Source organism: Lactuca sativa, chromosome 2 (assembly GCF_002870075.4).
Source record: "Lactuca sativa cultivar Salinas chromosome 2, Lsat_Salinas_v11, whole genome shotgun sequence".
NCBI classification, from domain to species: domain Eukaryota; kingdom Viridiplantae; phylum Streptophyta; class Magnoliopsida; order Asterales; family Asteraceae; genus Lactuca; species Lactuca sativa.
The window spans coordinates 142,016,206-142,088,294 of NC_056624.2; positions in this window are offsets into that span (position 1 = coordinate 142,016,206).

The window sequence follows — 72,089 nt, forward strand, 5'->3', positions numbered from 1 at the left end:
AATGGATTTTGCTTAACATCACTGAATGAAATCTCGAAACTAAAAGTCTACGTTTGGATTTCGAAACCCACTAAGATTTGGAGCATCACCGAATTAAATCTAGAAGCCCAAACATAAACATATAATGTTCATTGATCTTCAAAAGAAGACAAGCTCAACATCAAGGTTTGATTTCAAGAATCCAAAAACAAAATGTAGATTTTTGTCATCATCGTTGTAGGTTTTTCGATTTAGAAAAATTGATTTGTAGGTTTATTTTGATCCATGGCACAACCATTTTTTTAAAGGTTTGTCTAATCCATGAAAAATAATTTTATATGTTTATTTGATCCAGGGAAAAATCAATTTGCAAAGGTGTATTAATCGTGTTTTTTATTGGGCTTGTTCATTCCAAAAAACTTTAATACGTGATATTTCTTGGTCCGTCAAAGGTCAATTGACATTAGGGCTTTATGCGAACTCAATGAACACAAATGAGGTTTGTTTATGTTCGTTCGTTTAAATTAGCCGAACAAATAAACAAACACGAACGGATGAACGAACGGGTTTTCTTATTCATGTTTGTTGGTTTAACTAATTACATTGTCCATGTTCGTTCGTTTATGTTCGTGAACATGCTAAACGAACATAAACAAACAAACATAAATGAATAAAGATAAAAAAAAACATAATTGAAGATATATGAACATAAATGAATATATAATACACTAATGTAATCAAACACAATTAAACATATGTAAACATAAAATGAACTTATATGAACGAACATAAACAAACGTAAATGAACATTCATGAACATTATTGAACGAACGAGATCATTGTTCATGTTCGTCCATTTAACTAAACGAACAATAATTTGTGTTCATGTTTGTTCGTTTATTAAATAAACGAACATAAATGAATTCCCGCCAAACGGTTCACGAACGTTCAGTTTGTTTACGGCCCTAATTGACATACTCAAAGTCTCAAATATTGGAGGGGTGTGCAAGAGTGAGTACTGAGTAGGGTGGAAGCGGACGCGGGTGATGTGTGATGAAGATTGTAGACAATAAGAGGAGATGTGAGTGGATAATGGAAAAGGAGGGGTGTTTTAATAAATAAATAATCTTAAATACTAAAAATAACAAAAGACAAATAAAAATTAAATATCCTTCTATTTTTAACTTCAATCTATTTTTTATCATGTTTAAAATCGATGACATTGTAATAAAAAAAATATTAATTTTATTAAATATGATAAGTGTAGGAAGATGATAATAAGAAAAAGTAGAAAGTGTGACAAATTATGGGGATAGTTATCTTCTTACAAACACTCAACGGAAAATTTTTAACGATGTAACCAGAGATACCGAACAATAATTTGTGTTCATGTTTGTTTGTTTATTAAATAAACGAACATAAATGAATTCCCGCCGAACAGTTCACGAACGTTCAGTTTGTTTACGGCCCTAATTGACATACTCAAAGTATCAAATATTGGAGGGGTGTGCAAGAGTGAGTACTGAGTAGGGTGGAAGCGGACGCGGGTGATGTGTGATGAAGATTGTAGACAATAAGAGGAGATGTGAGTGGAGAATGGAAAAGGAGGGGTGTTTTAATAAATAAATAATCTTAAATACTAAAAATAACAAAAGACAAATAAAAATTAAATATCCTTCTATTTTTAACTTCAATCTATTTTTTATCATGTTAAAAATTGATGACATTGTAATAAAAAAATATTAATTTTATTAAATATGATAAGTGTAGGAAGATGATAATAAGAAAAAGTAGAAAGTGTGACAAATTATGGGGATAATTATCTTCTTACAAACACTCAACGGAAAATTTTTAACAATGTAACCAGAGATACCAAACGTTTAAAAAAATGAAACCACTGTACAACCGGTGTAATGGAAAAAAAGTTGTTATTTTCCCTATATCGTAATTTACACATTACTCGTTATGTAATAAATAAATATTGATATATTATAAATAAATTGGAAAATTTTGATGTAATGTTTATAAATGAAAAAATAATTAAAAATCTACCATCGCGATACATATATTAATAACAAAGTTTTCATTAGAACAAAATAACCTAATATAATATTTCATGATCGAAAGTTTTTATTATGTTATGATCACTGTCACCAACATCAACTACACATCTAATACTATCAATAAGTTATATATAGTCGGTCTAAAATCCAATGTTAAAATGTAAGGAAACATATTTACACATATTATCATAAAGTATAAAATAAAAATGAAAAAGAACATATTAATAATAATACAAAGAATATGTATCTTGAACTCTTATTTTACAGCACGCCGCCCTAAAGTTGAAGGTTCGGTATTCGAATGGGTCAACTCTATTTTGGAGCGTTCCACCCGACAACTCTGTTAACGGTATCCATGATTGCTTCTTCTGATGGAGTAATGTCGTCAGGACTTTGATCAACTGTTGTGTTAATGTCAGGTGCGGTTAATGGTGAGGATGTTTCTAGAGTGGTTGGTTGTGGGTGCTGTTTCTTGCTTTGAGAAGTTGGGTAACAAATATGTTATGAATGTTAATCCTAGAAGGTTGGTTATCGTAGGTGCCTCAAAGGTTCCAATTAAGTGTATAGTGCATGGGTTAGCATCACCCTTCTATCCGACACCTATTTTTTGTGATTACATTGGTTATCATAATAGATGGCGCCAATAATGCAACCATGTACTAGATATGTTGACACAAATTGTATTTAGCGTTGGGGATTCTCTCGTAAAATAGATGCTCCAAGACATCTTGATCACAAGAGAAACACTAACTTATGTGTAATCCACAAGGTTGTCTAGGGATTACACCTGGAGCTCAAGTTAGACGTGTATGAGAAAGAGAGAGAGAAAGGAGAGAGAGAGAGAGAGAGAGAGAGAGAGAGAGAAAGAGTGTGTGTATGTGTGTGTCTATGTGTATAAGAGTTTTAAAACAAAGTAACATAATAAACAACTACTTGTTAATACTTCATATGGAGGCGGTATTTTTAAAGTTGATGGAAGGGACAACGTTTGTCGCCTTGTAGAAGTTATGTGTCTCTATCGTGTGTGTTTTTTGTAGGTGGTACTAGATGATGTACAATCCATGTTGGAATTATGCAAACTTCTTTTGTCACCTTGAAATTACTTTGGGCTCATGTATGTATTGACTCGATCATGCCCTCGTTAGACCATTTGTAACATCCCAAAAATTACAAAGATATTTTTTTTATCTCAAAAACCTTTGAGTGGCATTTTGTTTGATTGAAACCATACATTATTAGAGTTGGATTACAAAACCGTGGAAACAGATATCTTCGATGTGTGTGTACAGTCCTGCCGATCTCTTCTCACGAGTTATGTCGAAGATATCTTGATAAGAGCTCGGTAGGACTGTCGAGCTCCTTTGTTGGTCAATCATACACACTCCTAATAATTGGCCTTCCTAAGTACCCCAACCAAACATAACTCTTAACAGTATCATACGATCAACATGCAAGCCCCTACCAATCTATCATACCAAGACACCAAGTGTTCTAAAGTGCACATGCATAACAAGGTGTTATCGTAGTCGACTAGCATACTTGTACATGATGGGTTTTGGCCATATGAACATTCCTATGTGCACATACAAACCCTAATGCTTGGATCTAGGTTTCTCTAATTAAACATGCATTGGATCCAAGACTTCTAATAACTAATAGAGTATAAGAACAATACAAAATCAGAATTAGAAGCATACCTTGAAACACTTGTTTGATCTTCTAGTTCTTGGAGCTTTAGAGTCACAAATGTCACTCCTCTAATGGCTTACAAACACCAACTAGAAAGAGGATGATTTGAGAGAGGAGAAGGAATAGAAATCGGCCAGGGTTTCTTTGCTTTAGCAGAGGTGCCGATTTCCCTTGCCCCAAGGGTCTATTTATACTTGTAAGGCTCCTGGTGTTTCACCCTTAATCCCTAGTTGGATAATCTTTTACTCAAAGCAATCCAAATCCTTTCCAAGATAAGCCCTTGGACGATTTGTGGCTTATCCCAAGCCCTAGAAATTGTCCAACCCTATCCATAAAGGATTTACAGCCCAAAGTGTAACTATCAAACAATTGACAGTTTATACCCTCTTATTTAATTAATCTCTTTAAGTCACCAAATTAATTCTAATTAATTTATGACTTATATTAATCAAATAACAATATTATTATTCATTATATTATTCTCATAATATATTAATAATATTTATTCTCTCATAATAAATCATCCTGTCAAGTCGCTATGGTGAAGGCAACCCAAAAGGACCATGCACAATCGGGTCAAATACTTGTCTAATATAGTTGCAACCTTAGACACTATTCCAACAGTCTCCCACTTGGATAAGTCTAGTAACTATATGCACAAGTACAATTCGATTTGCAATCGTAGCTCTCAAAGACGCTGTCAAACTGTGATCTAATCAATCTTTTCCTTTAGATAAGGGATCGTACAGTCCTCTGTTAGATATCATGCTGACAATTCTATGGAATAATTAGTCTAGCATTTTGGTTTCTCGATCTCCGATTCATTTGACATAGAAATTAATCGAACACATCAATTTAGTTCTGACCGGGCCAGGCACATAAGTCAAATCAAATCATCGAGCGGCCGAGATATCGCTTTTACCCTCTTGGGATAAAACTTACAGATAAACTTTGACTTATATGCATTTACTTATTCATTAATCAACTATACACAACAATGCGTTTTATAACACCGAGTTACTGATTCGTTTTTGCATTATCAATGTACAACCAATTAACAAATAACAAATCATATATCTAGGTTTTAAGACTATATGATATTATCGTCTTGCGATCACCCTTTTATATCATATTCCATAAGGTGATTCCAGCAAGCGCGGGTTTGTTCCAATGCTCAAAACCAGTTCATAAGTACTCATGAACGTTGTAGCAACCCTTCGCTATGTCTAATACCATTTAGACAATCTACACACCAACTCATGACAATCTTCATTCATATCTACTTCCAACATATGAACGATTGTGGACAATTTGAATAATTCGATTATTCTTAATAAACTCAATTATTCTGGAAGTCAAAACATGCAAAATGAAACAATAGTCAAACAACTAACACAAGACAGTAACATTACTCATAAATAATACTCCTTTATTTAATCATCAAATGTTAATTACATTTATCTATTACATGTTTCTACTACTATCTAATCTATGCTAATATCATCCTTCAACCCAATACTCCTAGCATGCTGCAAGTGCTTAACCCTACTCAGTCCCTTCGTAAGCGGATCTGCTGGGTTATCTTCTGATGATATCCTCTTCACTACGAGTTGTCCTTCTTCTACACGATGTCTAATAAAGTGATATTTTCTGTCGATATGTCGAGATCTACCATGATCCCTCGGTTCCTTGGTCAAGGCAACCGCTCCTTCATTATCACAGAAAATTTCCATGGGCTCCTTTATGGCAGGTACAACTCCAAGATCACCGATGAAGTTCTTCAACCATATCGCCTCCTTCGACGCTTCGCTCGCTGCAATGTACTCTGATTCGCACGTTGAATCAGCTACAGTTTCCTGCTTGGAACTTTTCCAAGTCACTGCTCCTCCATTTAGGGTAAAGACCCAGCCCGACTGCGAACGGTAGTTGTCCCTGTCAGTCTGAAAGCTGGCGTCACTATACCCTCGCACCTTCAAGTCATAACTCCCTCCAAGGACTAAGAACCATTCCTTCGTCCTCCGAAGGTACTTAAGGATATTCTTAACCGCAATCCAATGGGCTCTGCCAGGGTTCCCTTGATATCTGCTAACCATGCTCAAAGCAAAGGCTACATCAGGGTGAGTACAAGTCATAGCATACATGATTGAGTCAACTGCGGAAGCGTATGGTACTCGGCTTATTTCTGCTATTTCAGCTTCGGTACTCGGACTTTGAGTGTTACTCAACTTGGCATTACTTTGTATCGGTAATTCTCCCTTCTTCGAGTTTTCCATACTAAAATGTTTTAGTACCTTCTCTAAGTAAGTGTTCTGACTAAGTCCTATTAGTCTCTTACTTCTTTCTCTCACTATCCTTATTCCCAAAATATAAGAAGCCTCTCCGAGGTCCTTCATAGCGAAGCACTTCCCGAGCCAGGACTTAACCTCCTGCAGATTCGGGACATCATTTCCTATGAGTAATATGTCATCGACATATAGAACGAGGAAGCTTACTATACTCCCACTAGCTTTGACATATACACACGATTCATCTTCACTTCGTACAAATCCAAACTCTTTGACTTTCTCATCGAAGCAAAGATTCCATCTGTGAGATGCTTGCTTAAGTCCATAAATGGACTTCTCAAGCTTACACACTCTATTTGGATGCTTCGGATTGATAAAACCCTCTGGCTAAGCCATGTAAACATCCTCGGCCAACTTCCCATTAAGGAAAGCAGTTTTGACATCCATTTGCCAAATCTCATAATCATGAAATGCGGCAATTGCTAGCATCACTCAAATAGATTTTATCTTCGCAACTGGTGAGAAGGTCTCATCATATTCAACTCCGGGAGTTTGATTAAAGCCCTTCGCAACCAATCGCGCCTTATACATGTGTACATTTCCATCCACGTCGGTCTTCTTCTTGAACATCCATTTGCACTCAACGGTCATACGTCCGGGCACGTTATCACCCGAATTCCAAACTTGGTTGTCATACATGAACTGGATCTCACTGTCCATTGCCTCTTTCCATTTTGCAGACTCCGGGCCTGCCATGGCTTCCTTATAGCTATTAGGTTCATCAAGGTTTATTAGTGTACCGTCACTAATATACGTGTCCCCTTCGGTAGTAATATGAAAACCATAAAACTGGGGTTGAACTCTAACTCTTTCGGAATGTCTAAGAGGTAAGGATTCGTCAATTGGTTCAATCGGAGTTTCCTCCTCGGGTTGAGTGCCAGCGGTAGAGGTTCCTTCATCTATCGATTCTTGAATCTCTTCAAGCTCGATTTGCCTCCCACTGTCTCCTTGGCTTATGAGTTCTCGCTCTCGGAAAACTCCTCTCCTCGCAACAAAGACAACATTATCCTTCGGTCTATAGAAGAGATATCCAAAGGATTTCTGCGGGTAGCCGATGAAAATACATCGCTCACTACGAGGTTCGAGCTTGTCGTGAGTATCTCGTCTTATGAAAGCCTCGCAACCCCAAACCTTGATATGTGCCAACGAGGGAGCTTTCCCTGTCCACATCTCGTGAGGTGTTTTGGCAACCTTTTTAGTAGGGACTCGGTTAAGGATATGGGCGGCAGTCTCTAAGGCATACCCCCAAATAGAGATTGATAGTGAAGCACGACTCATCATAGAGCGAACCATGTCCAACAAGATTTGATTACGCCTTTCTGCCACACCATTCAATTATGGTGTCCTAAGTGGCGTCAATTGTGAAACTATTCCACACTCCTTGAGATAATCGTGGAACTCAAGACATAGGTACTCTCCTCCTCGATCGGATCGAAGCATCTTGATTTTCCTGCCCAATTGATTCTCCACTTCATTCTTGAACTCTTTGAACTTTTCAAAAGTTTCTGACTTTTGCTTGATTAAATAGATATACCCATATCTACTATAGTCATCGGTAAAAGTCACATAGAAGCGGTTCCCATCCTTCATGGTTGATCTAAACGGTCCACATACATCGGTATGTATTAGGTCCAATAGACCCTCACCCCTCTCACACGTACTTGTGAAGGGTGTCTTAGTCATCTTTCCAAGTAAACAAGACTCGCATGTGTCATCTTCCCTAAGGTCGAATGACTCCAACACTCCATCCTTTTGGAGTTGGGCTATGCGCTTCTTGTTGACATGTCCAAGACGACAATGCCACAAGGATGCTCTATCCATACTATTGGAAGAATCCATGCACAAAACATCATTTCCTAAGTTATCTACAATCATAACGGTTTCATAAATTCCATTACATGTTATAGCTTCAAAATAAAAGACACCATTTAGATAAGCCAAAATAGAACCATTCTCATTATTAAAAGAAAATCTAAAACCTTGTCTAAACAAACCATGAAATGAAATGATGTTTCTAGCCATTTCTGGTGAATAGCAACAATTGTTCAAATCTAAAGATAAACCATTCCTAAGCACTAAAGAATATACTCCAATCTTGGTCACAGGCGACGATCTTCTGTTCCCCATGATTAGATTTATCCTTCCAGGCTTCACATTCCTATTTCTTCTTAGTCCCTGCACATTAGAACAAATGTGGTAACCACAACCGGTATCAAGAACCCAAGAAATAGCATGAGATGAATCGTTAGATTTAATTGTGTATATACCTGCAAAATACGGCTTGATCTTTCCTTCCTTGATGGCTTGCAGGTACTCTGGGCAGCTTCTCTTCCAATGTCCTATCTTGTGGCAGTGGTGGCACTTTGCCTCCTTTGGGTTAGGGCAGGGTTTAGCAGGATCAACTTTGGTCCCACTAGAAGAGGCACCATCTCGGGGCTTAACCTTGCGATGGTTCTTAGACGAAGCCTTCCTCTTCTTTCCCTTTCCTTGTCCAATAGCCAAAACAGGAGCAGCGGGTGGATTGGGAGTTGGTGCAACAGACTTGTCCTTGAAGTTGCTCTCAGTGACCCTCAAGAGACCTTGGAGCTTGCTTAGGTTGACATCTTCTTTGTTCATGTGGTAGGTCATCCTAAATTGATTGTAACTTGGAGGCAAAGAGTGAAGCACCATGTCGATCGCCAAGTCTTCCCCAAAGTCAACATTCAACTTGCGAAGACGGTCGACATACCTTTGCATCTTTTGCAGGTGCAGGTGCACGGTAAGAGACTCTCCATGACCCATTTTAGCGGAAATCATGTTAGTGAAAATCTCATAATGCTCTTGTCTCGTGTTTTGGTGGTATCTCTCCAACAAGTCTTGGTGCATCTCGTACGGGTACATGTCCTCATAGGACTTTTGGAATTCGGAGTTCATAGTGGCTATCATGATGCAATGTACCTTCGTTGCATCACGCTCGTGAGTTTCAAAAGCGGTCATTTCAGCCGGAGTAGCAATTTCTGGGTTGATTTTCTTGAGCTTCTCATCAAGGACATACTCCTTGTCCTCATAGCGAGCAATAGTGCGAATGTATCTTATCCATTCGCTAAAGTTCGTCTCGTCGAAAGTGACATTTTGACAAAGGCTCATCAATGTGAATGAACTAGTAGCAGCGTTGTTTGCGTTCGACATCTTCAAATAGAAAGGACAAAGATAGATTAGAATATGAATACCTAATTATCACCCAATAATTAAATTAGGGCTAGGATCCAACAACAATATTTACATATTAGAAAAGGGATGCCGTAATCTAACATGCAAACAATTTGAACGTAAGTGAATGACGATTCACTAATTCTCCACCACAAAACATAACTTTAAGTTCTAAATGTATTGAGAATTCCTAGGTTTAGATGAGATTCATTGAAACTTTTCAATGGCATGTTTAAATCTCGATATGCCCCTCTTGTTTGTGACTGGGATACCGAGGATCACGAAGCGGGTGTGAATTACCATGCAAATTTACATGGTGCCTTCATTGTAACGATCACCGATTCGATGTGCCGGTAAACCACACACGCTCCATTGAACTATGATAAACAATGAATCACCCTTTGCCACCTTTGCTTAGAACCAATTAGTGTGCCGGTAAACCACATGCGCTCCACTAACTTCTTATCAAGGGTGCAAAGTGTAATTTCATGGGATTGCATCAATTCACTTTTCCTAAAGTAACTAGGATTGGGAAATTTTTGAAAAACATGTAGTTACTTTGTATTTCATATTATACTTTTAATGAGAGATGAGGTTGCCCTATCCTACCCGTTCGGCTAACGACCCTCCACCGATCAAGCAAGCGGTGGGTGTGAGTGTACACCCATTAAGCGCCATTTTATAGGCCGCAACCTTATACCCACCTTATAGATCGGCTTCGTGAATGAGGCCTACTAACGGTAAGACTAGCATTTTAGTTATATATATATATATATATATATATATATATATATATATACATATTAATCTTGTAATATTATATTAGTATAGGGTTGGATTTTAAACTTGTAAAATTCTAGGGTTTGAAATTTAAATTGTCTAAATTAAACTTTTAATCACAAAACATAAATTTCAAAACTTGAGGGAAAGTTTTAAACATTTAAAACATGGAGGATCAAATAACAAATAATCTTAATTAACAATTAATTCCATAATTATCCATATTTGATTTATTTAATGATTTCTTGCAAAATAATTTACCAATTTAATCAAAATAATTAATTAGTTATCACATAAGGAAATTAAATATTTTATTAATTGATAGATATCTTCAATTAGATCAAGATTATAGTCATATATATCAAAAAATCGGATTAGGGTTGATCTAATATGATAAAGGCAAGTTTCCATAAGATAAATATCAAAAAATCCCGATTTTGGCCCTTCCTGACGCTCGGACTTGCCGAGTGCCCAACTAGACTCGCCGAGTCAGGCCAACTCGCCGAGTCCACCATGGGACTCGCCGAGTTCATGACTCAGAACCACAAAATTTGAATTTTGCAAGCAAGAAACAAACAATCATGCATCAAATTAATAGAAACCAATCTAGGCTCTGATACCACTGATGGGTTTTGGCCATATGAACATTCCTATGTGCACATACAAACCCTAATGCTTGGATCTAGGTTTCTCTAATTAAACATGCATTGGATCCAAGACTTCTAATAACTAATAGAGTATAAGAACAATACAAAATCAGAATTAGAAGCATACCTTGAAGCACTTGTTTGATCTTCTAGTTCTTGGAGCTTTAGAGTCACAAATGTCACTCCTCTAATGGCTTAGAAACACCAACTAGCAAGAGGATGATTTGAGAGAGGAAAGGGAATAGAAATCGGCTAGGGTTTCTTTGCTTTAGCAGAGGTGCCGATTTCCCTTGCCCCAAGGGTCTATTTATACTTGTAAGGCTCCTAGGGTTTCACCCTTAAACCCTAGTTGGATAATCTTTTACTCAAAGCAATCGAAATCCTTTCCAAGATAAGCCCTTGGATGATTTGTGGCTTATCCCAATCCCTAGAAATCGTCCAACCCTATCCATAAAGGATTTACAGTCCAAAGTGTAACTATCAAACAATTGACAGTTTATACCCTCTTATTTAATTAATCTCTTTAAGTCACCAAACTAATTCTAATTAATTTATGACTTATAGTAATCAAATAACAATATTATTATTCCTTATATTATTCTCATAATATATTAATAATATTTATTCTCTCATAATAAATCATCTTGTCAAGTCGTTATGGTGAAGGCAACCCAAAAGGACCATGCACAATCGGGTCAAATACTTGTCTAATATAGTTGCAGCCTTAGACACTATTCCAATAGTACACTTACAGTATTTGTATCCTACCATGCAGAGGATACACAATGGAATACATGGCATAGTGAGAAACTGACCTGAACTGAAGAAACACTCTCACCCCTTGCACTGATTGGACCCGTAAATTGTCTAACACCAAGAAAAGGTCAAACCTCAGCCAAAGACCCAACCCTAAAGTTTAACCTAAAGTCAAACCTAGTCAAAAGTCAACAATTAGTCAAAAGCGTGTCGTTCACTTCAAGAAGCGCCCAATGATTTGCTAGAAGGTAGAATAGTCAGGCTTTTATGCTCAAACAGACGCATCCGAGAAGATTCAGAAAGCGTCCGGTGCTCAAAGAAAAGCGTTCCACGCTTTGGCTTAATTCTAAGGGTAAATTGACTTAAATCATTTAAGTCGATTTTCCATCTTCTAGATCCAGGTTCTGATGAGGTCCAAATGAGATGTAAAGTCCCAAGCCAATGATCCAAACCAGTGATCAAAACAGTAAGTAATCAATAAGAACAAGGATGAAGTAGAAGAAGAAGATTACCAAGCAATGCACACGTCTATTAGAAGAAACGTCTAGTATACCTTGAGTAACACACACTATGACCGTAAAAACTTCTGATACGTCACTGTACTCTGATAGACTTTGACACATTATATACGTACATACTGGCCGTGAACGGGGTTTACAGTCGTAAACACGTTTGCGGCCATAAACCCATTCACGGCCGTGAATGCCAACAAAGCTACAAACTACACCACAATACCCCAAAATGTACACAGAAAGACCAATACCCTATAAAGACCTATACAAGTGATTGCCTAGCCCAAACCACAAAAAAGTACGTCCCAACAATCTCCCCCTTGGTTTCGGTCTAGCATGAGCTTAGGTATGCTTAAACACCACATCATATTTTCCCATGGCTCCCATCCAAAGCCTTTTCTCAAAAATCTTAGCCACCATGCATGTGAACTCTTTAGCCATTGATTCCATGAGCTTTGTTTTGCAGATGATTTGATGTTGAGCCAAGGTGTGAATATCCCACTCCTTGAACCATAGTAGATCTTTAGCATTAACTAGTCGAAGAACAGTATCACAATCAGAGAACTTGATTGCTGTTGTGGCTGTGACATCATCATAAGCCCAAAATTCCATACGATCCAAAAATCCATCATCGAAGTGTTGAGGAATGGGAATTTCTTTCAACTATTTAGTTGCAGGCCACAACACTATCTTCATTGGTTCATTTGTTCTAAGATCAATCACCTCCTTGTCTCTTATAATGAGCGAGTTTGCAGTCTTCATCCCAGAGAATTTTTCTTTGACCTGCCTTTCCAAAAAGAGCTTGAAGTTAGAGGCCATTTGGTTCTTTGAAGGATTGTGGAATGGAGCTTTAGAAAGCTCAGATAGATCAACTTTTGTCCAGGAGCTAAAGTCATGAGCATCATTTTAGTACTTCGTTTTCCCATGATTTCTCTTCACCACCCATAGATTTGAATCACCATGATATCCCTACACCCTAATTCCCGACCTGTTTCTGAATTTGTCTCCGAACTTTCATTTTTCAAGATCAGTTATTGTAATTTGAGGCTGATCTGCATGATGGTTCTCATCAGAGTTCCGCATGAAAAGCAACCCTTCTTTCCTTTCAGCAGTAACCTTTCGCTTAGGTTGCCTGATAGTTATACGAGGATTGGCTTGAGCAGGTTCTTTTTCGAATCGGTCGACAATTCTTGTGGTTCTTGGAGGTGGGAGATCCTTAGGGTTGATACTTTGAGAAGGCTGGACAGGGACACCGGAAAATCCTTCAGTGACAAAAGGTTGTTCGACTGATGACTTGAACTTGTCGCCAAGTTCTTCAACGAGTTTGTTCTTCAGATCATAGTAGCATGCAGTCAAGGCTCCAAGGTGAGACTGGAGATTAGTTATCTGTTTTAACTTGAGTTGGTTGTCTGCTTCAAGATCTGAAACTCGAATATCAAGTTTTCCAATCAAAACATCCTTTGCGATGATTGTCTGCTTTAACACTCCAATCTCAACCTTGAGCTCAGAGTTGGATGGTTCTATTCCCCCTGAGTTGTCTTCCTCAATAGATAATCCTTTACCATGAGGAGGAAGACCTAATGCTTCTTGTGCCGCCAAGGCCCTTGCAAGTCTTATAGAAGCTAAGTCATGAGCAGGCCTTGGTAGGGAAAATCTTCCAGGAGCTGAAGAGCTTCCGGTCTCAAACAAGTTGCGAGGTCCTTCATGTGGTTGAACAATTGGAGTAGCAACTGGTGTAGAAATTGCAGGTTGTGTCAGTGAATCCTGTTCCTGAATGAGTACTCCCGTCCTCGGATCTTGTCTACTCCTTTTCAAAGGAGGCTGGGAGGTCTGAGTCATAAGTGGATCACTCATAGATGGCATAGAGATTTGAATATCAACATTAAGGGGAGGAAGCCTTAATGTTGCATCTATATCCATTGTAATACCGGCCATCTGTTGAGAAGCAGGAGGCGTCGCTTCTTGAACTTTTTTTTAGTAAAATAAAAATAAAATTAAAATTAAAATTGAAATGAATTAACACTAATTTCTCTTTTATCAATGCTAATAATATTTTTGTGAGATTGGGATCAAAGTTTTTAGACAGCCTCAATCCGTTTATCGGTACCTCTACCTTCATGTCTAGATCTGGTCGATCGCCAGTATTATGGTCCACTTAAACACGAAAGTCTGTGAAAAATTTAGGACACACTACAAATGACAAGGCATTGTGACCTTACAACTCTAGATAAAATTCCTAAGGACCATTTATCTGACGACGACCAATAATATTGTTGTCCACCTAAATTGAGCAGCGAGATCTACAGACAATCTATTAAATATTAATAGTTCAATTTTAGATGTACTAGAACATGTTTCCCGCTTTATGATATACCCTAATAATTAGGGACTTCCAGAATACTCCTTACTTTAGGTGAGCAGACAATTATTATGGGAGAAGTCAGATTTAGAATGCATATGTTGTACACCTAGGTCGGATCTTTTCCAATCTCGCAGAGGGTGAAACATATGACTAACCAGATTTTTATAGGGATTGAGAAGTAGAATGGTGCATATGTTGTGTACAAGGTTGGATGAATTTCAATCACGCAAAGGATACAACATATGGCTAACAGACGGGAAGAAATTGCATAGATAGAAGATGTAGAGAAATAAACTTGCATATGTTGCAGTCCAGGTCGGATGTATTTCAATCACGCAAAGTAGGCAACATATGACTAGCAGAAAGAAAGCAAGAAAATAACCTTATACAGACCTAATTTATTAGACTTTCCCAGTCACCCCTTCAATACCGGAATTAAGGACAGAGTCCGTACATCGAGGAAGAGTTAAAACCACGGTTCTAGATACAGATTGTTTTAGTGTGACCGGTGGATTCTTATGTATATCTCCCTGCTCAATCTACCCAAGCGTCGTATTGTTAGGCTAAATGGAACTATGTAAGTTAAGATTTTTCAAGTCTTTAATTAGATTCCTTAAGTTAATCTACACCTATTCAAGTCCATTTCAATCTTTTGTGTCTACCAACGCATCGAACACAGAGCCTAGACAATTCAACTTTGGTACATTACACAGATTCAAATTGCCTGCTATCACATGAATATATCACATCCGATCACAACACCTACAGAAAAATTCTATTGAAAGAAAACTATTTTTGGATTTTTGATTTTCTAATTTTTCATTTGAATGTTTGTTTATTTCTCCCCCTAAATTTGTGCATGGGTGAGAATGAAAACTAAATGCGCAAATTTAAACTATCCTAGAACAAAAATTTAGTCCTCAAAGCATATCATTTTCAAAAATCCGACAAGCACATCGAATAATTAAGCTTTGTTAAACGGTTTTGTGAGCAAATCTGCCACATTATTAGCAGTGGGAACCTGTTCCAACCGAATGAGCGAACGCTCATAAAAATCTCTGATAAAATGCACTTTGATATCAATGTGCTTGGTTTTCGAGTGTTGGACTGAATTTTTAGCAATTTCAATTGCAGCTTCATTATCAAAAAAAGTAAGGGTTTCTAGAAAATTCAAACCGTAATCCAGTAATTGATGTTGTATCCAGATAACTTGAGAACAATAGGCAGAGGTAGCTACGTATTTCGCCTCTGCCGTTGAGGTTGAGACTGTATGTTGTTTCTTGCACTGCCATGACACCGGCCTGTCTCCAAGAAATTGACATCCACCATACGTTGATTTCCTGTCAAGATCATAGCCTCCATAATTACTGTCAGCAAAAGCATATAAATCAAATTTAGAATTTTTTGGATACCAAAGACCCAATTTTGGGCTGCCTTTGAAATACCGAAAGATTCTCTTGACAGCAATAAGATGTGAAAGTTTAGGATTAGCCTGGTATCGTGCGCATTGACAAACCGCGAACATGATGTATGGCCTGCTTGCGGTTAGATACATTAACGATCCGATCATTGATCTGTAGTCAGTCTAATCTACGGATTCGCCTTCAATATCTGGAGTCAACAGAGGTCTCTCGGCCATTGGCATCAAGGCAGGTTTTGCGTCTCAAAACCTGAACTTCTCTAGCATATCTTTAACATTCTTGGCTTGATGTAAAAGGATTCCAGTTGAGTCTTTTTTGACCTGAAGCCCCAAAACATGGTCATTTCCCCCCCAGGGAACTCATCTCTAACCTCTTCTTCATAACGCTTTCGAACTCCTTGCACAACTTTGGACTCGTTGACCCGAAAATGATGTCATCGATGTAAATATGAACTAGAATATCATCGGCATCAACATGCTTAATGAATAAGGTTTGATCGATTGTCCCATGTGAATAGCCAAGCTTGAGCAAGTGCTTAGTAGGAGTTGCATACCATGCCCTTGGAGCTTGCTGCAACCCATATAAAGCCTTGTCCAACTTGTAGACGTGATTGGGAAACTTCGAGCTGACAAACCCAAGAAGTTGATCAACATAGATTTCTTCCTTCACCGTGCCGTATAGGAAGGCAGTCTTGACATCCATTTGGTAAATCATGAAATTCATGTAGGAAGCATACGCGAGGAAAATACGAATAGCCTCCAAGCGAGCCACCAGAGCATAAACTTCAGTGTAGTCTAGACCCTCAATTTGGCGAAATCCACGAACAACCAACCGAGCCTTATTTCGCAAAATAACCCCTGAATCATCTTACTTGTTTCAATAAACCCAACACGTGTCGAGTGACTTCTTGCCTTTAGGTAATTCAACCAACTTCCAAACCCCCAATTTTTCAAACTGATTCAACTCCTCATGCATGGCATCAACCCAACTGGGCTCATTCAAAGCAATTTCGACGTTCTTTGGCTCTATTTGAGAAATGAAGAAAGAGTAGAGACATGTATTGACATCCCCACTCTGACTCCGCGTTCGAACACTGTCGCCCAGCTGACCGATGATGTTTTCGATCGGGTGATCGCGTTGAATTCTTGAAGGTAGCTCCTGGCTATTGTCATTAAACGTAACGAGAAGGTTGTGAATATTGACAAATCCATCATTTGCTGAATGATCCACCTCAGACGGCCTGGAATTGTGAGAGGGGCTTGTCACGAACTCATTAGCAATTGGTTTGGGAAAGAGAAGTTCCATAAATGTTTGAATAATAGCGGAAGCATCTTTGGTCATGACCTCTCTTTCATCAGGAGTAAGAGGAGTGGCATCAACATCTGGATTGGTTTGATAACTCGGAGAATATGAAGAATCGCTTAGAACAGATGCATCCATTGTAGGAGTTGAAGAGGACACCACTGGCGGTCTGTAAACAACTTCTTCGTCTTCATCTTCAATCACAGTCTTCGAACCAGAGCTAGAACCAGACGAACCATCTAAAAACACAATGAATAATTTGAATAAAGATGTGTAGTCAAACAACCAATCTGGACCGACTCTGGCATCCGTCTCGTTTTCCTCCAACCAGCACACGTCAAAATATTCTACGATTTGCTTTGTCCTTTTATTGTAGACCCTGTACGTCGTGTGAGCAACATACCCTACAAAGTAACAATCATCAGCTTTGACGTTGAATTTGGGATTGGATTCCAGATGAAGGAGGGTGCAAGGACAACCAAAGATACGTAAGTGACTAACAGATGGCTTGTGACCGTAGAGAATTTCGTATGGAGTCTTCATCTGAGCTTTTTTTATCAGAACACGATTTTGAACATAGCATGTTGTGTTGATCCCCTTGGCCCAAAAGAAACTCGGTAATTTGGAGTCACATAACATTGTTCTTGCAGCATCTTGAATTGTTCAATTTTTTCGTTCGACAACACCATTTTTTTGCGGTGTGCGAACAACACTGTATTGACGCACTATCCCTTTTTCCGCACAAAAATGATCGAGAACAACATTATTGAATTTTGTCCCGTTGTCAGTTTTGAGCCCCTTCACCCGGTGATTAGTCTGGTTTTCTATCATCACAATAAACTTCTTAATCAAGTTAGCAACCCCAGCCTTGTTGGACAAAAAGAAGACCCACGTGAACCGCAAGAAATCATCGATCACATCTAGACAATATGAATTTCTGTTGATGCTGTGGACGTTGACCAGACCAAACAAGTCAATTTGCAACAATTGGAGCACTTGGTTGATCGAATTGACCTGTTTTGGCAGATGTGACTTTCTTTGATGCTTTCCTTGGGCACATGCCACACATTTTTCAAACGTGATAAAATCCTTGACAGGAAGCCCGCGCACTATGTCATTCTTTGCAAGTCGATTCAGGTTCTTTGCGTCTTCGGTGTCACAGCATAACATTATGCTTGTAAACCATTGATAAAAGGCAAGTGACTTGTTCAGGAAGATTGTTGTTCATGTCAATGATATATGCATTTACGCCTCGTTTAGATTTTACAAGAATCCATTCATCAGGGATGACAATGCCTGGCTTCAGAATAAGACATTCCTTGTCGGTAAAATGTGTCGAGTAGCCTTGTCAAAAATTTGAGAGACGCTCAACAAACTGTGCTTTAACTCGGGTGCGTAGTTGACATTCTCGAAGCTCAGCACTCCATTAGAAACTATTCCTTTTTGAGTGATTTTTCTGCCATCCCCTCCCGCAAAGGAAATGTATCCCTCGTTAAAGATTTGAATGTCATGCAACTGGGAGATGTCTCCTGTCATATGCATGGAACAACCGCTATCGACATACCATGGTCTGGCGACATTCCTCCGCAGCTGTTCCTGCACAATGAGCGGGATTATTTAGATTTAGGGACCTGGGTCGTTACAAACCTAGGTTTACCCTTAATATTCACAGATTTATCCTTTTGATTTTTCAGTTTTACATCATTATCAGAAACACTTTCAGAGGGTGATGATGATTGGCCAATTATAGATTTGGGAACCCATTGGTAGGCTTTAAAGTATTCACAGGTGATTTAGAAACATTTTTCTTTTTCTTTGAGCGTTTAGATTTTCGGCTATAATTAGTCGAAGATCCAGACACACCCTTTGACGAGATCGACCTTGGCTCAGCCACAGTCGATTTCGACAAAGTAAATGTGGCTGGTTTAGAGAAAGCCTGTTTGTTCAGTCTAAGATCAACCCTTTTCTTATCGGTATGAACTTTCCGATCATCATCAAGAAGATGAGATCTCAAGAACTTTCTCATTAGAGACCTTCCTCGAGACTCGTTTTCTTTCCTCGGTGTTGAAAAATGCATAAATGCCCTGTTGAGACAATTGCGAGCAATGTGGCCGGCAGTACCACAATTGAAACATATTTGCTTATTATTATTAGAACTGGTACCGCCTTTATCAGTTTTTGTGCTCTTTTTATCTCTTCTGACTATCCCACACGTGCAAGTGCAAGAGTCAGATTGTGTGACAGGTGTAGAAGGTGTGGATACACAAGCATCAGATTCAGCAGATTTCATAAAAACAACACCACATGTATTAAAAGCATTAGAGTTTGACACCAAATCATCACAAATAACATCAGTGTTAACAAACACATACTCATCATTGTTTAAAATAGGAACACCAAATTTAGACACAAAATTATTTGACTCAATCTTTCCATCCTTTTGCTTTTCCTTGTTTACTACAAATCTGCATAGGAATTGGAAATATTAGTATCTAACTTCCTAGCACTACTTTATGTTGTCTGTTTAGCAACTGGTTTACCATAAACTATAGATGGCTCTCGGTCAATCTCCTCCTGAGTCAAGGGTTTAGCAGTGTAATTGTGATTGAATGGAGGAGGGACACTCTCATAACCTAATCCTACTTTCTTCTGGTCCTTCCATTTCATTTGGTGTTCAATTATTGTTGCAACTCTTTCACTCGACACATCGAATTTCTTGAAAATTAAATCGGTATTTGAAAAACGAGTCTTCAATGTGTCAAGTTCCATAGTTACAACTTCAAGTTCTTTCTTAATATATTTATAGTTGACACATTTGTTGTTGTACTCTTCTTGCAATTTATCAAAATCACTAATCTTGGCCTCTAATTGTTCTTTTCAAGGTTTCTGGCCTTTTCTAAGTTGGTACCCCTCATATTTTAGGTCCTCATTCTATCTCTTTATCAATTCAATTTGTTCACGAAGAAATTTAATTGTGTTAATACAAGATTGAGAACAAATATTTTCATTGAACTCAATCTTTGCAGGATCTAGGGTACTTTGAACCATGAAAGCAAATTGTAGTTCCATCACCTCCGCCTCTGGGTCCATTTCAGCTTCTCCTTCTGCAGAGTCGTTGATCTGGGCAAGATGCGCATTTTCAGGTCCTGAGATGCTCAGTGCCTAAATTTGGTTGTCCCAATCAAACGACTGAGCCACCACTGCAAGATTCGCGGTCTGATTGTTAGTGGTAGTTCCCCTGCTTCTACCCACTGGCACCATCGTTCTTTCGCTGTTCTCCCTCTTGTCAGGCTTCAGGCAGTCTATGGCAAAATGGCTAGGTTCATGGAAGTTGAAACATCAGAGTTTGCCTTTGTTGAAACCCACATTCTTTTCAACATTCATTCCCCAATTATTTTTTCCTGTTTTCTTGGAGAATTGTTTGGCCCTGAACACCGCCATAGCAATTTGCTATGTGATGTCCATCTCCTCAACATCTTCAGGATGAATTTGATCTAGATCAGCAATAAGATAGTTAAGGAGGAAGCTCGCCAGCCATGAAGGCATTGTAGCAGTTGACCAGACTGGTAGCAAGAGCCAAGTTTTCATCATTTTCTTTGGAAGTAGGAGCATGAGCAGGTGCTTTTGAAAAGGAAGAAACTTGTGGATAAAAGACTGGAGGTTGAACACTTTGCATGGATGGAGTAATATATCATGATGGTTGAGGAGCAACAAACTGTTTAACTTCAGGAGTAGCGAAGGATGAGAAAGCATTGTTGGATTGAATCCCGATATTAGTGGTGGAGTATGAATTGAAGTGATTGATATCCCTTTGCTTGTCATCCAAATCACAAGCTTTAATAATTGACATGGTTTCATCCAGACTTAGACGTTTAAGGTTCTTCGTCTTCTTAATCACAGACACGTTCATGTCCCATGACTTTGGCAGTGAATTGAGCAATTTTTGTTTATTTTAGACCTTGTGACTAAAATAACTGCAAAGCTCATCTCAGTTGTTAGAATGATGAACCTCTGCAGTTGTGCCTCAAGAAATTCTCCCAATATATGATTGAACATGTTGAACTTTTGTGTCAGCATATCTTGACGACTTTGTTTCATGTCCTCGTTCCCTTCATAAACTTCAATAAGTGCCTCCCATAGAGCTTTTGCTGACGTGTATTCCCGAAAAACCTGAGCAGTATCTGGTGAAAGAGCCATAGTGATTGTGGCAAGAGCTCTTTCTTGCTCTTCAATCTTTGCAAAATCTTGATCAGTATAATCTTCAATTTCTTTATCAACTACTGTTCCATTTTCGAGAGTTGTGGTGATTATGATAGGTCCTTTTCAGAATACTTCTCCAAACCTTGAAGTCCTTCATTTTGATATATTTTTCCATCCGATATTTCCATTATGGGAAACCTTCAGCAGCTAACAGACGAGGAATACGTGTGGTTGTTCCCATTATGGAATCCAGTTCATGATGAATTGTTGAGTTTTGTGAATCCATTTTTGTTTTTGTTTGTTTGTTTGCTTTTTTAATTTTCTTGATTAAATGAAAAAGTACTTGAAAACAAAAATGTTAGAACAAAATATAAGTTTACGGTCAGAAACTGTTTACGACCGTACACTCAGTTTACAGTCAACTGTTTACGGCTCTTAAATAAGAATGGTTTACGGCTGAAGCATGTGTTTGCGGCCGTACTCCCTTCAACAAAGCCAAACGTAAACTCCCAGATTTTGATGAAAACAAGTGTTTTTGATTAGATTTTGATTTCCTTAGCCTTGAAAACACGATCAGTTGCAGAAACAAGCTTGAACAATGAAGAACACACAAATTCTATCAATAACAAACATGACTTGAATCTGTTTTGACACTGGATTTGCTTTGATACCAATTGTAAATTCCTAATACAATGATCTAAACCAGTGATCAAAATAGTAAGTAATCAATAAGAACAAGAATGATGTAGAAGAAGAAGATTATCAAGCAATGCACATGTCTATTAGAAGAAACGTCTAGTACACCTTGAGTAACACACACTATGACTGTAAACACTTATGATACGTCACTGTACTCTGACATACTCTGACACATTATATACGGACATATTGGCCGTGAACGGGGTTTACGCCCGTACACACGTTTGCGGCCGTAAACCCATTCACGGCCGTGAACCCCAACAAAGCTACAAACTACACCACAATACACCAAAATGTACATAGAAAGACCAAGACCCTATAAAGACCTATACAAGTGATTGCCTAGCCCAAACCACATAAAAGTACGTCCCAACATGAGGCAAGCGTCCAGCTTTATCCATTAAGAACAACCAAAGCTCACAAGATCTAGGCTACCAAGTCCAAAATGACATAAATCCTTCACAAAACATACATCGCTCCAAGAACAAGATCAAGATACCAACTTTCCAACTAACAAAGGTCCAGATGACAATCCTTAGTGCTTAGAAGGAGCCGGAGTCATCGCAACCCAAACTCACCACCAAAATGGACCAAAAGCATAAAAATGGACCTTAAGCTAGATCTAACAAACTAGAAGTGAATGATGAAGCTTTTTACCTACAATGGTCCAGAAATGAAGTCATTTTGCTAGATCTACACTTGATCTCTTCATCAAAACACTTTGTAAACAACTTGAACTTCAAGCTTCACCCTAAAATATAAAAAGTAATATTTCAATAGAGATTTAAAGTTTAAAATGAGAGGGGGGGATATAGGGTTTCACTAGGGTCCGTGCAAGATTGATAGAGGTTGTTAATGATACAACCATAGGTCTTAAGTGTGTTTAAATAGTCCTCAAACCCTAAATCCACGTAATTAGGTTGGGCCGGGAGCACCCTGCGCCTGCTAAGAAGCGCTTCGCGCTTCGGTCAAAGCCAGGGTTTTCAGTTTCAGCTTCAAATGACCATAACTTCTTTGTTTCAACTCTAATTTACGGGATCTTATATGCACGCGAAGGTATTAACAAGCCCCAAAATTCCATCTAATTACTTTTGGATTAAATCATACATATATTAATTAATTAATAAACGCAAAAGTCTGAAATGAGAAACTTCCTGGAACCGAATGTTACAATTCTCCCCCACTTGAATTACATTTCGTTTTCAAAATTTGGCCCTACTAATTACTTCTTAAATGCCTTCCAAAACACTCATGGGTTTTCTGAGCCCACTCTATTTTGCACAATTCGACCTAATCTTCATTATCAGAGTCTGCAATTAGAACCATAATATCTCTAGGAACATGCGCAAGTCTATGTCTAAACAAAAGGTTCAACAATCGGAACCTCGTCCACTGTAGCACTGGAGCAAACGACCACCTTTTGACACAAAAGTCAAGTCAATCTTTAGCATGAATCATGCGCCCTAAAAATGAGGCGAGCACCTTGCATACCAGAACTAATAAACAAAAGATCAAGATGAACTGATTCCTTAATCACAATTCGAAAGATTCTAGATCGAGCTTGACTTCAAGGCATCAAAAGCCACACCATACATTAACCATGCTGATCAGAAGCTCACAAACATGCTTCATCCAAGATCTTCCTGACCTCACTTCGTCTTACTAATAACCAGAGAATGACATTTGTAATTAACTGTCACATCTGAAAATCTCACTCACAAACGCAAAAGCAAACTCTAGACAAAAGCCCCATAGACAAAGAGTAATCTAATCTACTCATCAACACGACTCTAATAGCCCTTAAGTCTAAACAAAGGAACGACTAAACACACAATGATGGGTATGTTTCAACCCAAGCGAATGCTACAGCCGAACTGTTGTCTTACAACACTGATTCAACGACCTATTTCAGCTAACAGGTCTATCCCAACCTAATTAAATGCTATGGCCGAACCGTAGTCTTACAACATTCCTGAAATGACCTATTTCACCCAACGAATCTATTCCAACCCAAGTGAATGATATGGCTGAACCGTAGTCTTACAACACTCTTAAAATCAACCTATTTTACCTTACGTGTCTATCCTAATCCACGTTAATGTTATGGTTAAACTGTAGTCTTACATCACTCTTGCAACTACCATGGGATCCTCCACGGTCTTTCAAATAGAACTGCAAGGATGACAAGCAAAACTGACACGAGATTGGCCCCTAGTCTACTAGACCCCATCAAATGTTTGGGTTATGCTTCGAACCCCAAAGCCTTCACCAAACAAGATGTTAGGGTATAAAGTTATTCATGTATGACTTTGTAAATGGTTTAACTTTTGTAGACCCACTTGCGTGTGGTGCATTAGCCTTATGACATGAGATAGAGAGTTAGAGAGAGAGACATGTAAACACCTTTATATAAGGTGGGTTCATACCACTTATGGAGGTGTGCTTGAGAGATGTAAAATTAAGTGTGTAAGTGTGTGTTATTTATGTAGATTTTAGATCTAGATCCCTTTCTGTAACACCATACATAATCGAATACATCTCTTAAACACCAAAATCACCATGTTTATTGTGTGTTCTTTAACTCCGCAATCCAAACCAATGTTCATAAATCACATCAATTGGTATCAGAGCGGGTCTTCGAAGATCAACATGATATTTTGAAGAAACGATTCTCGGTTTGGCAAAATTTGTCACAGTTGGAGCATTTTTGGTGAGTCTCTCTCTATGATCTCTCTTAATCTCTTTGATTCGTGCGTTACGTTATTGATTTTTGATCATTTTGATTCATTGAATCAAAATTGTTTTTAGCCCAATTGTTATGATCCAATACATTTCTTTCAATTGATCTTGTCCAAAACCAAAATTGAGGTTGGTTACTGTTCATCAAATTGAATTGAAAAGCCCAATCAAAAGTTTTAATCGATTCATTCAAATCCAAATGTTTCGAGTTGTTTACGGTTCATTTAATCGATTTTTTAAGCCTAAAAGATCATAGTCTGTTATTGCTCCCGAGAGTGTTTGAGACCAAATTTTGTTCGTTACTGTTCACAAATCAGTTTAAAGCCCAATTTTCAATCCAATGTTGATTGTAATCAAAATATCTATCATTCGTATCTCATATTAATCGATATCGAACAATTCTTGATCTGTGTGTACGCTTGCATTACCAAGTTGTACAATTTGTTCCAAGTTGATTCTAGTCATTCATCGGTTGTTCTTTAATCTTGTATTCTTAAGTTTTGATTTCATCCGTTTGGTTCTAGTAATCATATGTAGTGTGTTGAAAATCTAAATTCAGAATTCGATTTCATATGACTAAATATATGATGAAATCGATTTTTTCAAGTTTTCACACAGACATCTTCCATTGAAGTTTTGATTTTGATGAAATTGATCAAGAATTTTGAAATTTTCGTGAAGAACATGGTTAGAACAGTTGTTTGAACACTCTTTGATCTGAAATTCTGGGTTAGATTTATCAATATCGTGTTTGTTGACTTCTAATTTCAAAAAGTCAAACTTAGAAAAGAAAAGTCAAACTCGATATTCAATTGATGAATCGCTGAATTGAAGGCTGAAATCATTTGATACAAGTTAAATATTAGTTGTGGATGTCGAAATATTATTTGATTTGGGATTCGATTTCGAAAATTTGTTGCGTTTATGGTCTTGTTGATGAACGATGCTTGAAAGAAGGAACGAATTGTGAAAATGTTTTGAGTGTTTAATGGTTTGGGGATGAACAGAATCGAAGGAGATGGTTCATTATAGGATAACTGGGTTGAACGTATTTGATTTTCGTTTGAGAAATGAACTTGATTTGGAATCGATATGTCAAAGTCATGTTTTTGGTGAATGATAAGCAAAGGAAAGATGTCCAACCATTTTGGCAGAGTTTGTTGCATCCGCTCCTCTCACGCCTCTTCTTAAACCTGACAACGGGATACATCCGATTGTAGTAGGCACCATATGGAGACGTCTGGTTTCCAAGGTTGCCATGAAAGGTGTGGGTAAAGAAATGGTCAAGTACCTTAATGATTTTCAGTTTGGGGTTGGTGTATCTGGCGGTGCTGAGGCTGTGTTACACAGTGCCAATAGGGTGTTGAGTGAACACCATGCTGATGGGTCTCTTGTAATGCTGACTGTGGATTTTTCGAATGCCTTTAACCTGGTTGATCGTTCATCATTGCTCCAAGAGGTTAACAAGATGTGCCCTTCCATTTCTTTGTGGGTGAATTTCTTGTACGGGCAAGCAGCAAGACTTTATATTGGAGACCAACATATATGGTCTGCCACTGGGGTGCAGCAAGGTGACCCCTTGGGCCCACTTTTTTTTGCCCTTGTTTTGCAGCCGCTTGTGCACAAGATTAGAGACAATTGTAAGCTCCTTCTCCATGCTTGGTACCTAAATGATGGGACTGTCATTGGGGATTCAGAGGAGGTGGCTAGAGTGCTGAACATAATTCGGTTGCATGGTCCAGGTTTGGCTCTTGAGTTGAACATCAAGAAAACGGAGATTTTTTGGCCCTCATGTGATGGTAGGAAGCTTCATGCTGATTTATTCCCTACGGAGATAGGGAGACCTTCTTTGGGGGTGAAACTCCTTGGGGGTGCTGTTAGCAGAGACGCGGGGTTTATTAGCGGGCTGGCCATGAAGAGAGCGGTCAATGCTTTTGATTTGATGAGCCTTCTTCCACAACTATGTGACCCTTAGAGTGAGCTCCTTTTGCTTCGATCGTGTATGGGCATTGCAAAACTTTTCTTTGGTTTAAGGACATGTCAGCCGGTACACATAGAAGAGGCAGCGTTATTCTTTGACAAGGGACTACGCAGGTCTATCGAGGATATGGTGGTATGTGGAGGCCCCTTCTTTGGAGACATTCAGTGGCGCTTGGCCTCCTTACCTATTCGTTTCGGTGGTTTGGGTTTGTACTCGGCCTACGAGGTTTCCTCCTACGAATTTGTAGCCTCGAGGGCCCAATCTTGGGCATTACAAGACCACATCTTACGTGACGGTGACATATGTGGTATGGACTCGGATTACCTGTGTGTTATGACTCATCTCCGTGATACGATTCCGAGATTTGACTGTAGCGGTTTCACTAATAAGGATACGCCCCCCTAAATCCCAGAAAGCTTTGGTGTGTGCCCTTTTTAGCAAAATCGTCCAAGATATGGAAGTCAACTTCGACTTGACTGTCAGACAGAAAGCAGTCTTTGAGTGTCTGCAGGCGTCTCATGCTCAGGATTTTCTGCTAACTATCCCTATTGATGGTCTTGGCCAGCATATGTCTCCTGTGGAGTACCGAACTATCCTTCGTTACCGCCTCATGATTCCCATGTTCCCAATTGACGAGATATGCCCAGTTTGTCGCAAGGCATGTTTGGATACCTTTGGGGAACACGCGGTTCATTGTAGAGAGCTCCCTGGTTTTAAGTATAGACATGATGTGGTTCGAGATGTTCTCTTTGATGGTTGTCGGTGTGCTGGTATTTCTGTGAAGAAAAAAGCGCCAATGAACTTTTTGACGGACCTGCAGGATGGCAGGTCCACACTTAGACCGGCTGACATTTTGGTCTTTGGATGGATAGGAGGGAAGCATGCGTGCGTGGATCTTACTGGTGTCTCTCCTCTCGTTGGTTTTGGGAGCGGAGGTTTCGCAGCTGGGCATGCCGCTTTGAAAGCCGCTGCGTGCAAAGTGGTAAAGCACGAGAATGCATGTAGAGAAAATCAAAATGTGTTTGTTCCTTTTGCACTCGATACATTTGGTTTTCTCGCACCAGAGGCGGTGGAGCTCCTTAATAGAGACCAACGGGTCATGCATTCTAATGTCATATCTCCTAGATCCACAAATGTTGTTTTCAAAAGAATTGGTTTTGCCATCCAGAAAGGGCTAGCGGCGCAGCTTGTTGCCCGTTTGCCTTCAATCGATATGTATTGAACTTTCATATTTCTGTATTAATTAATTTGAAGGAAATTGGAACTGTGATTTCGAAAGATGTTGATTGTCAATTGTTTTTTTACAAGTCGATGAACTTCAAATTGAACTAACGAAATTTTGGAATCGATGGCTTGTATTAACAAAACGAAGCCTTTATTGTCTGGGTTCGTGAATTGAAAAGGAGAAGATTTTGGTGATTCGACACTGGAACAATCGAAGGAATCAATAATTTGGGAAGAGGGCTGATTGAATATTTAGAGTTGTGGATTTCGTTTTATGATTAATGAACTGGGAAGTATTGGTTTTGATATCAAGATTGTCATTACCTGATAACGAAATGGAGATGGATTATGATTTCGAAAATTGGAGTCTAGATTCGTTAATGGAACGTGATATCAAGGGATGAAGAATTGGACGTCGATGAATTTGGAACAGGGACGCAAAGTCGAAAATTTTGAGTCAAGAATCAAATGTTATCATTTGCTGTTAATGTCGATGATTTTGAAAGCATTGTTAATGAAATGTCGATTACACTACTGAATGATTAAGATGTTAGTGTTGACGGTTAAGCATTCGACATGCTTCGTTTTCGTTATTCTGTTGATCAAGCAAAAGTTTCATTATAACGGTGCTTTGGAAAAAGTTTCGTTAAAATGGTAGTACACTACCTAATTAACGAAGTGAAGAAGAAGTTTCCTTGTCTCTGTAACGAATTAGGAAAAAGGAAGAAACACAGAAATTTACGACATTAGTCCTTATTTGGAGTTTGAAGATTTTTGGGGTGTGTTTTTATGCTCAACTTTAGGGTGATTATTTGGAGTTTGAGAAGCTCTTGATCATTCGTTGATGCTCGGTTTGTATGGTCTCACATCCTAGAACCCAAATTGAAGAATCATGGAAGAATTGAAGATTTGAAGTTCATCTCAACATGTGTCACGCTTGAGGCTCGGATCACGTAGTTGCTCGATTTTGGAAGATTTGAAGCGTGTCATCGATTCCTAACTTTGAGGGGGAGAATGTTGGGGTACAAAGTTATCCATGTATGAATTTGTAAATGGTTTGACTTTGTGCATTAGCCTTATGACATGAGATAGAGAGAGAGAGACATCTAAACACCTCTATATAAGGTGGGTTCATACCACTTATGGAGGTGTGCTTGATAGATGTAAAATTAAGTGTCTAAGTGTGTGTTATTTATGTAGATTTAGATCTAGATCCCTTTTTGTAACACCATACATAATCGAATACATCTCTTAAACACCAAAATCACCATGTTTATTGTGTGTTCTTTAATTCTGCAAGCCAAACCAATGTTCATAAATCACATCACAAGAATAGGTAGAGAGGCCCTCAAGCAACCCTCGACTTGATCCTAATCTCTAACTCAATCTTGTGCTGCTACAAATGACCAAATCTTTTGGACGAGGTAACCCTGAATCCTCCTCGTCTTCTTCTTTTCTCACAAATGAATGCTAAACAATAATCCTTACATGAGGCTCATTTATGATAAAAAAACCAAAACCTGCTATCCTTCCACCCTTGAATATGAAATTTTGGGATGACCTACACTTTCGAATCTTTTCATCTGATAAGGTGATTCTCCCCCACTTGGAATTGGCTAAACTATGATGACTTCGCAACCACTCGAATCTTCCATGAAAACCCAATAACTTCACCACATGGTTCCAAACAACCACGCCTGACACCACCAGGCATAAGAGAATCTGAATCATTCAAACAAAAACCCAAAGAGTTCCAACACACATTTATAACCTCATAACAACAACAATCCAACCATATATATTCATTCAAAATAGACCTAGAGTTGATGAAGACATTACCATTCAAGATTACAACTGAAACAGCGAAAGCATTAAATAGAAAGGAATTGATGACACCAGTGAACGCGGCACCAGACCGCAATGTAGAATTGAAAAATCAAACCCCGACCCTGGGGACTCCAGCTGTCCCATGTTGTCCATCCGGTAAATCCCAAGCTAGAGGTGTTGGATCTAAAACCATCCAATTCACTCCCAGAGGACAATCAGTCTTAGCATTTTATGGATGTCTATAAATAAAGCATACCATTGTCTCACTCTGACTAAAGTCTCGACTGTAGTGACCTCCCCTCCCCCCCCCCCCCCGACATTTGAAATATCCAGAAACTGGCGCATGAAAATTTGCCCAACGAGTCCGACCACAATACTTGCAGAAACCTCGAGTCTCTCGATTCCCTGATCAAAAGTCAGTTACGTTAGCCTTCTTGGCTCTTGCTACAGATGAATGAACCTGATCATGCTTCCTCTTCCGTTGTTGGGTTTCTAAATCCATTTTTCTTTCCCTGGCTACCTCCATTAAATCGGAAAGAGTCTCATGACTAGAGATGCTCATCTGCTACTGGATCTTCGTCCTCAACATATCATGGTAACGAGTCATCCTCATCTCCTTCGTAGCCACATATTGTGGGAAAATAAACGTTTTCTACTTGATCCTTGGCGGTGATCTCATCCACCATCTTTGTAGTTTGTTCAAGTGCCAAATACTACCGAGCCAACAACTGAGTCTCAATCTTCGACATGAACTCTTTCTTGAATCTGATGACAAATCTGCCCATGACATAGATGTGACAACCTGAAATTTCCATTATGTACGAACATTATCAAGTCAATAGAAGTTATAACAGTCACAGTAGATTTTCAGACTTTTCCGTATAAGTTTGAGTATTTCAGGGTTTACACTTAAGGAGATATCAGGAGAGTGGATGCACTAGGGTTTTGTGCAACTCTGTTATTCCAAAACTCTATTATATTAGAGTTCATTTCAGGAATAAAACATTTTCTGCCAAAAATCCCAGGACTATATATAAAATTCTGACCCATATTCATTCATTATTTACATTTCCAACTAGAGAAAAGCCATTTTCTCTCTCACGGATCTTCGGGTTTTCATCCCAAATCGTGAGTACCTCTCTCTAGTTGTATTATATAGCTAGTAATGTGCTTGATAACATCAACTTCATAACAAAAGAACTAGATTCGAGAGTTTACCGCCCAAGAACACCTTGGGGAGTAAACTCTTAAAACGATTCCTAGTCCTTCCCCCGTGATATGTAACTACCTTAGGTTTGTATGCTAGTATGTATATGACTAGAAATCACCCCAAGAACACCAAGGTTTAGGTGTTCACGGCCCAAGAAGTTCTTGGACCGTGAACTCCAAACTCAAGGCCAAAGAGTGCCTTAACCACTCCTAAAGCCTTGGACAATTACCTAGATTTACTCCTAGTTAATTTAAGCACTTTAAAACATCAAAAACCCCTCCCAAAGAGAGATTACGGCCCTAATATTGTTCTTGGGCCGTGAACATCAAGGAAAGGTACCAATGTGTGCCTAAGGCCTTCATTAGCCTTAGATAATTGTCTAGAACCTATCCTACATGAGCTTGGGACTTTAAAGAATAAAAAAACCCCTTCCATATGAGTTTACGGCAGTAAACTCAAAAGGAATTGGCCTTGGGGCCGTAAACTCCTCAAAGGAGTGTATTAGTGCCGTAAACCCTTCCAAGAATTAATCCACCAAGTTGGAATGCTTCTAAGGATCATTTAGAACCTCAAAACACCAAAGGACATTAAGCCTAGGAGTTCACGGCCGTAAACTCAAGGATTTACGACCGTAAACTCCTTGTGTGGAGTTTATTGGAGAGTAAACTCAAATATGGGATCTTTTGGAACCCTAAATTCATTAGCCGGGTCCTACAACAAATTAGATGAAGTCCTTAAGGCTAATAACACTTATGTAAAGTGTTTATCATGTCCTAGGATGTCTTAACATTTACAATTAGTAGTTTAAGACAAATTGGGTGAATATATGTGTGATTATATGTTCATTAGGATCATAGTGTGTGTACAAGTCCTCACTTGACTCCTAACAATCCGACACCGTTCAGTACATCCAAACCACCATCTACAGGTGAGTTCATACCCCTTAACAAATATTTAAATGATTTTAAATGCTTTAATAGGGGGGGATACAAGTAGAAAACAACATGTTATCAAATCTTTAATATGTATTTATAACTGTGTTTTCATCCAGCAGATTTCACATACTACAAAATGTGATGCATGAAATGGTTTTATATCTTAAAAATACTTTGTTATCAAATGTATTAATTTTGAAATGTTTTTTAAAATGACATCAAGTCATTGTTAATTATTGTTCAAAACTCTAAGACGTTTTACAAAACCATTTTTAACCTACTTGAACAACCAATTACCTTCCAGTTAACTATTATAGGGATAGTTAGAAGATACAAAACATTATTCCTATTACAAGGAATGACATCAGAGTCAGTTCATTCATGAGTCTATACAATACATTACATGATTACCTTACATGAATACATTACATGAGTACCTTACATGAATACATTACATGAGTACCTTACATGAATACATTACATGAGTACCTTTACGTAGATACATTTTCCTGTATACATTTACATGGATACTTGTACCTCGATTCATTAGGATGATTTATTAGTACCTTCTGTGTAAATTGTCCTGCCTATCCCAGTTCAACAGGATATCTAGACGGGACTAACCATTTCAAATCCCAGCTGTTAGCACCAGTGGTTGATGAACATCTACGGATGCCTACGGTTATTACTTATACTAGGAGTACCTTTACGGGACTAACCATTCCTTGGGCCTACTGTTCGCTATAGAGGTTGATGAACATCTACGGATGCCTACGGTTAATACTTATACTAGGAGTACCTTTACGGGACTAACCCTTCCTCCCACCTGCTGTAGCTACAGAGGACAATTGAACAATCTACGGATGTTCAAAGGTTATACATTTCGCTAATCACGATGTCGTGTTAATCCTAATACAAAAGGATAACAATTACATGAGTAAATTTTCCTATTACTTTATTTTGTGATACATTCACATAAACGATGAGTTAGACTAAGTACTGTTAGTATTAGTCGAAAGAAAGGAAAAACTATCATTTTTACTTACAAAACAGTCGGGTCTTGGTAGAAGACTACATTTCATACTAGTAGGAAATAAGGGATTTTCTAGGGTTTCTTATATCAATTGTTTCATTTAAAGATTTACAAGGCATTCATAACAGCTTTTCAAAACAAGACAATGACACTTAAATACTTATGAATTCACCAACTTTAGGCTGATACTCGCTTTCAAAATAATGTGTATTCTCAGTCACCAGTAGACATGTACGATGGCCAGGTTTTGAGAAGACGGAGCACAGACAAGACTCGTCTTTTATTTTGATTGTATATTTTGGTGTCTTATTACATTGAAAGAACACACATGTATTAAAACTTTACTTTTAATGCAATGGATGATGTTGTTGCTTGTTTACTACTTTACACTGTTGTGATACTGTACATGACGTCCTCCACCCCGGAACATTTCCGCCGTTCTTGGTTTTGGGGTGTGACAGATTGGTATCAGAGCATTGTTTATAGTGAATGTAGTATATCAACCCATAAAAGATATACTAACTATAAATACATTGGGATTAAAACACTCTGTCTAAGAGTTTTACTTTTAAATAATAAAATATTTAAGTAAGTAAACGTGGATGCATTCATACTAAAATCAGTGTCACAATGACAAGAACAAAAGTATTACGATTGTTGAATATCACAAGTAAGCCTGGGGATATATGGTTAGTCTTGGGAATGGCATAGCCTGATCAACTATGCTGGTCCAAGGAGTGATTAGCATATGCCCAAGAATGGTTGTGATGTGGCAACAAGTCTAAAAACTTACCAACATAACCACAAAGTAATACCATAGGGGTATTTAGTCTTACAGTAATTATCTTAGTCAGTTCGTCTATTTAGCTATTTCTTATATCCCTTTTCTTGCGTAGATTTTAATGGCTAGATTTCACCACGGCAATCTGTACTTCCCAAACCAAGACAACGCTGGATGGCTAGAGGAAGAACCAGAAGATGATCACCCAATACCTTTGGATGATCACCATGCTGAGGGTTTTTCCGATAGTTCTGACTCGGAGCCTGAAGTCAACAACCTGCCCCCAGCTGCTCAAGACCCAAAACTGAACCACCGTCCTGCATTTCAAGGACCCACACCTCTGTGGGCCACTAACTTGAATAGATGGAGTCAGGAATAGGGTCAACCCATTCCCTACAACGGAGACAGAAGTTTCTACAACCTCACTGAGGGAGGATCTGCTGACAGGGTCCTACCCATCATGGTTCGTAGTATTTCTAGGAACACGATACTGGGTCAATCAACTATCAATCGAGTCTTGGAGATTGATGCCAACTCTGGCGTCAACACCGTCTGTATTCGCCAACTAGAGTCTGCTCATGAAAGGACTCTGGTACACAATGCAGCTCTGCAGGGAGAACTTGCTGAAACTCAAGCTGAACTTAGGGAACTTCAAGCTCAGCAAGTGAGAGCTGACAGGCGTATGAGGGACATGGAACGTCTACTGTCGAGATCAAGAACTCATGCTAGCAGTTCTCGTCGCCGATAGAATCTCGACGACTCATCTTTTGGATATAACCTAGTTTATGTAAAAACTTTGGTATAATTTCCAATCTTTGTAAATCTTAGGCCTGTTAGGTCTTGATCTATTCATAGTTCTATCAAAATTTTCCTATCTTGGTTGATGTAAGGCCTACTTCTAGGCCATTTTTCCCGAACTTGTTACATCTGTAATCCCCGTATTATTGACAGATATCTAATCATATGGAAATTATTATCCAAATGTCATAATCTTCATTTAGTTATGCTATTCATTATGTTGTTGGACTATGGGGAATTAGTCCATGAGACACATTTATCATTCAGTTATACTTATCCATGTCGTCACCTTTTAAACATATAGTTAAAGATGCCGCCACGCAGAAATCGCAGACGTAACCCAATCAACGAAACACCGATACCACCACCTCCACCACCACCTCAACCTCCTCAACCACCTCCTCCCTTCAAAGCCACTATGTTCCAGGCAGCTTTCACAGCAGCAGTTGCAACTGCTGTGTCAGCCATCAACGCCCCTGTCCCTGGTGGATCGGGAACATGTGCACCTCCCGCGAACCACGACGAAAGCCATGGACACCCTCGGGAATGCACCTGTAAGGACTTCACGAATGCCAAGCCCCGCAGCTTCAATGGTACGGGTGGGGTTATGGTATTAAGGCAATGAATTGAAAAGATGGAATCTGTCTTTGAAATTTGTGCTTGCCAGGAGGGCAACAAGGTCAAGTTCGCAGCTTGTACCTTCTCTGACATAGCATTAACATGGTGGAACGGCCATGTTAAATATCTGACTTTAGTGGTGGCATATTCCATCAGCAGGGAACACTTGAAGGACATGCTGATGAGGGAGTACTGTCCTCAAGGTGAAATACAAAAACTCGAGCAGGAACTCTGGGATCTACAAATGGTTGGATCCGACATATCAACCTACACAAATAGGTTCTGTGATCTGGCAATCCTATGCCCTGACATGGTTGCTCTCGAGAGCAAGAAAATAGAGAGATACATTTGGGGACTCTTGCCCCAGATCCAGTTAAGTGTGTTAGCTTCCAAGCCCGTCACTTTTGATAGTGCCAAGAAGCTGGCACAATCTCTCATCGATCACAGGAAACCTCAGAACCCAACAATCCTTGCACCCGTACCACAAAAGGTCAACGACAATAAGAAGGGGTGGAACAAGAGGAAGAGGGGGGCTTCGCAAGAATCCTCCAAGAGACAACAACTTGTGGCAATCAATGCTGCCACGGTAACTCCCGTTGTCCATGCGAACCCCTTACCAGCAAAAACTTATGCTGGGACTCTCCCGAAGTGCAATAAGTGCAGCTTCGACCACCACGGACCTTGCAAGGAGATGTAGTGCTCTAACTGCAACAGGGAGGGGCATACAACCCGTTTCTGCAAGACTCCAACAACTCAAGCCGCCCAGGTTCCTAACGTCGGTATGGGCCTGATGGGTTTTGGTCATAAGACATCCTATGTGCTCATACAAACCCTAATGCTTGGATCTAGGTTTCTCTATTGTACATGCAAGTTATCCAAGACTATAAACCCTAATTCTAGCATTCAAATAATCATATTAACATGAGAATAGGTTTATAATGTTACCTTGATTGTTATGTAGCAATAACAATCCCAAATCTTCTTGTAATGACTTTGGAAGGATTAGAGTCACAAGTGTCACTCCTCTAATGGCTTACAAACACCAAAAGCAAGTGGAGAAGGTATAAAGAGAGAGGAGAGAGGTAGAAATTCGTCCTTAGATGCTTTAGGGATCAAGTGCACGAAATCCTAAGGCCTTAGGGGTCTTTATATAGGGTTGGGATTAGGGTTTCAGTCCTTATCCTTATCTAGTTACTTGCCCATCAAGCAACCATAAGATAAGCGTTGAAAATCCCTATCTCTTGGACCTTGGACGATTTTAAGGATATCCTTATCCTTGAATTCGTCCATCCTTTAACAAGGATAACCATTGCCCTATTTTGCAACTATCACATAATTACAATTCAGCCCCTCTAGTTTAATTAATTACATTTGATCACAAAATTAATTCTTAATTAATTATTGACCAATATTAGTTAAACAAATATGATTTCTCCTTTAATATATTATTCTTATAACATATTAATAAATCATTATAACCTCTCTCTTTATTTATTTCTCTAATCAAGTTGCTTTGGTGAAGGCAACCCAAAAGGACCATGCACCATCGGGTCAAGTACATACCAAAATAGTTATGGACTTAGACACTAATCCAACAGTCTCCCACTTGGATAAGTCTAATAACTATTATGCGTATGACTTCAGATCCTGATCTGCAATCGTAACTTTCCAAAGCCGCTGTCAACTCTGATCCTATCAGATCCGCGTGTCCTTTGATAAGGGATCATATATTCCTCCATTCTAGATATCATATGAGATATGATTTCAAATCATTCTCTTTGTACTATATCTCGATTCCCGATTTATGACGACTGACTAATTGAACAAATCAAATTAGCCCTAGCCCGGCCGAGCATTTACATTTGTCGTCACTAAATCATCGAGGGGCCTAAAGATATCGCTTTTATCCTTCTTTGGATAAAAGGAACGGATAAACTTTGATACAATTCTTGCTTGCACTCACTTACCGAATTACACACAACAATATGTTTTATAACACCAAGTTACTAGTGCGTTTACATATTATCAATGTGCAACCGATTTGCAAGATACAACTCACACATCTCGGTTTCAAGAATATAAGATGTTATCGTCTCACCAATCACTCGTGATACAATTCATGGAGTGATCCAAGTGAGCGTGGGTTTAATCCAATGCTCAAATCACATTCATAAGCACTCATGAACCTTGCAGCAAACATTTGCTTATGTCTAATGCTCTTTAGACAATCCACACACCAATTCACGACAGTCTTCATTCATATCTACTTCCAACATATGAACGACTGTGGCCCGTTCGAATAATTCGATTATTCTTAATAAACTCAATTATTCTGGAAGTCAAAACATGCAAATGTGAAACAAAAGAATAATACTAATCCCATATGGCCTCAAACCTTTGAGTATAAATAAAACGCATTTTATTTATCACCATATTGATTACTCATTATTTGTCGTTTCGGGTAATCAACTTCTTACTTGAATTACAACACTTGTCCCATGCTCCTAGCATGCACACAATGTTTACCTATGGTTCTTACTTTGTGAAATAGATCACATTGAACACATTTCCAATCATTCTCATTTCACAACTCCAAATCCTTTTCATAAGTGAAAGAATATCAAATTCTTGCTACTTATAGAATATGCTAGATTCTAACATTCTATGCAACTTATACTTTCATAATGTCACTGCACAAAAGTCACAAAGACTATTGCCAATGATATTACAAAGTCTATTATCGGAAATTGTTACAAGACAATTCCTTAGATATGATGTCTCTCACTCAAAGTACATTCCTTTGAACATCCTTTTGCATAAAAGTTTCTAATCTAGTCATAGATTATCAATATTCAATTCCCAATGTGGATACATTTCCATATTTTCCATATGACAACTTATTCTTAATAGAATCTTATCTATTCCTAATAATGTCGATATGGTCCATCCAATATGAAAACATTTCCATATCTTCCAATACTATACTTCCAACTACTCACAAGCAACCAATCCTCGTCGAACTTGGATTGTCCTTTGATAGTTGTTTAATTATTTTAGTCTAAACCGATTCTAGTCCTTTTTCCCTCTAAATGCGCTAGACATTTGGAAAATTTTAGAATGGTCAAACATTAAAGCATTTGCAATCGATCCTATACTCGAAGCGTATGGGACACGACGCATAATGTTTTATTTGCTATGTTCTCAAAATTCGAATTGTGAAGAGGAATGCCGTAATCATAATCGAAATTTTAAGAACACACTATTTACCTTTGACTAAATTTATTAACGTTTGTCAACCTAATCCTTTAGATTTGAAATGAAGCATAATATTCTCTCCCTTAATTATAGCAAAACAACATTACAACCCTTACGACTTTGCAAGGTATAACTCTTGTTTTCTATAATTAATATTGCCAACTTGCAATAGGTGCCTTAATAATCATATAATCATAAATTTTATGCTCCCACTATCATGATGATTATTATAAACATAACACTTATGCTCCCACTAGCTTCGACATGTATTCAGAAACAGCTTAACTTTCAGAAAAACAATACTTATTGAATTTCTTAAGTTCATGTTTCTAATACTTAGTGCTTTGATAATCTTTTATCAAGGTTTCTTGAACTTATACACCTTTGCCTTCGATAGTTCATATGTGTGTCTAAACACTTAAGACTAAATGCCAAACCTCACAATTCAAATTATGGAAAGGGATACCGTAACCATAATCGAATTCGAGAATGCAATTTTACAATCACTATCTTCTTAAATCTTTCTTAGTGAAAGCATTTCCTCACAATCATTTTCATGAAGGAGGAAATCTTATGGCACTTAGATTTAAACGGTGTATTTGTTCCTATCCATGTGAATTTGTTAAAACCAAAGTTTACAACAAATTCAAACTCATATGGATCGAACTTTCTTGATCTCGATTTCTTGCCCTTATGGTAGCACAGCTGCCCACTATGTCTTCCAAGTAGTTAAGCAGCTCACCTTTTCTTATCAATGTACTTTCCATTGATCAAGGTCCTTGCCTTTTATGCATTCAAAATGAGAACTCATAGAACTCACATGCATAATTAACTCAGGTGGAATGGCACAGAAACAAAATAATGTCAACACGATAGGTTATAAACCTCAACTCGTGTGCTAGTGATGATCGATATGGTTTATTTTGATTTGTTCTTGAAACTTTCAAGACCATTAAGACTCCCACTGACTCCTTGACATATAAGATTCTCTTGTCAATAACCATTTCTTGACAACCAAACATTCAAGAGTTAGTGTAGCTTTTATCAAAACTCTTCATAAATTGGTCCTAGTTGGTCTTTGTCTTATCCAAGACATCACAACTTTCCACATTTGATGAATGTTATAAACCTTTAATACTTTTCACTCATTGTCACAATCTTAACTCTAAGACTTGTTATTGGAATGAAGTACGATTGACCTTTTGATTTAACCATTTCTTCAATTCTTGATTCCTCTTCTTAGACATACAATTGTGCTAAGACTCACTTAGAGGATCAATTGAGATATGGTTCGTAATCATTAAGACCTATCATAAAGCATAAAAGCTACTCTCCCTTCTTCTTAGAATGGAGAAACTTTTATCTTTCTGCCTACATGATTCTTCTTAATCGTTTTGCTATTGATTTAAACCTTTTTAATCAATTCCGAATTACACTTAATCTTGTAAGTATAATCATATTTACTAAACCTTTAGTAAATCATGACGAATATCATTGTGATTCTTGTGGTGGACTTGATCAACACGCAACCTTATGTGCTCGAGCTCCTAGTCCTTCACTTGACACTTTGTCAATGAATTAGTCTAATTTCCAAATATGAAATTTCTCATTCATCATGCAACCAAGTTGCGTGATTCCAAATTTCTATCCAATTGAAACTTGGGCGATGAGAAACTCTCCCTATTTGGTAAATTGTCGACTTTCCATAAATAACATAAATAAGAACAAAATCTATTATTGCTAATAACAGAAACATTCATACATAAATTTTTTCATATACGCCATTGCAAGGATAAATAAATAATATAAAATCAAAATTTATTTTATTGCGGAAAAATTTGTCCTTACAATGCAATTCATTGAAAAAATATGTTAATACATCTTTCTTAGCAATCTAATTCTAACTCTAAGTAGTAGCTCAAGAATCTAATCTTCGAGAAATGCGATCGAAATCCATTCCTTCACGGTTAGATTCTTCTCACTTCTTCCCTTAAGCTTCCTTTCTTTTCTTCAATCCTCTAAAACATCAATTGTAATCTTATCACATTATGTATTAAGAATCTAGAATAGAAGCTTAAAAGAGTTAGTTAATGGATTTTACCTATATTAGAGCCATACGTTTCGACTCTCCCATCTCTTAGATCTCTTAGGTAAATAGGGCAACTTCGTCTCCAATGCCCTTTCTCTTGGCAATAAAAGCAAATTGACTCTTTTGGAACATGACATGGAACTACTTCAGACATTGCCTTTCTCTTATGATCAAACTTTTCGATCATTGCATGTCTTTCGTTGCCATTGTCTATATTCATAGAGCTCTCGAAGGCAGATTCACCAATCAACTTTGCTTTTCTATTGCGCCAAACCATTGCTGATTCAGAAGCAATAAGCATATAGGTGAGATCTATAAGGGTCACGTCGCAATTCATCATATAGTACTCTCTTACGAACTCACTATACGAGTTAGGAAGTGACTGAAGAACCCAATCAACAGCCATCTCCTCACAGACAACGGATCCCAACATTCTTAACCTATCAATGTGCGACTTCATCCCTAGGACGTGTGCACACACCGACTTTTCTTCTTTATGTTTACTTGCCAAAAGGGCTTGAGTGAGCTTGAACTTTTCAAGCCTTCGAAGTTGTGGGTTAGGGAGAATAATTGGAAGGGGTGGAGGAAGTGAAGCATGATTTCTTGTTCCTCGATCGAATCGAATATCATCTTCATGTGGAATGCTTGTTCCACGGGATTTGAGAAGACCATAGTTGTCAAACTTTGACATCTACAACACGGGAGAAAATAAATTCAAGTTAGTTGATTGATTCAGTCCTTAGTAAATCACCCAAATGAGATACTAAGGTTAGGACCCAACACAATACTCTACTACTCGGGAGAGGGATGCCGTAACCCTAATTGCATAATATTTGAAGGTAAGTGAATGACGATTCACTAATTTCCACCACGAAAAATGAAAAAGAATTTAAGTTTTAAATCTATGAAAACTCCTAGATCCTTTGAGATTCATTGAACTTTCAATGGAATGTTTAAATCTCGATATGCTCCTCTTGTTTGTGACTGGGATGCCGAGGATCACAAAGCGGGTGTGAATAACCATGCAAACTTACATGGTACCCTCACATGTTACAGTCACCTATTCGATGTGCCGGTAAACCACACACGCTCCACCGAACTATGACAAACATAGAGTCACCCTTTGCTACCTTTGCTTAGAACCATTTAGTGTGCCGGTAAACCACACACGCTCCACTAACGTCTTCGCAAGGGCACAAAGTGTAATTTCATGGAATTGCATCAATTCACTTTTGCCTAAGTAACTAAGATTGGGAATTTTATGAAAACATTTAGTTACTTTAGTAATTCATTATACTTATAATGCAAGGTTTTGTCCCATCCTACCCGTTCGGCTAACGACCCTCCACTAGTCAAGAGTGCGGTGGGTAAGAGTGGATACCCGTTCAATCGCCATTTTATAGGGATGGCTGGAGGAGTAGGAAGAGTTATGGCCTTGGGCCACGAGGAAGCGGTAGCCGATCCTACGATAGTTACTGGTACGTTTCTCCTCGATAACTCATATGCTTGCATACTTTTCGACAGTAGAGCAGAGAAGAGTTTCGTAAGTCACAAATTTGCACACCTACTTAAACAAAAACCATGTGCATTAGATAATTCATTCACGGTAGAAATGGCTAACGGGAAAACGGAGAGTACTAACTGCATATACGTAGGTTGTACTTTAACTTTAGATGGCCATACTTTCAAGATAGACCTCATGCTGGTCCCAATTAAATGTTTCGACGTTATCATCGGCATGGATTGAAAAAGCAGTTCGTCTTAACCTTCCTAACAACGAAACTTTAGTTATCTATGGCGACAAACCTAGTACGAGCCTTCGCATCATTTCGTGCATTCAAGCCCGGAAGTGCTTGCGAAAGGAATATCATGCATTCCTCGCACACGTCGTCAATACAAGTCAAGAAATGAAAGAAATTCAGAACATCCCAGAAGTACGCGAGTTTCTCGACATCTTCCCAGAAGAACTTCCCGGTTTACCACCACAACGCCAAGTCGAGTTCAGAATCGACTTAGTGCCAGGAGCTACCCCCGTAGTCAAATCTCCTTATCATCTGGCACTGGCCGAGATGCAGGAACTTTCCAGTCAACTTAACGAACTTCTCAAGAAGGGATTCATTCGCCAAGCTTCTCACCTTGGGGAGCACCAGTCTTGTTCGTCAAGAAGAAAGAAGGATCGTTTCGCATGTGCATCGACTATAGAGAACTCAACAAATTTACCATTAAAAATCGTTATCCTTTGCCCCACATTGACGATTTATTTGATCAACTTCAAGGAGCTAACTACTTCTCGAAGATAGATCTACGATCCGGATATCACCAACTGCGAGTGTTAGAGGAGGATGTTCCCAAGACAGCCTTCCGAACTCGTTATGGACACTACGAGTTTGTGGTGATGCCGTTCGCATTAACTAACGCGCCCGCATTATTCATGGACCTGATGAATAGGGTGTGTCGTCCTTACTTGGATCAGTTCGTCATTGTTTTCATTGATGACATACTTATCCACTCTTGAAGTAAGGAAGAACATAGTCAACATCTACGTAGGGTCTTAGAAACATTGCGAGCGGAGAAGCTCTATGCGAAGTTCTCCAAGTGCGAATTTTGGATCCGATGAGTCGAATTCTTGGGCCATGTTGTTAGCGAAGAAGGAATACACGTGGACCCTTCCAAAATCAAGGCCATTGAGAATTGGTCGGCACCGAAGATACCTACAGAAATTCGTCAATTTTTAGGTCTCGCTGGCTACTATTGCAGGTTCATTTAGAACTTCTCCCGCATAGCGAAACCTCTTACAACACTGACCCAGAAGGGCGTGGCCTTTGACTGGGAAGAGAAACAGGAAAGAGCATTCCAAACGCTCAAACGAGCCTTGTGCACCGCACCAATACTATCCCTCCCCGAAGGGATAGAAGACTTCGTTGTCTATTGCGATGTATCCAATCAAGGACTCGGATGTGTTCTGATGCAGCGAGGTAAAGTCATAGCCTATGCCTCGAGACAGCTGAAGACACATGAGGTTAACTACACCACCCATGATCTTGAGCTAGGAGCAGTCGTATTTGCTTTGAAGATCTGGAGACACTACCTGTATGGTACAAAAAGCACGATCTTTACAGACCACAAGAGTCTACAACACATCTTCGACCAGAAAGAGCTCAACATGAGACAACGACGGTGGGTCGAGCTACTCAGTGATTACGAGTGCGAAATTCGTTATCATTCGGGTAAAGCCAATGTAGTAGCCGACGCCCTAAGTCGGAAAGAATATACTGGTCGTAGAGTCAAATCTTTGACTCTAATTATCCATTCACACTTGTCCACGCAAATTAAGGAAGCTCAGCTCGACGCTTTGAAACCTGAAAATGTGGCAGGTGAATCCCTGAGAGGAATGGATAAGAACTTGGAAGTCAAGGGTGGCGGAGCCTTATACCTCATGGATCGGATCTGGACACCGAAACACGGTGGCTTTAGAGACTTGGTCATGATCGAAGCTCACAACACTCGTTATTCCGTCCACCCGGGTTCAGATAAGATGTATCTGGATCTTAAAAAGTTATACTGGTGGCCTTACTTGCGCGAAGGTGAAGGTCGAATACCAGAAACCCTCCATTCTTCTACAACAACCGGAGATACCAGAATGGAAGTGGGAGCGGATCACTATGGACTTCATAACCAGGTTTCCCAAGACGACGGGTGGAATTGATTCCATATGGGTCATCATCGATAGACTGACCAAGTCTGCACACTTCTTGCCAATCAAAGAAACAGACAAGATGGAGAAACTTACACGAACATACATTAGGGAGATTGTAAGACTGCACGGTGTTCCTATATCCATTATCTCAGATAGAGATAGCAGATTCACTTCGAGGTTCTGGAAGTCGTTACAAAGTTCTCTAGGAACTAGGCTGGACATGAGTACAACCTACCATCCACAGATCGACGGACAAAGTGAGAGAACTATCCAAACCTTAGAAGATATGTTGTGAGCCTGTGTGATTGACTTTGGGAAAGCTTGGGATATCCATTTACCCCTTGTCGAATTTTCCTACAACAACAGTTATCACACGAGCATAAAGGCAGCGCCCTTCGAGGCCCTCTATGGCCGAAAGTGCAGATCCCCTCTGTGTTGGGGTGATGTGGGTGATACCCAGTTAGCTAAGGGACGAGTTCCCAAAAGCACTCTCACGGGTCCGGAAATCATTCGGGAAACGACAGAGAAGATCGTTCAAATTCGTGAACGATTGAAAGCCTCTAGAGACCGACAGAAAAGCTACGCAGACAAGCGAAGAAAACCGTTGGAATTCTAGGTGGGTGACCGAGTTCTACTAAAGGTCTCACCCTGGAAGGGCTTGATACGCTTCGGAAAGCATGGGAAGCTCAATCCAAGATACATTGGGCCTTTCGAGATTCTCGCGAGAATCGGCCCTGTAGCTTACAAACTCAATCTACCGCGTGAACTTAGTAACGTACATTCTACCTTCCACTTGTCGAACTTGAAAAAGTGTCTGTCCGATGAGACTCTTGTTATTCCACTCGACGAGATCGAGATCAACGAGAGCCTCAACTTCGTGGAGGAACCAATAGAAATCATGGACCGAGAGGTCAAGCAGACAAAACAAAGTCGTATCCCGATAGCGAAGGTTCGTTGGAACGTAAAACGAGGACCTGAATTCACTTGGGAACGACAGGATCAGATGAAACGGAAATATCCCCATCTTTTTCCTTAGTTACCTGTAAATACTTTAATTGCTTAAATTCTAATTTCGGGACGAAATTCCTTTTAACGGGGGGATGATGTGACAACCCGAAATTTCCATTATGTACAAACATTATCAAGTCAATAGAAGTTATAACAGTGACAATAAATTTTCAGACTTTTCCGTATAAGTTTGAGTATTTCAGGGTTTACACTTAAGGAGATATCAAGAGAGTGGATGCACTAGGGTTTTGTGCAACTCTGTTATTCCAAAAATCTATTATATTAGAGTTCATTTCAAGAATAAAATATTTTCTGCCAAAAATCCCAGGACTATATATAGAATTTTGAACCATATTCATTCATTATTTACATTTCCAACTAGAGAAAAGCCATTTTCTCTCTCACAGATCTTCGGGTTTTCATCCTAAATTGTGAGTACCTCTCTCTAGTTGTATTATATAGCTAGTAATGTGCTTGATAACATCGATTTCATAACAAAACAACTAGATTCGATAGTTTACCGCCCAAGAACACCTTGGGGAGTAAACTCTTAAAACGATGCCTAGTCCTTCCCCCGTGATATGTAACTACCTTAGGCTTGTATGCTAGTGTGTATATGACTAGAAATCACCCCAAGAACACCAAGGTTTATGTGTTCACGACCGAAGAAGTACTTGGACTGTGAACTCCAAACTCAAGGCCAAAGAGTGCCTTAACCACTCCTAAAGCCTTGGACAATTACCTAGATTTACTCCTAGTTAATTTAAGCATTTTAAAACATCAAAAACCCCTCCCAAATAGAGATTACGGCACTAATATGGTTCTTGGGCCGTGAACATCAAGGAAAGCTACCAATGTGTGCCTAAGGCCTTCATTAGCCTTAGATAATTGTCTAGAACCTATCCTACATGAGCTTGGGACTTGAAAGAATAAAAAAAACCCCTTCCATATGAGTTTACGGCAGTAAACTCAAAAGGAATTGGCCTTGGGGCCGTAAACTCCTCAAAGGAGTGTATTAGTGCCCTAAACCCTTCCAAGAATTAATCCACCAAGTTGGAATGCTTCTAGGGATCATTTAGAACCTCAAAACACCAAAGGAAATTAAGCCTAGGAGTTCACGGCCGTAAACTCAAGGGTTTACGACTGTAAACTCCTTGTGTAGAGTTTATTGGAGAGTAAACTCAAATATGGGATCCTTTGGAACCCTAAATTCATTAGCCGGGTCCTACAACAAATTAGATGAAGTCCTTAAGGCTAATAACACTTATGTAAAGTGTTTAGCATGTCCTAGTATGTCTTAACATTTACAATTAGTAGTTTAAGACTAATTGGGTGCATATATGTGTGATTATATGTTTATTAGGATCATAGTGTGTGTACAAGTCTTCACTTGACACCTAACAATCCGACACCGTTCAGTACATCCAAACCACCATCTACAGGTGAGTTCATGCCCCTTAACCAATATTTAAATGATTTTAAATGCTTTAATAGGGGGGGGATACAAGTAGAAAACAACATGTTATCAAATCTTTAATATGTATTTATAACTGTTTTTTTATCCAACAGATTTCACATACAACAAAATGTGATGCATGAAATGGCTTTCTCTCTTAAAAATACTTTGTTATCAAATGTATTACTTTTGAAATGTTTATTAAAATGACATCAAGTCATTGTTACTTATTGTTCAAAACTCTTAGACATTTTACAAAACCATTTTTAACCTACTTGAACAACCAATTACCTTCCAGTTAACTATTATAGGGATAGTTAGAAGATACAAAACATTATTCCTATTACAAGGAATGACATCAGAGTCAGTTCATTCATGAGTCTATACAATACATTACATGAGTACCTTACATGAATACATTACATGAGTACCTTACATGAATACATTACATGAGTACCTTTACGTAGATACATTTTCCTGTATACATTTACATGGATACTTGTACCTCGATTCATTAGGATGATTTATTAGTACCTTCTATGTAAATTGTCCTGCCTATCCCAGTTCAACAGGATATCTAGACGGGACTAACCATTCCGAATCCCAGCTGTTAGCACCAGTGGTTGATGAACATCTACGGATGCCTACGGTTATTACTTATACTAGGAGTACCTTTACGGGACTAACCATTCCTTGGGCCTACTGTTCACTACAGAGGTTGACGAACATCTACGGATGCCTACGGTTAATACTTATACTAGGAGTACCTTTACGGGACTAACCCTTCCTCCCACCTGCTGTAGCTACAGAGGACAATTGAACAATCTACGGATGTTCAAAGGTTATACATTTCGCTAATCGCGATGTCGTGTTAATCCTAATACAAAAAGGATAACAATTACATGAGTACATTTTCCTATTACTTTATTTTGTGATACATTCACATAAACAATGAGTTAGACTAAGTACTGTTAGTATTAGTCGAAAGAAAGGAAAAACTATCATTTTTACTTACAAAACAATCAGGTATTGGTAGAAGACTACATTTCATACTAGTAGGAAATAAGGGATTTTCTAGGGTTTTCATACTTATATCAATTGTTTCATTTAAAGATTTACAAGGCATTCATAACAGCTTTTCAAAACGAGACAATGACACTTAAATACTTATGAATTCACCAGCTTTAGGCTGATACTCGCTTTCAAAATAACTTGTATTCCCAGGTCACCAGTAGACAGGTACGATGGCTAGGTTTTGAGAAGACGGAGCACAGACAAGACTCGTCTTTTATTTTTATTGTATATTTTGGTGTCTTATTACATTGAAAGAACACACATGTATTAAAACTTTACTTTTCATGCAATGGATGATGTTGTTGCTTGTTTACTACTTTACACTGTTGTGATACTATACATGACGTCCTCCACCCCGGAACGTCTCCGCCGTTCTTTGTTTTGGGGTATGACAGATAGACTCGACTGCTCCTGGTTTAAAATTTTCAACAACCTTGCACCACCAATACCTAGCTCCATCACATAAAAGACATTCTGCAAATCTGACCTTTGCCTCCGTCGGACAAAAGTTGGCACGAAAACCACTCTCGACATCGGAAATCCAACATATACTGATGATTGGTTCATTACCCCCTAATAAACAAGGAGCTCTACATGCATCAAACTCCCTAAAGTTCAATTTGCAGTCCCATGGCCGACTGGACTCCATCTTGGACCGCAGAACCCTAAGGCGCTCATCCATCACTGAAATCAACTCATCTCTGACAGAGCTAATTAAACCAGGCAAAACCTCTCTCATGAACTTTGAAACCTCTACAACAATGATGTCGCAGACATCCCTCTCACTCATACTTGAATCCCTAAAAAGGAAGGTCGCCATCATGAATATGAAAGATAACGAGAACATATAAAAATTAATGCACAGTGCTAACACACATTATGCATGCCAACCTACAAGTTCCTCGATACTCTTGTAACACTTCCTTGACCCAAATATGGATCTTATGCTTTCAGTAGTATGGGACCAATACTACCTTCCACAACTATCCATACCCGTTCCAAAGATTGTTCCAAGACTCCCAAGTCACTTTGCATCACTCCACTAAAAGGAATACAAGGCATATATAGAAATTAGGCAATTCTAGCATGCAACCTTGAGCAGATCCACAACCTACATTCTAGCATGTATAACAATTCAGATCACAATTAAAAAAATCATATGGGTATATTAGGAATTACTAATTTCCTGAGCTCCGACCAACTGTACGCATCACATCCTCCATTTATTATAAAAATATTTTTAGGATATTCATATTCTTAAATAAAAACATTTTCTTTCAAAAACTTATTTTTTAAATCTCTTAGTCCTAAGTTAGAGTTCAGACAAACCATAAGGCACACCTGAATCCCTCGAACCAAAACTCTAATACCAAGTTGTAACATTCCAAAAACTACAAAGAGATTTAATCCACATCTGTAAGCATAAAGCTTAGTGACTTTCCTAGTATACCACATATACCATCATATATATAATGCATCCACAAAAAGTCCTCGACTCTAGCATTGACTTGCCAACACTCCTATTTGTAAGCATACAACATACATAAAAACCATATGTGCCAAAACCTATCATGTGAATGTTATAAACCTCCCACAGTTTGATAATCACTTCCAACCTGTTACAACCAACAATTCTATTTCATCCCAAATGAATGCTATAGACCAAATCGTAGCCTTATAACACTCCTGCAATTGCCAGGGGCCAAATCCTGATTTTACATACAAGTGTAAGGGGCCAAATCCTGGTCTTACATACAATACATGGAATCATATGAATTCAGAAATCAAATAGACAGTCGAACAAATGATCAACCTGAGAGTGAACAATCAGACAAGAACATCGCAATAATGCATTATACAAAGAGTTTTCGGGCTATCCAACTTAGACTACATAGAACCAATACCAACATTACCACATAGTCATGTAACATAAGCAGATAAAATATACTAACATACTACATACCCTTGGCTACTAGCCATCCCTAGTTACCATGCCATTGAGCACTTCTCAATTAATTCCTTCATCGGAAAATCATACATAATCCTGGTAACTGGCCTTCCTAAGTACCCCCAACCAAACACAACTCTTAAAAGTATCATACGATAAACAGGAAAGATCCTACCAATCTAACATACCACGACACCAAGTTTTCTAAGTGCACATGCATAATAAGGAATTATCCTAGTCGACTAGCATACTTGTACACTAGCAGTACCTCTATCCTAGCATGTAAAGAATACACAATGAGATACGTGGCATGGTGAGAAATTCACCTGAACTAAATAACTGAAGAAACGCAACAACACTCTCACCCCTTGCACTGATTTGACCATCTAATCGTCTAACACCAAGAAGAGGTCAAACCTTAGTCAAAGATCCTACCTTAGAGTTTGAAATAAATTCAAACCTAGTCAAAAGTCAAGAAAGCCAACACTTGGTCAAAAGTGTGTCGTACACTTCAAGAAGTTCCCAGAGCTTTGCTAGAAGATAGAATATTCAGGATTTCAGGCTCAAACTGACGCATCCAAGAAGAATCAAAAAGCTCCCCATGCTTAGGGAAAAGCACTTCAGACTTTGGTTTAATTCCAATGGTAAAATGATTTAATAAGTTAAGTCTATCCTCCATATTCTATATCCAGGTTCTAATGATGTCCAAATGAGCCAAGCTTCTAACTTTATCCATTAAGAACAACCAAAGCTCACAAGATCTAGGCTACCAAGTCCAAAGTGACATAAATACTTCACAAAACATGCATGGCTCTAGGAACAAGATCAAGATAGCAACTTTCCAACTAAAAAAGGTCCAAATGACAATCCTTATCACTTAAAAGGAGATGGAGTCATCCCAAATCCAAAATGGGACCAAAAGCATAAAAATGGACCTTATAATATATTTAATAAATTAGAAGTAAAGGTTGAAGATTTTTTCCTACAATGATCCAGAAAGGAAGTCACTTTGCTAGATCTGCACTTGAGTTTTTCATCAAAACACTTTGCAAACAACTTGATCTTCAAACTTCACTCTAAAACATGAAAATGTAAATCCCATATCCACATGTATGATTTTATAAGTATAAATTGGTCTTTTTTTGCATGTTTATGTCCTACATTGGGCGTAGGATAGCCTATACGCTAATCGTAGGAGGAAGATTTCATATGGGGGACTTAATGACCTATGTTAGGCGTTAGTTGTCTAAGGGTTGACCACTAACTTTTAACCATGGTTGACTTTTGGTCAAATTAGGTTTTAGAGTATAGACTGAAAGGGTGTCTCTTTATTATTGTTAGGTGACTTGTTGTACATGTCTACTCTATGTGTGAACTGTTGTGTCTAGCTGCTATCTATAAGGTAAGTTTTTTCACTATATTTACATGTGTAGTAGTATATGCATGCTGACTAACTGAGTCTTACTTTTTGATTGATGTTATTTATGAAACTGAGTTACTGATAATTCCTGGACAGCTGTGAGTCCATAGGACTACTGATAGTCCCCAGGGTTGCGGATAACCCCTGAAATATGATGTTAATCCACAGGGTTGCTGATAACCCGTAGTTTTTTATTATGTTGAGTTGTGCGTAATATTTTGGGAAGCTCATTAAGCTTTGTGCTTAAAGTTGTTAATTAAATATCTTTCAGGAACTTTAGATGATCTCGAAAAGGCGAAGGCTTGACTATATACTTCAACTTGCATAATTTATAATTTTTCGCATTTATGATACTCTAATTTGGGATGATTGTATTTGATTTACCTAGATTTTACGAATTCATTTTTATAATACATAATGTTTTCATTGTATTAAAAATGAAAAATTTGTGGTAAAAATTGGGATGTTACAAATTGGTATCAGAGCCTTGGTTTGAGAGATTTGGATGAACATTCATAGGATTCTAGACTCAAACTAAGGGTCTAAGAGTTTTATAAAAACCTTTTTATAAAAAGAATGAATTTTAAGAAAAGAACGGAGGAAGCGATGTTTATAGCCAGTCGGACCTCTACGAAGTGATATCCCAAAATATTCATATTTGTATCATATGATGTATTAGAATTGATGTTATTTAACCTGATAGAAATGCATGCTAGTTGATAGGCTAAGAATTCCTCAGGAATTGCAAGATAGTGTTGCCTAATTTTGTGATGCCTTATAGCCTACGAGATTATTTGTAAATTCCTTGCTAGGGTTGAAACTAGGATTTCTAATTGCTTTGTGTATGCTTTATGGTTGTGCATAACTAGGGTTTTATATCCTTAGAATGCTTGATTTAACCGTACTTCTTGTTCCTTGTCTGGTTATGGATTTGGGGTGGAATCTTTTTTTCAAATGTCTATCGATTCCAAATTATGTGCAATTGTTGGATTTTGATGTGCAATTTTTGGGTTTTGATGTGCAATTGTTAGGTTTTGATGTGCAATTTTTGGGTTTTGATACATAAATAGAGAGTTTTCATTAAAACCGACAATGAAAGTTGTAAAAATTTCTAGTAATTTCAAGTATATAACTAAAGCAAACCATCAAGGATCCTTTTAAAGAGGTTAGAATGATATTAAAACAACCATAGGGTGTTTAATAATGACAAACTTTGAAGCCTTTGGACCCTCTTGGATTTGGGGTGATGAAGTAGATGGCAAGAACAAAAAGCTTCATCTTCTCTACAAGTAATCCAGAAACAAGAATAAGGTACCAAAAATGCTAGTTTTCTTGTATCACTTTATTCTTTAAGACATTAAGTGATTAAAAAATAAGCACTAAAGGAAGACACAAAAGTAAGCACCAAATCTACACAAAGAAAACTTCAAAAGAAGAGAGGAAAAAGCCAAGAAAAGCTACGGCTTTTGTGGTGTTAGAGAGGAAGAAAGACTTAGAAGAACTAGCTTATTTCTCTTGTATATGTATCTCTTATATATTCCCATGCAAAGTAAAGCATTTTCATTATAATACTCTAAAGTATTATAAAGCATAAATGTAAGGTAGACTAGGCATGGAGGCAAGTCATGGAAGTAGGTCATGGAAGTTGACAAGCAACCTCCATGTCTCCTATAAATTTTGGCCATATAGGTCAAAAGAAGAAGACGAAAAATCATGACTAGTTACTTTTACCAAATATGAATTAACTAACTAACCATGGTTAACGAAAGTGTCCAAAACTTTGTACTTGACTTATTATAGCATACCATATGATATAATGACTAGTTTGTTGTTTCTTTTGTTATTATTTTCATAAAACAATAATTTTCCTCTTATTAAATACAAGAGTTGAATTTATTTATTAATATCAAATACTTAATAAATATTCAATAAGTACCAACTTAATTAAGGTGTGACCTTATAGAATCATATGTCATTAGCAATATCACGAGATTTATTAAAGACCGCCATAGACAATAGTTGGTGTCTAGAAACGGGCTACTGCCCCTGACAACACACAAAGGGGGTGTCATCAATCAACATCTAATTCCACGATCTCACAAGCTACAATTGAAGTATAAGGCAAGTGTATCAATATTCTCTTTGTTTCAAACATCATGTTGGATATGAGACATGTAACATAATCATTCTCATTTGACATCCAACTTTCAGTAAGGTGCCTTAGATGTCTAACTCTCAACACATAAGAGGAATAAATACCGTCTTGACTACATACATACTCTCATATACTTCATGTTACACCCAACGAAAGTTTTTATGACTACACAATTACGAACAACATTTAACCATGTCAAAGTATAGCAATCTCCATGCTTGAGTTATCCAATATGCATTTCAGGTCGAAAGACATAAATATATTTAATTGTGTTCAAAATTCACTTATGATAACCATTCCTGAAGTGACTCTCAACGAGAGTCGTATCTAGTAGTTTTTCTCTAACAAGTACAAATGAATTTGGATGCCACACTTTGCTATTTCCCCACTTAAAATCAACCAAGCCAATTCATATTAGTCTTAATTCACAGTTGCTCCCACAACAATGACTGACTATGTATAATTTTGAATAATTACATTATTCAAGGTACAAATAACATGCTAACATAGAACACAATAATATTTAAAATAAAAGAGATAGGCCATATATCAAAAGAGATTACATATCATTGCCACATAGTTTCGAATATCCAAATATTAGTAAAGTACATATTTAAATCCAATCACTAGCTAATCGAAGGTTGATTCCTTTTTGCATGAATCTCAAACTTGCTTTGAGAAATAGCCTTCGTGAGTGGATATGCTAGATTATCATCTGTATGAACCTTCTCAATGCATATATTTCTCAATTCCAATTCCTGACGAGTGAAATTGAATTTTCGTTGAATATGTTTAGTCTTGTTGGTAACCATCGGGTCTCTTGCAATAGTGATAGAACTGATGTTGTCTCAAAGCATCTCAATGGAATTTTTGAGGCTTGGAGCAACATCCAAATCACCGATGAATTTCTTCATCCAATAACTTGCTTGATTTGCCTCACACGCACCTATATACTCTTATTCTGTTGTAGAAAGTGCGTCCACTTATTGGTTTCAACTTTTCTAGGCAATGGATCCTCTATTAAGTGTGAACACGTATACCGACCGTGATCATGAGGTATCTCGATCAGTGTTGAAACCGGCATCAGTGTAACATCTTAGAGTAAGCTCTTCTTCAACTCCTCCATAAACTAGAAACATGTCTTTAGTCCTTCTTAAGTACTTAAGTATGTTTTTAATGGCCATCCAATGTTTTTTGACTAGGATTAGCTTGATACATACTAGTTAGACTAATAGCATAAACTACATCCAACCTTGTACATGTCATAGCATACATACTTAAACCTACTGGTGAAGCATATAGTATGCAGCTCATTCTTTTAATCTCATCTTTCGTACTAGGGCTATCAACCTTAGAAAGAATTGAAACAACCCAAACATTCAGATAAGATTTTTCATTTAATATTTAGAAATTACAATCATGATTTTTCTTCCAAAATTCCATTACATCAAATCATATCCAAAAGATCAGAGTATTCAAAACAATAATTACAGAAATGCTGGAGAGTGGGTGCTACGACATCAAGTCGGGTCCTTACCCTTAGAACCAAAAGTACCCGAAACACCCAACAAATTGTAAGCGATTGATTAGTGAGTTCCCAAAATACACAAAACATACAATCTCATAGTACCATGTAGCATATATACATATAGAGTTGCCATGGAATCCCTCCATGGTCTTTGCCTGGAATGTCATGGGCTATCCCCATGGTCTAACGTACAAGAGCCATGGGCTCCCCTCATAGTCTTTACTAGGTTCCATGGGCTCTTCCCATGGTCTTCACACAAGTCATTACATGCCAACTAAAAAAACCATTGCGTATCAACTATTAAATCCACATATCAGTTAATGGGACGACATTGGTGCCTTCGACCCATTGGTACAATGAGAAGATTCACCTCAATCTGCTGAAATCAAATAGCTGCTCGACTACCACTCTGAAATCTTACACTGTAGAAATATACAAATAACCCTAATTAGGATTATGACACAACCTAGTCAAGGGCTTGAAATCCAAAGTCCAAATCCCTCCATTATGGCCCAAAAGTCTTTCCTTTACTAATGGGACTAGAATCAAAAGCCCAAACCATAATGGGCCACAAGGCCCAAAAAGACCCAATCATGCCATCAATTTCCCAATAGCAAGTTCATTGGCCCAAACACTAGAAGATCCTGACCCAAAGCTAATTAGGGCCCAACCGGCCCAAAAGTCGATCGAAAGTCCAAAGCCCACTCAAAGCGTACGCCCAACATACCTCTTCAGTACGCTTAGCGTACTAAGTTCATGAGTTGTACGCGCCACGTACAAGATGGTACGCCCAACGTACAAGCTAGTTTGCACAAAATCCATTAAATGCTTAATACATGAAGACTTTACGCTCAAATTCCAGATATAAGTCGTTTTAACGGTCCTAAGGGATAAAGTTGGCAACTATATGCCTTTGCATGTCATATGTGAACCCGACACCTCACTTAATCCATTAAGACTCTCTTAAAGGTCTTAAACTCATGCATGGAGCCATAACCATTATCAAGTTAGCATTTTTATGCTTTAACCAAGCCAAAGGACCTCAGATCTACTTCTAACCTCTGGAGTTGCTCAAACTCACAAGAGAGGATTCATGGACTCAAAAGTGGACTATTACAAAACCCTAACTCAACTAACAACAAATATTAGAAAGGTGAAAGCTTTATACCTTCAAAATCCCACCAAGATGCTCTAAATGCAGAATCCTCAAGATCTTCCCACATTCAAAGCTTGAACACCACCTCGTTCTTCTTACAAATCCACTAAAATGTCCACCAAAATCATCGTTAGGCTCAAACCTCACACACACTTGCCAAGATAAGGTTTAAGGACAAAAAGAGGCTATGAAGGTTGTTTGGGGTTTGGTCCAAAAGATATAAGTGTGTTTGAATAGTGGTTCATGGCCCAAAAATTAGGGTTTTGACTCCTTCCACGTACACCCAAGTACACCCCACGTAAGTGGTGCCAATCCGTGATCATGCCATCTTAGTACGCTAAGCGTACTCATAGGTGCGCCCAACGTACGTAGGGACTTCATATTCTAAAATACCTTCATTTCAAGGGTCAAAGCGTAATTACCTGCATTTCAGATGTTACAAATCTCCCCCACTTGAATTAGACTTCGTCCCTGATGTCTGCTCCCTCATTTCTTCCTCCAACTCCCAGGTCCACTCGAAGCCTCTCTGATGCTACCATTGCACCTTAACTAGCTTCGCCACTTTGTTACAAAAAGCTTTATTTTTCCTGTCCAAAACTACAATAGACTTCTCAGCATAGTTCAAGCTCTCGTCTACCTGAATGTCATCCAATGAGATAACTGCAGCCTCATCAGATACACACTTCTGCAATTGAGACACTTGGAAGGTGTTATGCATCTGAATGATCTCGTCAGGGAGATCCAACCGATAAGTAACCTTGCCAACTCGGGCAGAGATCCTGAATGGAGCAATGAATCGGGGTCCCAACTTTCCCCTTTACTGGAAGTGGATGACACCTTTCCAAGGTGACACCTTTATCAATACGAAATTTCCGACCTGAAACTCGAGATCTGAACGGTGTCATTTGGCATAGCTTTTCTGACGACTCTGTGCGACTCGTAGCCTATCACGCACCTGCTGAATCAATTTAGTGGTATTAAGCACCACTTCAGTGCTTCCCATGACTCGATGGCCAACCTCCTCCCAACAAACCGGAGTCCTACACCTCATTCCATACAACATCTCGAATGGGGGTGGTAAGTTGTACTAAAATGCAGCTAAGTGCCTAACTCCTCAAGAAACTTCCTCTAAAACCTGGAGGAGAACCTGACATCGCGGTCTGAGACCACAGACACCGGCACTTCATGCCTGACTACCACCTCCCGAATAACCCAAATAGAGTCAACACCCCGGGCCGCCCTGGGTAATTTTGTGATAAAATCCATGGTGATCTCCTCCTATTTCCACATGGGGATAGGTAACGGCTGAACCTTTTCGTGAGGCCTCTAATGCTCAAATTTGACCTTCCTACATGTAAAACGCCGATCAACAAACAAGCAACTCCCCGCTTCATGTAGGGCCACCAATAGCTCAATCTCGGGTCTCGATACATCTTCGTGGCCCCCAGGTGGATAGAAAACTTGGACTTATGTACCTCCTCCAAAATATTTTTCCTCACTCCCCCAAAAGCTGAAACCCAAAGCCAGCCACATTGAGTCAATAATCCCCAACTTTCTTAGAAAAACAATGGAATCTGCCCCCTAATCTGCTCAGTCTTCCAATTAACCTTTTTTCAATCCCTCTTCCTATGCCCCCTTGATCATATCCATTAATGGTGAGGTAACCGTCATCATCAAGTAAACATCTCGGATTAGAGCACTCGTCGCCTTATGTCTCAAAGCATCGGCCATCACATTGGCCTTCCCGAGATGATACAAAATTCATAGTCATAATCCTTCCCCACGTCTAACCACCCCTTTGTCACATATTCAAGTTCGGATGATCCATAAAATACTTCAAACTCTTATGATTGGTGAAGATAGTGCATCGGACCTTATATACGTAATGCCTCTGAATCTTGAGGGCAAATACCACCGCCCCCAATTCCAAGTCATGAGTGGGGTAATTCTCCTCATGAGGCTTCAGCTGCCTCGAGGCGTAAGCAATCACATGTCCCCTCTACATAAGGACATCCCCCAAACCTGAAATAGACGCATCTCAAATACAACAAAATATCCAATCCCTAGGGTAACGCCAGAATCGGGGCCTCACATAATTTCTGTCTCAAAGTCTCGAAGGCCAACTGCTGATCTGGACCCCATCGAAAGGTTACAGTCTTCTTGGTCAGATGAGTCAAAGGCACTACAATCTTGGAGAAGTCCTGAATAAATCTCCGATAGTAACCCGCAAGGCCCAAGAAACTTCGGATCTTGTATGCGTTAATCGAAACCTCCCATCGCATCACCGCCTCAATCTTGGCCGCATCCACCAAGATACCCTCTTTGTTGATGATGTGCCCCAGAAATTGCACCTCACATAACTACAACTCACATTTGGAGAATTTTGCATAAAGCCTCTCCCCCCTCAGGTTCTCCAACACCTCCCTTAAATGTTGCTCGTGCTACTCCTTGGTCTTGGAGTAGACAAGGATGTTGTCAATAAAAACAATCACATACCTATCCAACATCGTTCTTCACACCCGGATCCTCATCTGATGATATCCCGACCGAAGATCAACCTTGGAAAACCAAGATGCACCGTGAAGCTGATCAAATAGGTCGTTGATCCTCGAAATCGGGTAACGGCTCTTCAATGTCAGCTTGTTTAGCTCCTGATAATCATTGCACATCTTGTGTGACCGATCCTTCTTTTTCACAAACAGGATCGGTGCTCCCCATAGCTATCTCTACAACTCCTGCGTCTCAGGCGTAGCTAGACGATATGGTGCCTTGGTTATCAGAGCCGCACCAGGCATCAAATCAATCCGGAACTCTTCCTGCCTCTAGGGAGGCACTCCAGGCAACTCCTCTGGAAAAACATCGGGAATATCTCGCGCAATAGGTACCCTGCTCAACTATGTCGTGGTTTCCACCCTTGAATCCACGACATAAGCCAGAAACGCATAACAAACCTGATAAAGAAGTTTCCTAGCCCTCGCAGCCGAGCAGAGAGTTGGCCCAAGCGAGCCTCTCTCTCCGTGAATAACCAGTTCTCCCCTACTTGGGGTTCGAACTCTCATTAGTTGCCGCTCACAATTAATTATGACCCGATTGGGCCCCAACCAGTCCATCTCGATGATTACCTTCAATCCCCTCAAAGGAATTTGTACTAAATTGATAGAAAACCTCTCGCCGAACATGTTCGATATGCTCCTCCGAAATACCCTCGCAGCGCTCATAGTGTGGTCATCCATAATCTCCACCTCAAGAGGGGAATCCAAAGTCCCCGGAGCATCTCGAAACTTCTTGTTGAGTGCAACAGATACAAATGATCGGGTAGCCCCCGAATCGAAAAGAACATGAGCCGACAATCCATTGACCAAAAAGGTCTCTATACAAGATCATAACAATATAAGCATCACAATAAAATAAATAAGATAGAAATAGGTCACATACCAGTCACGACATCCGGCATTGCTCGAGTCTCCTCTATGGTTGGCTGAAATTCCATGCTCTTCACCTTAGGAGCCTCCTCCTTGATCGGGCGGCCATCCATAATCCTTATTGTGGTGGGCGCAGGCGCCGCCAATGCTCCTCCAGAAAACCTCAGACAATCGGCCTTTTTATGATCGGTCTGGTTGTATTGAAAACAAATCAAGACCTTCTTGGGTAGCATGCTCTTCATGTTATGCTTATGGCCAGCCCCAACCCTGTTGGCCTTTGTTGGGAGGACCGGAGGGAGTCTTACTAATCTTGTTAGAAGTCTCTCTTTTAATGTATTCTTCACAATCCCATATCTTTAAGTAACACATTGATGGAACTTTTCCATGTCATAACTCGTAGGGAGTCTTACTAATCTTTTTATTTGGGACCATGTTTACAATTCGAGCTGTAGTTTTGAGGGCATTACCCCAAAATGAATAAGGAAGGGAAGTATGACTCATCATTGATCATACCATATCAAGTAGAGTATGATTTCTCCTTTTTAAAACACCATTATGTTATGGTGTTCCCGGCGGAGTAAATTGTGACACTATGCTATAATTCTTAAGATGTTCATCAAAATCATATCTTAGATATTCACCACGACGATATGACCGTGTGGTTTTAATCTTTTTTCCAGTGATCCTATACTTTGTTTTGAAATACTTTGAAGATATCGCATGCTTTATGTTTGTGTTTCATGAGATACACATATCAAAATCTACTGAAGTCATCAGTAAATGTAATGAAGTATCTTTCACTACTTCTTGTCATTCTCCTAAAAGGTCCTCATACATTAGTATGTATGAGTCCTAATAGATCTGAAGCTCTTTCACCAACACCGGTAAAAGGATCTTTGTTCATCTTGCCATATAGACATGATTCACATACATCAAAAGACTCTGAGCCTATTGATTCTAAGATTCCATCCTTTTGAAGATTAGCAATGCAAGTTTTGTTTATGTGCCCAAGTTGACAATGCCATAAATAAGTTTTATTTCAGTCTAACTTTGTTTTCTTATTTGTTATGTTGTACACTGAACTGTCCTTTTGGTATGAACCATTTAAATTGATTTTGTATATTCCATTATTGGGACTAGTCTCAAAATAGAACACATTTTCCTTAAAAACATATATATTTTCAGAATCAAAGTCAAACTTATAACGAAAACCTTATTCGTACAAACAAGAAGTGGATATAATATTCCTAGTTATACTAGTTACATAACAACAATTGTTCAAAATAAGATTTGGAAGCAAAAGTTGATATTTTCCTATGGTTTTGACAGCTACTCGAGTGTCATCGCCCACATGAAGTTCCAAATCGCCATCTTTGAGTTCTCTAACGTTCCTTAGTCACTGCACAGCATTGCAAATGTTCGTAACACTTCCAATATCAAATACCCACGAATTAGTATGGAATGCATATAATTCAATCACATTTATACCTGAGGTGCCAACCTGGTTGGCCTTGTTTTTCCTAACTTCCTCTAGGTATTTAGGACAATTGTGTTTCTAGTGTCCCCTTTCATTACAATGAAAGCAGTTAGAGTTAGCAATAGGTTTAGGTTTAGAAGTTGGTGTGAGATCCTCTAATTTTCAGAACCAATTATAACTATTATTTACGTTTTTAAAATTATATTATCATTGATGCCGAAATTCCTGGTACATTTGAAACATTTTGAGTACATGTGCTTGTCTCATTTTAATAGATATGGAGCTCTTTCACCAACACCGGTAAAAGGAGCTTTTTTCATCTTGCCACATAGACATGATTCACATACATCAATAGACTCTGAGCCTGTTGATTCTAAGATTCCATCCTTTTGACGCTTAGTAATGCAAGTTTTGTTTATGTGCCCAAGTTGACAATGCCATAAATAAGTTTCATTTGAGTCTAACTTATTGTTCTTATTTATTATGTTGTACACTAAATTATCCTTTTCGTATGAACCATTTAAATCGATTTTGTAGATTCCATTATTAGTACAAGTCTCAAAATAGAACACATTATCTTTAAAAACATAGATATTTTTAGAATCCAAGTCAAACTTATACCGAAAACCTTGTTCATACAAACAAGAAGTAGAGATAATATTCCTAGTTATACTAGTTACATAACAACAATTGTTCAAAATAAGATTAAGATCGTTTGGAAGCAAAAGATGATATTCTCCTATGGATTTTGACAGCTACTCGAGTGCTATTGTCCACATGAAGTTCCAAATCACCATCTCTGAGTTCTCTAACATTCATTAGTCCCTGCAAAGCATTGTAGATGTTAGTAACACTTCAAGTACCCCAAGAATTAGAATGGAATACATATAATTCAATCACACACACACACACACACACACACACATATATATATATATATATATATATATATCTGAGGTGCCAACCTGGTTGGCCTTGTTTTTCTTAACTTCCTCTAGGTATTTCGAACAGATGTGTTTCCAGTATCCCCTTTCATTGCAGTGAAAGTAGTTAGAGTCAGCAGCAGGTTTGGGCTTAGGAGTTGGTGTGACATCCTCTAATTTTCAGAACCAATAACTTTTCTTTACGCTTTTAAAATTATATTATCATTGATGCGGAAATTCCCCATACATTTGAAAACCTTGTTCATACAAACGAGAAGTAGAGATAATATTCCTAGTTATACTAGTTACATAACAACAATTGTTTAAAATAAGATTAAGACCATTTGGAAGCAAAAGATGATATTGTCCTAGGGATTTGACCGCTACTCGAGTGCCATTGCCCACATAAAGTTTCAAATCGCCATCTTTGAGTTCTCTAACATTCATTAGTCCCTGCAAAGCATTGTAGATGTTAGTAACACTTCTAGTACCCAAGAACTAGTATGGAATATATATAATTCAATCACATATATACCTTAGGTGCCAACCTAGTTGGCCTTATTTTTCTTAACTTTCTCTAGGTATTTGGGACATATGTGTTTCTAGTGTCCCCTTTTATTGCAATGAAACCTGTTAGAGTCAGCAACAGGTTTGGGCTTAGGAGTTGGTGTGACATCCTCTAATTTTTAGAATCAATTATAACTTTTCTTTACTCTTTTAAAATTATATTATCATTGATGCGGAAATTCCCAATACATTTAAACATTTTTTAGTAAAAGAGATTATCTCAATTTAATAAAATTATAAGGATGTCATAATCAATAAAAAAAAAACATAAGTTACAGTATAAAGACCTAATGGTCCTGAGCTATATTGCAGGTTGTCTCTTAATCACTCAACATACTAATCAAGTTCCGGTAGCTTAAGTCTTGATACCTATGATGCGTATAAACTGAGTGGGTCAGATTGGGAAACTTGGTGAGATACATAGGGATTTTAATCCCATAATATTTTCATGATAATGTTCCTTAATTATCTGACCTGCAAAACCAACGGTTACCAAATAATATAGATAAGGTTTAAATATCTATAGAACCCTCTACCCATCCTAATTGATCCTTACAGATCCTAGTCTACGATTATAAGGAAGCTTTATCTTACTCAATGAACTGTTCAATGGCTTGACTACACAGATAAGGGCTTCATTGGCTAACGTAAGTCATGAAGGCTCATGAGCCGTTAGAGTATTTTGATGAATAGGATATTACCTTTCTTCTACGTCTGTAGGTTATGAGCCTATACTATCAACGTAATTCACTAGACCGCCTAGAATGGTCAAGTTTTGTCATCTTACTATGGGGGATGACCAGACATTACATTAATAGTTTCCTGATCGGGACCCATCATTTTTGTTCATCTTAAGATGGAATACTTATATGTATTCCGGTACACAACTACCGTATATCGACACCTGAAAGTGTCACAGAATAGGACTCTACTCTCCATTCCTAACTTACACATATTCTCCGAAGGAGACTACCCATTATCAAACTTAATTGAACTGAGCATCCCTTATAAGTTTTACTTCCCTAATAGGCAAGACTATCGGGCTTATGAACTTTTCTCGACATACCAACTCTATTTTCGGTAATCCTATCCTAATATTAACATAGAGTATTAGGTATTAACATTTTCTTTATCTTTCTTACTTATCATACTTTGATTATTTATTATCATTTAATCATATTATCTATATACTATAAAACATATAGAACCATATCTAGTTCGCACCTTGTATATAAATTAATATATTCCTACCATATATTCCAGGAAATAATCATATAGTTCATGGATATTTAATACATTCAATAAATACCTGCAATAAAATTATGTTCATGAAAGGGACTATGCACTCACTTGTAAACTGGGTGACTGACAATTTCGGCAAGCTTTGCTTCACACTTCCAAAGAAACCTAAACGTATAAAGCACGAAGCCTTAGTCTCGTTTCATAATCCTGACGACTATTTAATGATATTCTAGATTCCTTGATAATCGCAATGTCTACATCAAGATCTATCAAGTAAGGAATAACAAAGTAGGATCATATCAGAGATAGGGTCTGTTTGGTATACAGAGTATACTGTTTGGAAATCCCACTTTAAACACCTCACTAAATACAACCTAGACATCAATCCCGTAAATAGATTAATCAGTATAATGACTTGGAATCACTGATAAATCTTTATTATAGGTTCATAATAACGACTATGACTATAATTAAAAGTTCCACTTAATTAAAATAAGCATAGCTTAACTTACATAGTAATTTAGTGAAAACTGGGGATTATGCGGGTAGAAGTATGATATGAGAGTTTCTATTCACCGGCTATCTGACACCGTAGGGCTAGTCCGAAGGGGTCAGGAGCTCGGGAGTAAAAACTAGAAAGAGATTCAAAGAAAATACGAAGGTGAGGTGTGAAGAAAATGAAATATATATATATATATATATATATATATATATATATATATATATATATATATATATATGTATATATATATATATATATATCTAATTTCTGATTACGCGCCGCACATATGTCCCCTGCGTACCGCGAACATGGTTGGTCAGGGTGACATGCTGGTTTCTGTACGGTACCATGTGTCGCATTCTTATGGAGTGTCAGAAGCGCCCTGGGCATCTAGTCTGTATGCACGACTGCGCACAAAATTTCCTGTTTTTTTGAAAATTCATTACTTGCACATATGAGCTCCGTTTTCGATAAGTTTTATATCTGCACGTAGCTATCAACGAGATCTGCAACTTTCAGTTAGAATCGGTCGGCTAAATTTGACTTTATTTGTAAATTTATATTTTTATAGGCTTAGATTGTTACAGTCCGTGTAAGAATCATAACTCTCTCATATGATATCCGTTCTCGACATTCTTTATATTGACGGGTTCCTTATCATGAGCTCTTCAATTCTTGATTAGATCGTTTCGGCTAACGACCAACCGATCTAAAATTCAATTTATGTGCTAACACTGTGATGTTGAAATATTAGAAAAATCATAACTTCCTTTTATGAAGTCAAGTTTGAGCATTCTCTATATGCATGTTCTCGGTTTAGACTACTACGAATTTTGTTTAGATTACTTAGGCTAATAAGCAACCTATCTCGAATTTACTATTTATGATACACTGTCTCATCGTGATACTTCATAACTCTATAACTTATGCATACAAAGTTGAATTTGAGTGTGCTTTATGTGTACAAGATTCATATCGCAACTCCTACATTTTCCGTCAAGATTATTTGTCCTAAACAAATCTTCTATCAATATTTCCATTTCGTCGCTTATCGATACGTTACTGAAATGGCTTTATAATACATAGTCTACAACTCACACAACCAATGATAATTTTAATCGAGGATTTATATTATAATCATTATCTATTATATCTTAAATGTCTAGCCCGAAGTTGCGGGTGTTACAGTTGGGTTGGTAGTAGGAGGCTTCCCTTGACCCTTTCCTGTGCCCTTACCTTTCATGGCAGCTTTGCCTTTCCGCTTACCGATATATTATTGGTTTTCTTCTTAGAGATCCGATTCTCGCGGATCATCAGCACTTGATTGTTCCCATGTTTCTTGATGTTTAACTTGGCATTCTTGAGCATGCTATGAAGTTTATTGATGCTTCTCCCAGACATTCATTGTGAACTTCATCACAAATTGGTCGCATGACTTACGCAATAAGGCTAGGATCACATCAGTTGCTAGTTCATCCCCAAATGGGAATCTAAGGCGGCAAAACTGCTCAACATAAGCTTTCATTTTGAGTACATGTGTACTCATTGAAGATCCCTCAACCGTCTTGAAACCAGTGAAAGTATTCAAGGTCTCAAACCTCTCTTGCTTAGCCTGAACTTAAAACATGATTATGAGTTGTTCAATCATTTCAAATGCTTCACGAAACCCAAAAGTTTTTTGAATCTTAGGAATCATAGTTGCAAGCATGATACAATCCACTTCGGTCGAATCATTCACATGTTTCACTCGAGCATCTTTGAATGTTTTGGCAGCATTGGCTGGGAGTTCTTCCGGGATAGGTTCCCCAAGGACATAGTCATTATTCTCAAGCTTTAGGACAATTCTAAGTTTCCTGAACCAATCAAGAAAGTTAGGCGTGCTTATTTTTTTTCCTTTTTGATGATGGATTGGATAGTGAGTGATGAGGTGGTTACAGTTGGGGTAGTCATCTACAAAATAATAAGATTTATTTTAATATCTTTCATATAATTTCTTTTTAAAATTAATTACCCTTTAAATTAAATTTAAAAAAGATAAGATCCACATCACCCAAAATAACTTGAGGCGATGACCCACATCATAAGTGGTTTTGTTGATCAGTAGGTTGTGATAACCAATTACAACTCTTATGTAATTCTTAGATTAATAGGATCCAAAAAATTACTTTATTTTTAATGGCATGTTCATCCCATCTATGCCTCAAAACTCTTATGCTTAGGTGACCTTTATATCACATAAGAAATTGATCAAATTATCTATTCAAAAAACATGTGAGTTATATTTCACAAATGGTTAGGTGACCTTTATCCCATAAGTAAATATGAAACACCTTGACCATTTTGGACAATCCAAATGAATAAGTTGACCCTAATATCCACAAGAATTGTACAAAAATGCTAAGTGATTCTTAAGTGAATTGCATAGATTTGAAGTTTTGAAATAAGGGCTTTTATCGATGTATTATTATTCTAGAATTTTAGAACATTTTGAATCATGAATATTTCACGCATGAAATATTCCATGGTACATTTAAAGTGTTCCAAAAATCATAAAGTTGAATTTATTTTATGTACAATTTACCGGTTAAAATTCATATTCGATTTTAATTCGACGTTATAACGATTGGAACCGATTTTTAACTTTTTAATAAAACAACCTTTTATTATAGAGTTATGGAGTTTAGATTAAATTTAAAAAATAATTTTAAACATTTTATGTCTTTAAAAGTTTGGCTATTTAAGAGTTCTAAAAAATTATAACTCTTTTAAACAAAAACTCAATTTTTAACATATTATGTTGGAAACTTTTGTTTAAAACTCTAAACTCCAAAGTATGATATTATGTTTGTGAAAATGATTTTGGCATGGTAAACACATTTACATATATACAACATTTTATAACAACCAAAAATAAACATCACAAGCATACATTTTAAAGTGTATAAACAAAGGCGTTTTTTAGTAATATGTATTGTGAGCCATCACAACAAATATTAAGTCATTTTATAAATGAATTAATGGGACACTTCTTAGTCTTCAAAAGGCTTCATGTCTTTATATCTTCATAAGATCTTCATGTTCCATCTTGTTACATTTAATAAAAATAAAATACAACTAGTCTAAAAACTAAGGTACCAAAAATGCTAGTTTTCTTCTTGTATCACTTTATTCTTTAAGCCTTTATATTCTTAACAAATAAGCACTAAAGGAAGACGAAAAATAAGCACCAAATCTTCACAAAGAAAACTTCAAAAGAAGAGAGGAAAAAGCCAAGAAAAGATACGGATTTTATGGTGTTAGAGAGGACGAAAGACTTAAAACAACTAGCTCATTTCTCATGTATAAGTGTCTCTTATATAGTCTCATGCAAAGTAAAGCCTTTTCATTATAATACTCTAAAGTATTATAACGGATAATTGTAAGGTATTCAGGGCATGTAAGCAAGTCATGGAAGTTGACAAGCAACCTCCATGTCTCCTATAAAATTTTCGCCATATAGGTCAAAAAAAGAAGACAAAAAAATCATGACTAGTTATTTTAACCAAATATGAATTAACTAACTAACCATGGTTAACCAAAGTGTCCAAAACTTTGTATATGACTTATTATATCATACCATATGATATAATGACTAGTATGTTGTTTCCTTTGTTATTATTTTCATAAATAAATAGTTTTCCTCTCATTAATTACAAGAGTTGAATATATTTATTAATTTGAAATACTTAATAAACATTCAATAAGTACCAGGTTGATTAAGGTGTGACCATATAGGGTCATATGTTATTAGATATATCACTCAGTAAGAATTATTGGACATATAGATACAACATCAATTGCTATACGTGGAGCTGTTAGCGAGATTAGCAAAGACTTCTTGCAGGGCGGAGATGTGGCTGAGCAGGAACCTAGATGCATACCTAGGTGTTTTGGGGTGGCTTCTTGAGAACATACGTTTAAATGTTTTGCTTCTTTAGGAGTAGAGTGTTTTTGTGACTTGGGACCTGGAGAGGAAATCTAAGTCACCTACGGATAGTTGTGGAACGTAGTATAGGCCCATACTACTAAAAGCACATGATTCATATACGATTTAGAAAGAATATCGAGGAGGTACCAAGGAGTTATTTGTGGTATGTTTAGTATCTGTATGCAGTTTTAGTCTGGTTTTGACCTTTTTCCTTTTGTATTGATCAGTATGGTGTTTAACCGGGGTTCAGGATCTAGCGGTCCAAAGAGGCAGGGTACCACTGACGATGAGATTCGTAGGATCATTGCCGCAGAGGTGACCGCGGCGGTCAAGGAGTTTATCCTGGAAGTATTAAGGTCTATCAAGATCACGATGATCGAGATGTTTGGTGAGCGCTACGTTGCTGTTGAGGGATGCTTTTATACCTGCTCTTGTCAAGATGATCTAAGGGTTCGCTATGCGTTGAACCTACTTCTCTTGGGGGAAAAGTTCTATTGGAAATTTGTAACTACTGGTTGTTCATCTGTGGAGCCCGACGTAGTGACATGGGATCGGTTTGTTGAGAGATTGGCTCATGAGTACCTGTCGCTCCGATAGATGAGAGATATGGTGACCAAGATCATCAGGATGTTCCATAAGAGAGCCATTTTATGCCCTGAGTATGCATCCACTAAGCAGGCATGGATGACCCACTAGTTGAGCATGCTCAAGAAGGATATCAAAGAGTTCATGAAGAACTCCCAGTACCGGACATTGGTTGAGCTGTAATCCAAGGTTAGGAGGAGGGAGATTGAATTGGAGCTGCAGGTAAGAGAGATTGAGGTGGATACACATAAGAGAGATAGTAAACTAGTCAAGTCGTAGCCGACATGTAACATCCTAAAAATTAAGACCGAGTTCTTAAATTAATAAATTAAATAAATGAAAAATGATTTATATAGTTAAATCATCAAGGGATAATCCTATCATTAGTTGATATGAAGTTTTGAAAGTTATAAGTGAAAATAGTAACGTTTTAAAGTTAAAGGGGTAAAAGTGTCAAATTTGCGAAGTTAGTTGACCAAAGGGTTGACTTAGTTAGTGAAAAGGACTACTAAATTCATATAACATATGGAGGAGGAGTTGGTATGTCAAACTTTTATATAAATGTGAAAATAATTGAAGTAATGGTAAATTTAACAAAAGTTGTAAAGTTGAGGGACTAGTTTTGATAAATAGAAAACTTTGTGACTAGTGTTAACATAGTCATTTGACTAATTAGATAAAATTAATTATTTTGGGTTCAAAGTGTTAAAGATGTAATTTTCATATTATTTATTGATCAAATGGTGTTAAATATGAGAATAAGGAAGGTTAGGGGTCATTTCTGCCAATTGTCAAAAATAGTCACTAGTTAGATAGGTTTCTCTTCATTTGAAGAGAGGAGAAACGTGATTGAGTGAAAGCAACAAGGAAATGGCGATTTATATGAGAAAAAGGAATATTTAGAGTAGTTATTGAGGAATCAAGATAGGAATTCAAGATATGAACCAACATCAAGTTTGAGAGGTATGATTTCTCATCCTCTAACTCTATATTTCAAATTCAAGAGTTGGAGAAAGCCCCAATATTGAAATTAGTTTGATTCATTGATTAGGTTTTTGATTTCTAACCTCCCTTGAGGTTTTTTTAATGATCCCAATCTCAATCCAATCATCCCATTGATGGATTTGAGGATTTGGGTGAAAACCCTCATGAACCCTAGAAATCCAACTTGAAGATTTTATGTTGTTATGTTAGGATTAAGAGATGTTCAATTAACTAGATGGTGTTTAGAAGCAAGAAATCCAATTGGAAGGCTAAAACACATCCATGATGGTAGAATCATGTATATGCTAGAATTGGAATTGAATTGAGTGAAATGTGATGAAAACAATGGAATCTTTTGTTTGTGAGCATGTGATGAGTATATGATACTTGTAAACATGAGTTGATACTAATAATATGATTTGAATGCAATAAAAAGAATATTTGAATGATTCCTAGTTGAAAATATGGATTTATTGGACATAAGGCCAAAATGGGAAAGTTGGAATTGAATTGGACATTCCATAACTCCATTAAGGAATTAACATGAGATTTGTGTACTGTTAAGCACTTACAACACCCAATGATTTATTAGATGATTTGGGAATAAGTCATATTGGTTTAAGAGTGTTCTTGATCAACTTGAACTCCTAACCCTTCATATGAGTGTTTGTAAGTATTATGAACTTAGCATTTTGATAATGGTCTTAATGATTAAGTTATCATGAGGATAAGGGTTAATTGAGTATTTGAGAAGTTGATAACCTTTTTTTAGTATTTACTAACCATTTGGTAAAGTTTGGTGGCCCTTGGAGGTCTAGGAAACAAGTTGCAAAGCTTTTAGCAAAATTCTCCTCAAAATAGTGAATTGCAGTTTTGACACTGGGACATGTCAAAATGAAACGGGTTGTGTCAAAGGTTTTGTGGAATGTATGTTTTTTGTAGAAAACCTAGTAAATGGCCTCTGATTGCCCTCAAACTTTATATATAAGCTAATAGGAAGTAAATAAGCTTATGAGAAATATCTATATGTTAAATATCTTATAAGGGTATTGTGGTCATTTTGTTGACCTTCACATTTATGTTATATAGGTGGTGCTTGAGAAGTGTTGATCTAAGCAAAGGAACTAGAATATGACTAGTTAATCTACATTGGAGAACTAGGTGAATGTGTGTTGGTATTTTCCCGACTTTGGGGTACATAGCAAAATGTGTTTTATAATTATGAAATACTAATGTTTTATATATGAAATGTTTTGAAGTGAAACTGTTAAATGTTTTTGGAAAGAATGTTTAAAAAGAATGCCTTGAAGGCAAGAATGTTTTTGAAAGCAAAGAACGTTTTAGAAGAACAAATATTTTGATAATGTGTTTGAAATGTTTTGAAACGAGTATTATGATACTAATGTGTGAAATGTGTAAAGCATAGAAAGTAATGATATGAAATGTAAAGTAATGAAAAGGAATAGGAAGTAATGAAATGAATTGGAAAATAATGAAATGAAAAGTGTCCGGGCCATGATACCTCGTAAGAGGCACTAGATGAATCTGTCGGGGTGGCGCCTCCTCTTCGCGAGATAGATGTCCTAATGGAAATGATGCCTTGGTGGATTGATTTGTTCTTTCCACCTTGGTCTAGACTTGGGAGTGATTCCTTTATTGGACGTAGACCCTGAGTATAAAAATGGCAACGATTTAATACCAGAATTAGCCCTTAATGACAAAAGAAAATGAAATATGGAAATATGGCTTTTGAAATGAAATGAAATGATATTTATGACATGTATGAAATGAGTTTTCCTTGAAAATCCTTGAAAATGTTTTATGGTCTAAAACCATATTGTGAAAAGATGAAATGTTTTGGGTAAAAATGTGATAAATGTTTTGGGTCACAAACCCACGTAGCTCACGAGACATTAATGTCATACGTGTCTCTTTTAATGCCATGTATCTCAGGTTACCTTTAAGGAGAGATGAAGATAGATGGAAGTTAGAAGTCAAGTGATAGAGTATGGAGTGGAACTTGTTAAGTTCATTGTTAATTATATTGATGCAATTCTTATTGGCTTGTTATGGTTGTATTGATGCTTAATGGTAACACCCATTGTTTTAAATTTGTAAATGTTTTTTTTGTGGGACCCGTTTTCTCTTGTTAAATATGGGTTAAGACCCGAATGTTTTAAAACCATAGCATGAAAAAGTTTTGAAAATTTTGGGGTGTTACAGTTTGGTATTAGAGTCATAGTTTAAGCGAATTAGGATTGGATCATTCCACTCCTAGGCATAGACTTTTGTTATGGAAATTGTGAATGAGTATATGATTGCTATGCCTTAGATAGAATCTCTTGCAACTTATGTTAAAAAGGAAATACCATGATGGATGTTTATAAGACTCTAGATAAGTTAGATATACTTGTGGAATGATACATTGTGTTCTACTAGAGTGAGTAACAGACAGTCTAAACCAATGGATCAAAATCTCCTAAGTGGCGAAGTCAAAGTCGGTTGTGCATGTGTGGTTATAATAGTATAGGGCACATACTATTA